We start from the raw sequence: 72,089 nt of genomic DNA on the forward strand, positions 1-72,089 counted from the left end.
CTTTCTTCAAACATATACCCTGAAGCTGAGTCTCTGGGTCATAAGGCAGTTCCATTTTTAATTTTTAATAAACCTCCAAACTGTTTTCCATAGTGGCCGCACCAATTTGCATTTCTACCAACAGTACATAGGGGTTTCCTTTTCTCCACAGTTCCGCCAATATTTACTTGTTAAACAGTAATTTGTACAACTATTGCTTAAGTACTTCCCACACTTATAATAAAAAGTATTCATTCTTTATTTGAAATTTAAATTTAACTGGGCAGCCTATTATTTTTCTTTGTAAATCTGGCCACCCTAGGAATAAGTGATGGTAATGTTTTATATCTTACAGGAGTTGGTGTTACACACCTATGCATATTTGTCAAAACTCATCCAATAGTACATTTAAAATGTCTGTATTTAATTGTGCATGTTATTTAAAAACAACATGGACAAATATTAAACTCTAGTAAACATTATGCATGCCAAAGTTCTAAGTGTATTGATGTCTGGCACTTATTTTAAATGCATAAAAATGAGATGAATTGATGGATAGAGGAATGGATAAAGGAATGGATATTTGATCAAGCAAATATCATAAAATGTTAGTTTGTGAAATCCAGATGATGGGTATACGGGTGCTCACTGTACAGTTTTTCTATGTTTGAAATTTTTCTTACTAAAACAGGAAAAGTTCAATCAGGCAGCTGAAAGTTGTCTAAGAGGTAACCTTTAAAACAGAAGGCACTGATTTGCAAGGAAAAGGCATGAACTTAAACTATTCCATTACTATAAGACTCCAAGAAAAGCCTGACCTTATTTTTATGGGGCTCAGGGAAGATTGCCCTGGAAGTAGACCCAACTGTTCAGTTATAATTCAATAGTTATCTCTATCACTGGAATCTGTAACTCATTTTAGTCCCAAATTTGGAACTTGGTAGTCCCAGCCAAAGAGAAATGGTAATTCTCATCTACTCGCTAGTGAGTATAAATACACTGCTCTGAAGATTTAGAAATAAGCATAGAGTTAAGAAAAAAAATACAGTGAATCCACTTTATACTAGGGTTAGAAACAAAATTTTAAATCATCATGGTAATTTGTATGTATTGCTTCTAAGGCATATGAAATATTTAGAAGAATGTTACATTAGAGAATCTGACATATTATACTTGTGATGTTAACTTGTGATGTTAACACAAGAAGATTTGATATTAGTTTTGTAATTTATTTGGAAATATGTAAAGAATTGAATGATAATAGATTTGGATAATTTGAAATGTGTCTAAAATCTGATTACTTTTGTAATCAGTGTTTAGATTTTTAAGATAATTTGATTTATAGAATCCTTTAAGTTTTAATTTAAAACTTAAAGTGTAGGAAAGAAATTTAAGTGCTTAGAATGATGTTGTTGGAAAGAAATGTAAGTCTGTTTTATTAGGAGCTTGAAGAGTTTGAGAAAGTAAGTACATTATTTTCATGGCCATAGTTTGAAATGCCAAGAAACCCAATTAACCAAACTTATTACCATATTTTTCTGAAACATTGATGTTAAATGCCTTTTAAAGAATTCTGTTGTTAGAAGCTAAGATAAAACTTTAAAATATATACCATTTTATAATCAAAGTGGTTTGGGGAGTGGGGAATGAGGGAAGGTCTTAATTGTTGAAATCTGAAAGGTTTTTTGTTTGTTTGTTTGTGGGTATTATTACTTTTATTTATTTTTTAATTCTTTATTGTTGAAAGTATTACATATGTCCTTTTTCACCTCTATTGTCCTCTCCCAGCCTGCCCCCGTCCCAAAGCCCCTGCCTTCACCAAACCCCCTCCCCGCATTGCATTGCCCGTGTCCATTGGTCATGCTTATATGCATACAAGCTCTTTGTTTGATCTCTTAACCCTAGCCCCTCTCACCCTCCCTCTGAAGTTTGATGGTCTGTTTGATGATTCTGTGTCTCTGGATCTATTTTTTTTAAAAATATCTTTTTAGCTTTTCCGTCTGGCCGTAGCCATCAGGTAAACCAAGATGGGCGCTTACAAGTACATCCAGGAACTATGGAGGAAGAAGCAGTCCAATGTAATGCGCTTCCTTCTTAGGGTGCGCTGCTGGCAGTACCGCCAGCTCTCTGCGCTCCACAGCACCCCCAGCCCCACCCGGCCTGACAAAGTGCGCAGGCTGGGCTACAAGGCCAAGCAAGGTTATGTCATATATCGAATTCGTGGTGGCTGCAAACGCCCTGTTCCTAAGGGTGCGACCTAAGGCAAGCCTGTCCATTACGGTGTTAACCAGCTAAAGTTTGCTCGAAGTCTTCAGTCTATGGCCGAAGAGCGAGCTGGACGCCACTGTGGGGCTCTGGGAGTCCTGAATTCTTACTGGGTTGGTGAAGATTCCACGTACAAATTCTTTGAGGTTATCCTCATTGATCCATTCCATAAAGCTATCAGAAGAAATCCTGACAACCAATGGATCACCAAACCAGTCCACAAGCATAGGGAGATGCGAGGGCTGACATCTGCGGGTGGGAAGAGCCACAAGTTCCACCACACTATTGGTGGTTCTTGCCCTACAGCTTGGAGAAGGTGCAATACTCTCCAGCTCCACCGTTACCGCTAATATAAGTAATGTTTGTAGAATTCTTACCTAATAAACAATGTAGGACAGTCAAAAAAAATATCTTTTTACTGATTTCAGAGAGGAAGGGAGAGGGAGAGAAAGACATAAACATCAATGATGAGAGAGAATCATTGATTGGCTTCTTCCTGCACACCTGCCACTGGGGATCAAGCCTGCAACCTGGCCATGGGCCTTTGAATGGAATTGAACCCGGGACCCTTCAGTCTGCAGGCCAATGCTCTATCCACTGAACCAAACCAGCTAGGACTGGATCTATTTTTGTTCATCAGTTTATGTTGTTCATTATATTCCACAAATGAGTGAGATCATGTGATACTTATCTTTCTCTGACTGGCTTATTTCACTTAGCATAATGCTCTCCAGGTCCATCGATGCTATTGCAAATGGAAAGAATTCTTTCTTTTTATAGCAGCACTAGAGGCCCGGTGCACAAAATTCGTACAGGGGGGTTGCGGGGGGAGTGTCCTTCAGCCCAGCCTGCACCCTCTCCAATCTGGGACCCCTCTAGGGGTCCAATTGCCTGTTTAGGCCCGATTTCAGCGGGCAGTCAGACTTCCCTTTCACAATCCAGGACTGCTGGCTCCCAACCACTCGCCTGCCTACCTGCCTGATTGCCCCTAACTGTTTCTGCCTGCCAGCCTGATCACCCCCTAACCACTCCCCTGCCATCCTTATCCACACCAAACTGCTCCCCAATAGGCCCGATTGCTCCTAACTGACCTCCCCTGAAGGCCTGGTCCCCCCTAACAGCCCTCCCCTGCAAGCCTGGTCCCCCCCAACTGCCCTCCCCTGCAGGCCTAGTCGCCCCCAACTGCCCTCCTCTGCCGGCCCAGTCACCCATAACTGCCCTCCCCTGTAGGCCTGATTGCCCACAACTGCCCTCCCTTGTAGACCTTGTCCCTCCCAACTGCCCTCCCCTGCAGGCCTGGTCCCCCAACTGCCCTCCCCTGCCAGCCTGATCCCCCCCAACTGCCCTCCCCTGCAGGCCTGGTTGCCCCCAACTGCCCTTCCCTGCAGGCCTGGTCCTCCCAACTGCCCTCCCCTCCAGGCCTGGGTCCCCCCCAACTTCCCTCCCCTGCAGGCCTGGTCCCCCCCTCTGCAACTGCCCTCCCCTGCAGGCCTGGTCACCCCCTATTGCCCTTCTCTGCAGGCCTGGTCCCCCTGCAACTGCCCTCCTTGCAGGCCTAGAGGCCCCCAACTGCCCTCCTCTGCCAGCCCAGTCGCCCATAACTGCCCTCCCCTGTAGGCCTGATTGCCCACAACTGCCCTCCCTTGCAGATCTTGTCCCTCCCAACTGCCCTCCCCTGCAGGCCTGGTCAACCCAATTGTCCTTCTCTGCAGGCCTGGTCCCCCCCCCCCCCAACTGCCCTCCCTTGCAGGCCTAGTTGCCCCCAACTGCCCTCCCTTTCAGGCCTCATCCCCCACAACTGCCCTCCCCTGAAGGCCTGGTCGCCCCCAACTGCCCATCTCTGCCATCCCGGTCACCCCTAACTGCCCTTCCCTGCAGGCCTGATCACCCTCAACTGCCCTCCTCTGCTGGCCTGATCACCCACAACACAACTGCCCTCTCCTGCTGGCCATCTTGTGGCAGCCATCTTGTATTCACATGGGGGCGGCCATCTTTGACCACATGGGGGCAGCCAGCTTGTGTGTTGGAGTGATGGTCAATTTGCATATTACCTCTTTATTATATAGGATAGCATTTCATTGTGTAGATGTACCATAGTTTTTTTTTCAAAATTTTTATTAAGATATTACATATGTGTCCACATCTCCCCATTGTCCCCCCACCCCACTCCCATACATGCCCTCACTCCCCTGCTGTCTCTGTCCATTGGTTATGCTTATATGCATGCATAAAAGTCTTTTGGTTGATCTCTGCCCATTACCCCCACCCTCCCCTACCTTCCCTCTGAGGTTTGAGCACTGATCGATGCTTCTCTGTCTCTAGATTTGTTTTTGTTCATCAGTTTATGTTGTTCATTATATTCCACAAATGAGTGAGATCATGTGATACTTATCTTTCTCTGACTGGCTTATTTCACTTAGCATAATGCTCTCCAGATCCATCGATGCTATTGCAAATGGTAAGAGTTCTTTCTTTTTAAAAACGGCTTACTATTCCATTGTGTAGATGTACCACAGTTTTTTAATCCACTCATCTACTGATGGGCACTTAAGCTGTTTCCAAATCTTAGCTATTGTAAATTGTGCAGCTATGAACAGAGATGCATATGTTCTTTTGGACTGGTGTTTCTGATTTTTTGGGGGATATATTCCTAGAAGTGGGATTACTGGATCAAATAGGAATTCCATTTTTCATTTTTTGAGGAAACTCCATAATGTTTTCCACAGTGGCTTCACCAGTCTCCATTCCCACCAGCAGTGTACCAGGGTTCCCTTTTCTCCACATCCTAACTAGCAGTTTTCATTTGTTGATTTGTTAATGATAGCCATTCTGACTGGTGTGAGCTAGTACATTGTTGTTTTGATTTGTATCTCTCCGATGATTAGTGATTTTGAGCATTTTTTCATATGCCTCTTGACCTTCTGTGTGTCTGTTTTCAAGAAATGTCTTTTTAGGTCCTTTGTCCATTTTTTGATTGAATATTTATCTTCCTTTTGTTAAGTTGTATGACTTCCCTATAAATTTTGGAGATTAAATCCTTATCAAATGTCATATTGGAAAATGTGTTCTCCCATGCAGTGGGCTCTCTTATTTTGTTGATGGTTTCTTTTGTGAGCAGAAGCTTTTTATTTTGATGTAGTCTCATTTGTTTATTTTCTCCTTAGTTTCCATTGTCCTAGAAGATATATCAGTAAACATATTGCTTCAGAGCTATATCTGATATGTTGCTGCCTCTGGATTCTTCTACAATTTTTATGGTTTTCCATTTTACATTTAAGTCTTTTATCCATTATGAGTTTATTTTTGTGTGTGGTGTAAGTTGGTAGTCAAGTTTCATTTTTTTGCATGTATCTGTCCAATTTTCCCAACACCATTTATTGAAGAGACCGTCTTGATTCCATTGTATGCTCTTGCCTCCTTTGTCAAATATTAATTGAGCATAATGGTTCGGGTTGATTTCTGGGTTTTCTGTTCTGTTCCATTGGTCTATATATCTGTTCTTGTGACAGTATCATGCTGTTTTGAGGACATGACTTTGTAATATAACTTGATGTCTGGTATTGTGATCCCTCCAACTATGTTCTTTTTGCTCAGGAGTGCTGCGGCTATATTTTATTCCATATGAATTTTTGGAGAGTTTGTTCTAGGTCTGTGAAATATGCTGTTGATATTTTAATGGAGATTGTATTGAATCTATAGATTGCTTTGGGTAGTATGGGCATTTTAATTACGTTAATTCTACCAATCCATGAACATGGTATATTCTTCAACTTGTTTATATCTTCCTCTATCTCTTTTTTCAACGTCCTGGAGTTTTCCGAGTGCTGGTATTTTACCTCCTTAGTTAAGTTTATTCCTAAGTATCTTAATTTTTTTGTTGTTGCAATGGTAAATGGGATTGGTTTTTATGTTTCTCTTTTTGTGAGATCATTATTGGTGTATAAAAAAGCCATCAATTTCTGGGTGTTAATTTTGTATCCTGCTATGTTGCTGAACTCCTTTACTAAATCAAGTAGTTTTTTGATGGAGTCTTTAGGGTTTTCTATGTACAATATTATGTCATCAGAGAACAATGAAAGTTTTACTTCTTTTTTTCCAATTTGGATGCCTTTTATTTCTTGTCCTTGTCTGATCACTATGGCTAACACTTCCAGGACTGTATTGACAAGGAATGATGAAAGTTGGCATCCCTGTCTTGGTCCTGTTCTTAGGGAAAATAGGTTTAGTATTTGCCCATTGAGTATGATGTTGGCTGTAGGTTTGTCATATAAAATTTTTATTATGTTGAGGTATGATCCCTCTATTTCCACTTTGCTGAGAGTTTTTATCAAAAAAGGGTGTTGGATTTTGTCAAGTGCTTTTTTTCTGCAATAATTGATATAATCTTGTGATTTTTGTCTCTCAATTTGTTTATGTTATGTATCACATTTATTGATTTGCAGATATTGTTCCAGCCTTGCATTCCTGAAATAAATCCCACTTGGTCATGGTGTATGATCTTTTTATTGTATTGTTGGATGTGATTTGATAATATTTTGTTGAGGATTCTTGCACCTATGTTCATCATGTAATTCTCTTTATTTGTAGTGTCTGTATTTGGTTTTGGGATTAGCATAATTCTGGCTTCATAGAAAGAGCTTGGAAGTGCTCCTTTCTCTTGAATTTTTTGGAATAATCTGAGGAGGGTAGGTTTCAGTTCTTTGAATGTTTGGTAAAGCTCCCCTGTGAAGCCATCCAGCCCAGGGCTTTTGTTTGCTGGATGTTTTTTGATGGCTGCTTCAATCCTAATGGTAGTTATTGGTCTATTCAGATTTTTTAATTCTTCTTAGCCTGTAGTGCTATGAACTTCCCTCTCAGAACTGCTTTCACCGTGTCCCATAGATTTTGGGTTGTTGTGTTTTCATTGTCATTTGTTTCCAGCATGTTTTTTATTTCTTCAGTGATCTCTTTGGTAACCCAATCATTGTTTAATAGCATGCTATTTAACCTCCAAGTATTTGATTTTTTAAAATTGTTTTTTATTGCAGTTGATTCCTGATTTTGTCATTGTGATCTGAGACAATGCTTGATATGATTTCTTTCTTCTTGAATGTGAAGACACTTTTCCTGTATCCTAATATGTAGTCTATCTTTGAAAATGTCCCAGGTGCACTTGATATGAATGTATATTCCATAGCTTTGGGGTGAAATATTCTGAAGATGTAAATTTTTTCCATCTGATCTAGTGAGTCATTTAGGGTTGCTGTTTCTTTGCTGATTTTTTTTGTCTAGAGGATTAATCCAGTGATGTCAATGGGGTATTAAGTCCCCTACTATGATTGTATTGCTGTCAATATCACCCTTGATATCTTCCAGAAGTTGTTTTTTTTTTATATACTTGAGTGCTCCTGTATTGGGTGCATATATGTTTACCAGAGTTATAGACTCTTGTTGTATTGATTCCTTTAGTGTTATGTGAACCGCATCCAGCACGGCCAGGGGTGAACCTGAGGAGGGGTGGTGAAGGATTAAAGAAGACAGACAAGAGAATACACTTGGGGCCAGGTAGATCACTGTGCCTCGATGAGGAAACAGTGACCCAGTTTGTAAGCCAAAGCTTTATTTTATAGTCAGATCACACAAAGCAAAGCAAGGGCAAGATGTTTACAATGTTCTTGTGAGTTTCAAATCTGCTTCTTTTCTGTTATTGCCATTCTCTGAAACCTATCAAGCTTTGTTTTGGCAGCACTTGCTGCACCTCCTGCAGCCCACATTCTTTAGCTACCTAGGACTGCAGGGTCGGGCTATAAGGTCAAGCTTACAACCATAACCTTTTGGCTATAATTGTGCTGAGAGGGCTTTGCCCTCCAAGCTGGGACTTGTATGTGACTTTGCCACAAGTCAGTCCAAGGCTTAATCCTGTCAGAATGCTGCTCTCCAAAATTATGAAGTGGCCTTCCTTATTTCTTGTTATGGCCTTTACTTTGAGGTCTATTTTGTCAACTATAAGTATTGCTACCCCAGCTCTTTTTTCATTTTCCTGAAATAAAAATTTTCTGCCCCTTCATTTCAGTCTGTGTGAGTCATTTGTTCTAAGATGGGTCTCATAAAGACAGCATATATATGGGTCATGTTTTCTTATCCATTCAGCCACCCTATGTCTTTTATTGGAGCATTTAATCCATTTACATTTAAGGTTATTATTGACTGGTGCCCTGGTGCATGGATTTGTGCACATGGAAAAGAAATTAATTAGAAGGTGGCTAGTGGGTGGGACTGAGTGAGACAGGCCAGACACACCCTGAAGCCAACCTCCTGTGGTCCCTCCATGGCTGGCTGCACCTTGAGTAAGCTGCGTCCCTCCAGCAGGTGGGGTCCCTCAGCCTGGCCTGTGGGGATCAGGCCAAAACCAGCTCTCCGACATCCCCCAAGAGGTCCCGGATTATGAGAGTGTGGTTCTCAGGTGACGCACCCCAGAATCGGGCTCCCTCCTCTCTGGTTCCAGGGTGCATCACCGGAGAACCACCACTGCCAAGTCACCACAGCTCAGCAGCTCCCGTGTTGAGCGTCTGCCCCCTGCTGGTCAGTGCATGCCATAGCTACTACTTATAGGTACTTGTTTGTTGCCATTTTTATTCTTTATGCCTGTGTTTCTTGTTCCCTTTCTATTTCTTCTTTTTACAACAGTCCCTTTAATATTTCTTGCATTGCTTGCAGCTCTGTCTTGTGACCTGCAATGGACCTCATGCAAGGTGGCTGCTCTACCCTGGGGCTGGGTGTAGGATACACTTGGCTTGCACTTACAGCAGGGGTACTGAAGCGCAACTGTGAGGTCTCTCTGGTGTGCACTTATGGCAGACGTCTGAAAGCTCACTGCCAGGGCACAATGGTGGTTCCATGCAGGTTATGGCTGGTAAATGGTTCCTTGCACAGATCCAGGGGTCATGTCCAAGGTCAGTCAGGGTATTGGTGTGGCTGTGCACCTTGCCTCCATTGCTCCCCTCTACAAGACAGTGTGGGCTCCAAAGCCATGCCGGCCTGGGAGTGCCTGCAATAGAGCAGGGGCTCCTGTCTAGGAGAGCCCAATCTGCCAGTCCCTGGGACTCCTGTGACATCTAACTGTCCCTCACTCACCCATTTACACACTACACATGTCCACACATGCCCCTCTCACTCCTTTACTCTCTCACACTCTTCCCCTCACTGCCATCCTATCGGCCACCATGTTCAGGAATTCCTGAAATGTTTTTTTTGATGAAATGGCTTTTGAGGAGGGCACTGAAAAATAAGAGGATGGACAGGAGAGAAGAAAATTTAGGGCAAAGAAAACATTGAAGGAAAAGGAACAAAGTTTTTCCAGTTATTGCAAGTAGTCCAATGTGACTGGGTCAGCCTGGCTGGTGTGGCTCTGTGGTTGAGCTTCCACCCAGGCATTAAGAGGTCACGGGCTGGATTTCTGGTCAGGGCACATGCCCAGGGTGCCGATTTGATCCCCAGCTGGGGTTGTGCAGGAGGCAGCCAATGAATGTTGTTTCTCTTTCATCAATGTTTCTCTTTCTCCCTCTCCCTTTCTCTCTTTCTCAAATCAATGAAAACATTTTTTTTTTTTTCTAAATGAGATAAAGAATTTTTTTGTTTTCTTACAAAAAGATGACTGGGTCATACAGGAGTTATAGTAGGAGAGTGAGGCTGGACTGTGAGAAGCCACTGAGGTGTGCTGAGTAGGGAGATGGTACTAGAATAACTCTGCCTCAACAGACTAGCCCAGTGGTGAGCTGGATTGGAGCAGTGGGGCCTAGATGCTAGCAGACCAGTTCAGTACTTCGTCCACTTTTCTGTTTATTCATCCAACCACCCATACAATTTTTCATTATGGCTCACTTGCACTGTGTCAGGCTCTGTGCTGTGGGGATACACAGATGATGGGATATGGTCCCTGCCCTCTCAAAGCTCACTGACATCTAGGAAAGACAGACAGTGAATAGACAATAAACAGTGTGGCATAGGCTGCTGTGGGCACTTAATATAGGCTTAGAAGACTCACTGTTTGGAGAGATGAGGCAAAGAGTCCTAGAGAAGTGTGGGTACCTGGTTATATCTCTCAGAGGGTAATGCACTGTTTAGGGTGGTGGCAGTGAACATGGAAAGGAAAAAATGAAGGGACTTATTCTTTTCATCTTCCTATTAAATATTCCAAACATGAAGAAAAGTTGAAAGGATACTACAACTAAACCCACATACCCACCACTTCAATTCAATAATTAACACTTGGTCATGTTTGCTTTACCTATGTGTGTGTGTGTGTCAGAAACATTTGAAAGTTGTAGACATCATGACATTGGACCCAAAAACATTTCCACAATGATCTCCTGAGAGTAAAGACAGCGTACTACATAACATAGTGCCTTTATTGCACCTAGAAAATGGACAATAGCCCCTCATATTCAGTTCATATCCAAATTTCCCAATTGTGCACCTAAATGTTTTTACAGTTGCTTTTCTTAAACCAAAGTTCATTCAAGTTTCACATATTGCATGGGATTGTTATGTCTCTAACTCTGGAATAATTCCCTTTCTTTTTTTAAATTACATTGAGTATTCCACTTTTTCTGTTTGTCTCACAGTTTTCTTTAAGTGTATCTTAGCATCATATATGTAATTTTAGAGGGAGGGAGAGGGGATGAGAGAAGCAACAATGATGAGAAAGAATCATTGATCAGTTGCCTCCTGCATGCCTCCTATTCAGGATTAAGCCCCAAACCAGGCATGTGCCCTGACTGGGAATGAAACCCTGACTTCTTGGTTCATGAGTTGATGTTCAAGCACTGAGTTTTTTCAATTCCCTGTACTTCCTGTAAACTGAAGAGAGGTTAAGAGGCTTGATTTGATTCAGGTTAAGCATTTTGGGCAGTAATACCTCCCAGGTGATGCTGTATATTTCACAAAATATCACATCAGAAGATCTATACAGTCAGGTTTTTCCTACTTTTATTATTTTACCAGAAGCCTGGTGCATGGATTCATGCACTAGTGGGGTCCCTCAGCCTGGCCTGTGGTGATCGGGCCAAAATCCACTCTCTGACATCCCCTGGGGGGGTCCCGGAGTGCAAAAGGGCACAGGCCAGGCTGAGGTACCCCACCGGTGCACGATCGGGGAGGGGAGGGACCATGGAAGGGCTCCATGCCATCTTGACTAGTCCCTATTGGCTGGACCCAGCAGCAAGCTAACCCATTGGTAGGAGCATCTGCCCCCTGGTGGTCAGTGTGCATCATAGCGACTGGTCGAACGGTCGAATGGTCAGAGGGACAATTAGCATGTTAGGCTTTTATATATAGATTTATTTTTTCACTTCTTTATTAAGATATAACTCACATGCTATACAATTTGCCCATTTAAAGAGTACAGTTCTGACAAACCCTCGACTTCAGATGGGCAGTGCAGTGCCTCTGGGTGCTTCCTCCCTGGCAGCTTCTTCAGCCTCATTGGTCTCCTTACCCTCAGCTGGTACCCATGATTTTGGTGTATGACCCAGCCCTGACCCCCCTTGAGATATGTCTACCCACCTCATGTGGGACTTCAGGAGGTTACAGGACGATCCTCCAACCCAAGTTAGTGGGGCTCTGTAGGAGAACAACATAATGGTTTGGAACACAGTCATTTTGGGGACTGAAGGGACCCCATTTGAGGGTGGAACATTTAAGCTTATAATATAATTCACTGAGGAATATCCAAATAAACCACCTATGGCTAGATTTGTCTCTAAGATGTTTCATCCAAATGTCTATGCAGATGGTAGTATATGACTGGACATACTTCAGAACTGCTGGAGTCCAACTTATGATGTGTCTTCCATTTTAACATCAATACAGTCTTTATTGGATGAACCCAATCTCAATAGTCCAGCAAACAGCCAGGCCACTCAGCTGTATTAGGAGAACAAGCAGGAATATGATAAACATGTTTCTTTGATAATAGAACAGAGCTGGTGTGATTGTTGACTCAGCTGCAGCAAATGAGGCTAGAACTACATATTGATGTGTTTGTCACCTTCTTATTTTTCGGTGTCATCATATTTACTTCATTAAAAGCAAAATAGCTATTCTGCTGTTTTCATCTTCCCTTGCCAAACTTTTTCTACCCCTTCTATCCTCTCCTTGAACATTAAAAACACCCTCTATGAGATCAAATGTACTGTACCTGGGTTGTGTGCAAAAATTACTAATGCTTAATACTTTTTCTGTTGTATCTCATCTCCAGCTGTGAGGCAGTATTTTGTTACCGTAGTTTACAGTAAGCTTTTTAAATGAATTGTTATACAAATGGTGCTTCTGCATAGCTTGATGACCAGGATGTTTTTGTAAGTTTTTTTTTATTGTTTAAATTATTACAAATAGTATTACATATGTCTACTTTTTCCCCCATTGACCTCCCTCTGGCCAACCCCCAACCCTTGCAGCACATGCCTTAACCTCCCTAGTGTCTGTGTCCATTGGTTATGCTTATATACATGCATACATGTCCTTTGGTTGATCTCTTACCCCCCACCCACACACACACACCCCTCCCCTGCCTTCCCACTGAAGTTTGACAATCTGTTCAACGCTTCTTTGTCTCTATATCTATTTTTGTTCATCATTTTATAATGTTCATTATATTCCACAAATCAGAACATGTAATATTCATCTTTCTCTGACTGGCTTATTTCGCTTAGCATAATGCTCTCCAGGTCCATCCATGCTGTTGCGAATAGTAACAGTTCTTTCTTTTTTTACAACAGCATAGAATTCCATTGTGTGGATGTACCACAGCTTTTTAATCCACTCATCTGCTGATGGGCACTTAGGTTGTTTCCAAATCTTGGCTATTGTAAATTGTGCTGCTATGAACATAGGGGTGCATATGTCCTTTCTGATTAGTGTTTCTGAATTTTGGGGATATATTCCTAGAGGTGGGGTTAGTGGGTCAAATGGAAGTTCCATTTTTAATTTTTTTGAGGAAACTCCATATTGTTTTTTTAAATATATTTTATTGATTTTTTACAGAGAGGAAGGAAGAGGGATAGAGAGTTAGAAACATCGATGAGAGAGAAACATTGATCAGCTGCCTCTTGCATACCTCCTACTGGGGATCTGCCCACAACCAAGTTACATGCCCTTGACCAGAATCGAACCTGGGACCTTTCAGTCCGCAGGCTGACGCTCTATCCACTGAGCCAAACCGGTTTTGGCTCCATATTGTTTTTACAGTGGCTGCACCAGTCAGCATTCCCACCAGCAGTGCATCTTTCCGATGATTAGTGACTTAGAACATGTTTTCATGTGTTTCTTGGCCTTCGGTATGTCAGTTTTGGAAAGATGTCTATTTAAGTCTTTTGCCCATTTTTTTTTATTGGATTGTTTATCTTCTTTTTGTTAAAATGTATAAGTTCCCTATAAATTTTGGAGATTAGGCCCTTATAGGATACTAGGGGCCCAGTGCACGAATTCATGCACCTTGAAAGGAACTGGGGGCCACAAGGTTATGGTGGGCACAGGGGCATGTCTCGGCCCATCCCCTGCACCCCCACCCTGCCCCTCTCATTGCAGACCCCAGTCCCCTGGTTGTCAGCATCTGCGCTCCTGCCGACATCGATGCTGCTCCCACGCGCTGAGGGCATGGCCCCTTTAGCCCCTCAGGAGTAGGGGGAGGTGGAGAAGCCCTCAGGGGTGATTGGGGCCGGCACCCACTAATGGCTACAAGTGATCGGGACTGATGATGGGCACTGGCAACGGATGCAAGCAGTGGCTCTAGTGCTGGCAGCAGGTGTGAGTGGGGCTGGCACTGGCAGCAGGTGCAAGCGCTGGGTGGGACTGGACTGCAGTGTGCAGAAGCAAAGAATTTTCAGTAACTACCAGAGGCTTGCCCCGATGAGAGTGACTGGTACTCTGTCTTGGTCTGGCAACTCTGCTCACTTGCTACACCATCCCACTGTGGCTGACACCCACCATGTTCCACTCTCTGCCACCTAATGCCAACGCCAGCCATGTTCTCCGTGCGCCCCCGGTGGTCAGCGCACATCATAGCGACCAGTTGTTCAGTTGTTCCGCCGTTCAGTCTATTTGCATATTAGCCTTTTCTTATATAGGATAATGTTGGCAAATATGTTCTTCCATGCAGTGGGCTTTCTTGTTGTTTTGTTGATGGTTTCTTTTGCTGTGCAGAAGATTTTTATATTGATGTAGTCCCATTTGTTTATTTTCTCCTTAGTGTCCATTGCCCTAGGAGCTGTATCAGTAAAGATATTGCTACGACGTATGTCTGATATTTTGCTGCCTATGGATTCTTCTAAGTTTTTTTTTTATTAAGATATTATGTATGTGTCCTTATCTCCCCATTGTCCCCTCCCCCACACCCGACTCATGCCCTCACCCCCCTAGTGTCTGTGTTCATTGGTTAGGCTTATATGCATGCATACAAATCCTTACTCCCACCCTCCCCTACCTTCCCTCTGAGGTTTGATGGACTGATAGATGCTTCTCTGTCTCTGGATCTGTTTTGTTCATTAGTTTATGTTTTCATTATATTCTATAAATGAGTAAGATCATGTGATATTTATCTTTCTCTGACTGGCTTATTTCACTTAGCATAATGCTCTCCAGTTCCATCCATTCTGTTGCAAATGGTAGGAATTCCTTCCTTTTTACTGCAGCATAGTATTCCATTGTGTACACGTACCACTGTTTTTTAATCCACTCATCTGCTGATGGGCACTTAGGTTGTTTCCAAATCTTAGCTATGGTAAATTGTGCTGCTATGAACATAGGGATGCATATATCCTTTCTGATTGGTGTTTCTAGTTTCTTAGGATATATTCCTAGAAGTGGAATCACTGGGTCAAATGGGAGTTCCATTTTTAGTTTTTTTGAGGAAACTCCATACTGTTCTCCACAGTGGCTGCACTAGTCTGCATTCCCACCAGCAGTGCACGAGGGTTCCTTTTTCTCTGCATCCTCACCAGCACTTGTCATTTGTTGATTTATTGATGATAGCCATTCTGACAGGTGTGAGATGGTACCACATTGTCATTTTGATTTGCATCTCTCAGATGATTGGTGACTTTGAGCATGTTTTCATATGTCTGTTGGCTTTCCTTATGTCCTCTTTCAAAAAGTATCTATTTAGGTCCTTTGCCCATTTTTTTTTATTGGGTTGTTTATCTTCCTTTGGTTAAGTTGTATGAGTTCCCTGTAAATGTTGGAGATTAAACCCTTATTGGTGATAACATTGGCAAATATGTTCTTTCATGCAGTGGGCTTTCTTGTTGTTTTGTTGATGGTTTATTTTACTGTACAGAAGCTTTTTATTTTGATGTAGTCCCATTTGTTTATTTTCTCTTTAGTTTTCATTGCCCTAGTTTTCATTGCCTGTATAGGTGAAGATATTGCTTTGTCATATGTCTGAGATTTTGCTGCCTGTGGATTCCTCTAATATATTTATGGTTTCCCATCTTACGTTTAAGTCCTTTATCCATTTTGAGTTTATTTTTGTGTATGATGTAAGTTGGTGGTCTAGTTTCGTTTTTTTTTGCATGCACCTAACCAGTTTTCCTAGCACCATTTATTAAAGAGACGGTCTTGATTTCATTGTATGCTCTTGACTCCTTTGTTAAATATTAATTGAGTATAATGGCTTGGGTCGATTTCTGGGTTCTCTGTTCTATTCCAAGGGTCTATATATCTGTTCTTGTGCCAGTACCAGGAAGTTTTGAGAACAGTGGCTGTGTAATAAAGCTTGACGTATGTATTGTGACCCCTCCAACTTTGTTCTTTTTCAATATTACTGTGGCTATTTTCGGGTCTTTTTTTTTTTTTTATTCCAGATGAATTTTTGGAGAGTTTGTTCTAGGTCTATGAAATATGCCATTGATATCTTATGGGGATTTCAATGAATCTATAGATTGCTTTGGGTAGTATGGACATTTTAATGATGTTGATTCTATCAATCCATAAACATGGTGTATTCTTCCATTTGTTTGTATCTTTCTCTATCTCTTTTTTTCAACGTCATGTAGTTTTCTGAGTACAGGTCTTTTACCGTCTTTAGTTAAGTTTATACATAGGTATCTTAATTTATTTGGTGCAATGGTAAATGGGATTGTTGTTGTTTTGTTTGTTTGCTTGTTTGTACCTCTTTCTGTGCATTCATTATTGGTATATAAAAAAAGGCATATATTTCTGGGTGTTAATTTTGTGTCCTGCTACATTGCTGAATTCATTTATTAAAACTAGTAGTTTTTTTTTTTTTTGATGGAGTCTTTAGGGTTTTCTACGTACAATATCATGTCATCAGCGAATAATTAGAGTTTTACTTCTTTTCTAATTTAGATGCCTTTTATTTCTTCTTCTTGACTGATTGCTATGGCTAGTATTTCTAGTACTATGTTGAATAGGAGTGGTGAGAGTGGGCATCCCTGTCTTTTTCCTGTTCTTAGGACAAATGGTTTTAGTTTTTGTCCATTTAGTATGATGTTGGCTGTAGGTTTGTTGTATAGGGCTTTTATTATGTTGAGGTATAGGGCTTCTATTCCCCCCTTGCTGAGATTTTTATCAAGAAAAGGTGTTGGATTTTGTCAAATGCTTTTTCTGCATCAATTGATATGATTATATGGTTTTTATCTTTCAATTTGTTTATGTGATGTATCAAATTTATTGATTTGCGGATATTATACCATCCTTGCAACCGCAGAATAAATCCAACTTGGTTATAGTGTGTATGATCTTTATAATGTGATGCTGGATCTGATTTGCTAGGATTTTATTCAGGATTTTAGTATCTGTGTTCATCAGAGATATTGACCTGTAATTCTCTTTCTTTGTAGTGCCTTTATCTGGTTTTGGGATTAGGGTAATGCTGGCTTCATAGAAAGAGCTTGGAAGTGCTCTTTCCTCTTGAATTTTTGGAATTGTCTGAGGAGGGTAGGTTTTAGTGTCTCTTTGAATGATTGATAAAAGTCCCCTGTGAAGCCAGGGCTTTTTGTTGTTGGAAGTTTTTTGATTACTGCTTCAATTTCCTCCTATTTTGGTTGGCCTATTTTGATTTTTTTATTCTTCCTGATTGAGTTTTGGAAGGTCGTATTTTCCTAGGAATATGTCCATTTCTTCAAGCTTGATCAGTTTGTTGGAATCAAGTTGTTCATAGTATTTTTTCACAATCATTTGTATTTTTGTGAGGTCTGTTATTATTTCATGTCTTTCATTTCTGATTTGTTTATTTGGATCCTCTCTCTTTGCTTCTTGGTGATCCTGGCTAGAGGTTCATCAATCTTGTTTATCCTTTCAAAGAACCAGCTCTTGGTTTCATTGATCTTTTGTATTTTTTTTTTGGTCTCTATGTCATTTATTTCCACTCTGATTATTATTATTTCCTTACTTCTGCTCACTCTGGCCTTTTCTTGTTGCTTTCTTTCTAATTCTTCAAGTTTCAGAGTTAGATAATTTATTACCACTTTTTCTTGTTCATTTGTTTTTGAGGTAGGCCTGTAATGCTATGAACTTCCTTCTCAGGACTGCTTTCACTGTGTTCCATAGAATTTGGATTCTTGTGTTTTCATTGCCATTTTTTTCCAGGATGTTTTTTATTTCTTCTTTGATCTCTTTGGTATCCAAATCATTGTTTAATAACATGCTATTTAGCCTCCAAGTGTTTGAGTATTTGTTGTTGTTTTTATTATAGTTTATTTCTAATATTCTGCCATTATGATCTGAGAATATGCTTGATATGATTTCAATCTTCTTGAATTTGGAGAGACTTTGCCTGTGTCGCAATATGTAGTCTATCTTTAAAAATGCCCAATGTGCACTTGAGAAAAATGTATATTCTTCAGCTTTGGGGTGGAATGTTGTGAAGTTGTTGATTAAGTCAATCTGATCTAGTGAGTCATTTGTGATTACTGTTTCTTTTCTGATATTTTGTCTAGAGGATTTATCCAGTGGTGTCAATGGGGTATTAAAGTTCCCTACTATGATTGTATTGCTGTCAATCTCTCCCCTGATATCTTCCAGAAGTCTTTTTTTTTAAATGTATTTGGGTGCTCCTGTATTGGATGCATATATGTTTACCAGAGTTATATCCTCTTGTTGTACTGATCCCCTTTGAATTATGAAGTGGCCTTCCTTGTATCTTGTTATGGCCTTCACTTTGAGGTCTATTGGTGGGTCTCTTATAGACAGCATATATATGGTTCATGTTTTCTTATCCATTTAGCTACTTGATGTCTTTTTGATTGGAGCATTTAGTCCATTTACATTTACTGTTGTTATTGATAATTACTTGTTTGAAGCCATTTTTTATTCTTTATGCCTGTGTTCCTTCTTCCCTTTCTATTTCTTCTTTTTACAACAGTCCCGTTAGCATTTCTTGCATTGCTGGCTTGGTAGTGATAAACTATCTTAGCATTTTTTTTTGTCTGTGAAGCTCCTTATTTCACCTGCAATTTTGATCATAGTTTTTCTGGATAGAGTATTCTTGGATTCAGTCCCTTGCTATGCATCACTTTTTATACTTCATTCCATTCCCCTCTGGCCTGATGTTTTTCTATTGAGAAATAATTTGATAATGTAATGGGAGATCCTTTGTAGGTAACTCTCTGTCTCTCCCTTGCAGCCTTTAAGATTCTTTCTTTGTTGTTAACATGTGCCATTGTAATTATGATATGTCTTGGGGTAGGTCTTTTGGGGTTCGTGTTGTTTGTGACTCTCTGTGATTGTGTGACTTTTCTTCTTCATATCAGGGAAGTTTTTTTTTTGTCATTATTTCTTCAAATAGGTTCTCTATTCCTTGCTACTCTTCTTGTCCTTCTGGTATCCCTATTATATGTATGTTACTTCATTTCATATTGTCCCAAAGCTCCCTTAGGCTCTACTCCTGCTTTCTAATATTTTTTCTCCAATTGCTATTTAGATTGGGCTTGTTTCTCTTCCTTATCTTCTCACTCACTAAGTCGATCCTCCACTTCTTCCAGTCCACTGTTAAAACCTTTCATCATGGTTTTTTAATTGTAGCTATATCACTTTTGATTTTTTTAATTCTTACATAGGTTGTTGTTTTTCTTTTTTTTTAATTGCCAAAATTTTTTTCTTAATTTCTTTATTTATTAAGGTATCACATATTTGTCCTCATTCCCCCATTCCCATCCCAAACCCATCCCCACTCATACCCCCACCCCCCTGTTGTCTGTGACCACTGGTTAGGCTTCTATGCATGCATACAAGTCCTTTGGTTGATTTCTCCCCCTAACCCCCACCCTCCCCTACCTTCCCTCTGAGGTTTGACAGTCTGGTTGATGCTTCCCTGTCTCCGGGTCTGTTTTTGTTCATCAGTTTATTTTGTTCATTATTTCCCCTAAATGAGTGAGATCATGTGATACTAGAAATACACTTATAAGAACCAAAAATGAGACAAGCAATAATGGTTATGCTGAGAGGCAAATGAGTCAGTCTGTAGTGAGTTTCTTTCTGGGCCAACAGTTCTTTTGAGTCCCAATTTCAATGTCAAACAGTTTCTTATGTGTACATGTCAGCAATAATATTTCAGTTCTGGATGGTGGACAAATGGTGGTAATGCAGGTCTGACCCTCTCTGGTTTGGTCCTGGGCAACCTGCAGTGATGCACAGCTGCTGACTGCTAGTATGGCAAGACGTCATCAGCGTCTTCCATCTCTGGACTGTTTCTCTTCTGTCTTTATGGCTGGAGCAGTCCTGTCAATTCCTCTCTGTTGCAGGAATCCACACGGTCTTGGAGTTGTTTTCTGAAAATATACAAACATATTCTAGACCAAAAGTTAAAAAAGGAGTCTTTTCTATAAAAATTTGACTTGGGATCCTTTTTCATTTTTTGCCCAAACGATTTTCCTTTGGCTTGTTTTGACACCATGTGTGTTTTTCATGGTTGTCTTGCTGTTAACATTACAAATGAAAGTTAATTTTCTAAAGTAAAAATTTTCTAGATGTAATTTACTTACAGGATATTTTTCCTTACATGATATTCTTCTACTGTCCCCCCTTTTTTGATTTAAATATTAGGAGGCTTTTGGAAATTTTATAATGTAGTCTTGATAGCTTTTAAATTTTAATTTTTGCACTAAAATACGACTGCTTTAGGTTCATTACATGTTATACAATTTTACCATGAGATGAACTACCAATAAAAATTTTAGTTAACACTTTAGAAACAGCTTTTTGTCCAGTACCATTAATTTTTCTAGAATTTTTGCTTATTTCACTTAGCCAATTTAAATTAGTCTGAGGACTTGACTACTATTTTATTGTCAAATTTAATACACTAACAACAATCTTATTTTATCCTGTAAATATTAGTGGAAAGGATTGTTTGCCTTCTTGAGTAGGCCCTGAGCATTCCTGGTGCTAGGCTGGATTTAGATATCAAAAACCCACTTCACCACACCATGGGTACAAGACAACTCAAACAAGTCTTGTTGCAGTGAGATGGCAGCTGCTGTCGGCCAAGTCTCTGTCTGTTACCTGCGTCCGGTTGTTGTTTTTCTTGTCCATCCAGTTTATGAATTGTATGACCATTACTATGAATTGTTTTTCTGACATATTACATTCCTCTGTTTCATTTAGTTCCTTTTTGTGTGTGGGGGGGTGTTTCCTCCTTTTCTTTCCTTGGCATTGTTTCATTGTCTCCCAATTTTGCTATCACTGAAGGGACCAAGCACTAATTTGTGGGTGCCTGAGCTGTGCTGGTGGGCTTGGTGGGGGTGTTGCACACCCAGAGAATCATGGGAGAGCTCAGGCCCTGAGACACCTTGTCATGGTGGGTCGGCAGGAACCCCACGTGTGCCTGAGAGGCAGACTCATGGGTGCTCAGGGCCATGTGGCGAGGCCACCTCATGTTGACAGCAGCCCCATGCACCCATGCCTAGAGGCAAAGTCATGGGTGTGCTTGGGGATGGGCAGTGCTGCCACAGGTAGTTGATAGCATGCCAAGAGGCAGAGTCATGGATGCTTGGGGACCCCAGTAACAGCCCCATGCATGTGCGCACAGAGTCAGAGTCTAGGGTGCTTGGGGACAGGTCACGTGGCTCGCATTGGCAGCAGCCCTGTGCACGTACACCCAGAGGCAGAGTCACGGGTGTGCTTGGTGGTGGATGTCATGGCCACTGTGCTTCGGCAGCAGCCCCATGCAAAGATGCCAGGTCACATGTGCTCAGGGGCAGGTGGTGCAAGTGGTGTTGGTTGGCAGCAGCAGCCCCAAGAGGCAGATTCATGGGTGCACTTGAGGGTGGGTTAGCTGTAGCCCCATGTATTTGTGTCAAGAATCAGAGTCAAGGGCACTTGGGGCCCAGGTGGCATTGGCAGCACAGCTGCTGTGTGTTGGCAGGATGCCAACTCATGTGCCATGGGATGCACAGGATCTAATCCACTGTGATGGGTCGGCGGGAGAGGAATGCATTTCGGGACTCACTGGAGCCTGTGGTCAGGATGGATGGTGCCTCAGTGTCTGAGGGTCTGCAGCTGTGGTAGCAGGCCTTTGTCCAGAGATTCTGTAGGGTACTGGCCTGAGGTCAATCTGGCTGGTGGTGAGGCTGGGCTCCCAGTCACAGCAGCTCTGCACTTCAAGATGGCATGTTTTTTGTGCCAGTGCCTGGGGAGTGCCTGCAGCAGCAGCAGGGTCTCGCCATCCAAGACAGCCCAGTCCTCCAGCCCCCAAAAGTCCTGCAGGATCTATTTGTCACACACACACACAAACACACACACACACACACACACACACACACACACACACACACACAACATGTCCACACATTACCCTTTTATTCCTTCACTGTCTCACACTCTTTTCCTCACTACCATCCTGCCGGTTGCCATCTTTTTTCCCCTCGGGATGTTATTTTTAACAAAATGATTGAAGTGTTTCATCCTACCTGAGACACTTGTGTTGGACTTAGAAGTGAACATTTGGAATATGGCTTATAGAAAACAGGGAAATAAATCCATATAAACATCTACTTTGAAAGAGATGAAAGTTAAAAATGCTATGTTTCTAAGATCTAACAATGTGCATTACAAGGTGTGTTTTATTTTTCAGTAAAAAGGAGAATGTTAAAGGATTCAGCCAAAGGAGTACAATCATTGTAGTAACTGACACATCCTCTCCTTGCAAGATATTCAACCATGCTAAGTTTCAGACTATAGTCAGCCTTCTATATCCACAGGTACCATATCCATGGAATCAACCAACACCAGATTGAAAATATTCAGTGCGGGGGGAGGTTTTGTTGTTGCTGAGGTGTACTACCGTGTTTCCCCGAAAATAAAACATCCTCCGAAAATAAGACCTACTTACAGGTTTCCTTCTGAGTGAAATATAAGTCATCCCTCGAAAATAAGGCCCACAGGCTCTGTCTCAGAATGAAAATTAATTTACCGTAAACTGGTCACTAGGGCCGCCCAGACTGGCGTCTAGCAACCAGTGACGTTATGCGGAGTCCTGACGTCACTGCAGTGTGGAGGTGGAGCGGAGGTCGGAGTGAGCGGTGAGCACGGGGCGGGAGAGAGGAGGAGACTTTCACAGATGCGTGTAGAAGAACAGGAGGATTAGAGTGGACGGGACACAGCGAAGGTGGTGAGTGCTGGTCTGTCTCTGGTGACACTACCTGATGCTTGCAGCCACCTTCACGATGACTGAAGGTTCTCTGTCAGTGGCAGACCCTGCTCCAGCCCAGATCCAGGCCCCAACAAGCCCAGTGACAGTCCTCAGGCAGGCCCCAGGGGGTAAATGTCTGACAAAGGGGTAGGGGGGATGTCTGGTGAAGGTGTTCAGTGGCACAGGGGTGGGGGGAGGGAGATCATTTAAAATGACACAGGAGGATCAGAGGGGGCAAGCAAAATGACACAGGAGGATCAAAAGGGGTTACTAAAATGGTAATCCTCCCTCTGATTCTCCTGTGGCATTTTGATTCCCCCCTCCTGATCCTCCCTGTGTCATTTTGAGTGATCCCCGTGCCCCCACCTTGATACCCCAATTCTTTTTTTTTACCCCTAGAAATGAGTGCCAAAAGAAAAAGCTACTCCGTGGAGTACAAGAAAGGAATCGTGGAAGACTCTTGGGGCCAAAATCTTACTGCTTTCTGCAAAGAGAAGATGTTGAGTATACAATTGGTCCAAAAGTGGCGAGCAGAGTATGGTAACCTCATTGAACAAGTGGACAAGGGAAATGCTAAAAAGCACAAGTGTGGATCAGGTCGGCAACCATTATTTTCCGAGCTGGAAGACCTGATCTGTGAATGGGTTGTTGACAGGAGAGCAAAGGTTTTGGTTGTGAATAGGGCTCAGCTTCAAGAATTTGCCCTTGCAATGGCACCACAGTTTGACATAGCCCCCGAAGACTTCAAAGCATCACAACACTGGCTGGATAATTTCCTTCAGCGAAGTGAACTGTCTTTAAGAAGATCTACAACATTGTTTAGGTTGGAAGATACTCAAGTTATTAAGCGAGCACTTGCATTCAAGTCCTTTATTGATGATGCTGACTTCTCTAAATACAGTCTTTCCAACATGATTGCTATGGATGAAACTGAAGTGTTTATGGGCCAATCATCTCAAACAACAATTGAACAGCGGGGTGCCTCCTTAGTGTACATTCCCTCCACTGCTTACGAAAGTGCACGTGTTTCCTGTATTTTGGCAATTCGTCTGGATGGCACTAAAATCCCACCTTTAATCATTTCTAAGGGCAAGAAGGAAAAGATTGAACGTGTTTTGGGCGTTTTTATTCCTGAAACTGAAAAAGCCTGGGCCACACAAGCAGTTATAAGGAAGTGGGTTGATTTAATGCTGCCGCTTATTATGTGAGGGAGCCAAAGAGGTCTGCTAGTCTGGGATACAACCAGCACTCACCACGCTAAAGACATGAAGACATTTCTTCACAAAAGAAAAATAGATCAGATAGTGATTCCCGCAGGAATGACGGCCTATCTCCAGACTCTTGATATTGCAATAAACAAGCCACTCAAAGACAATTTGCACATGGAAATTAATGACTACATTGAAAATAGAATGGAGAGAAATCAGCGTGGAAACTTTGTGAAACCTACACTGCAAGAAGTTGTGACTTGGGTGAAGAATTCATGGGAGAAAATCACTGACAGTTGCATTGCAAATGCACTGCGAGCAGGCTACCTTGACAAGAAGTACTCATTTAAAGACAGTGCTATTGCTAAACATGAGAGATTTGTTCCACTGATTCTGAAAGAAATAGAGTCACAAGAAATTCACCAGGAAATTCAGGAATTGGATTGTTATGATGATGTTCCAGAAGATGATGACATGATTGTCATTGAATAAATGAGTAAATTCTTGGTACTGTAGGATTCACAGTTTGTCTGGTTTGTGTTGACAACTACTGTACTACCGTACCGTATACAGGTAATAAATTTCCTTTATTTTCATTTAACAATAAATGTGTACCGTATTTTTCATGGAAAAATAAGACATCCCCTGAAAATAAGACCTAGGGTGTCTTTGGGGGCAAAAATTAATATAAGACACTGTCTTATTTTCGGGGAAACACGGTATGAACATTTTAATATGTTGATTCTACCAATCCAAGAACATGGTATATTCTTCCACTTGTTTATGTCTTCCTTATCTCTTTTTTCAATGTCCTATAGTTTTCTGAGTACAGGTCTTTTACCTCCTTGGTTAAGTTTATTCCTAATTATGTTAATTTTTTGTTAAAAATATTTTGGTAAATGGGATTGTTTTCTTGCTTTCTCTTCCTGAGAGTTCATTGTTGGTGTATAAAAATGCCATTGCTTTCTGGGTGTTAATTTTGTATCCTGCTACATTTCTGAATTTATGTATTGAATCTAGTCATATTTTGATGGAGTCTTTAGGGTTTTCTATGTACAATATCATGTCATCTGTGAATAATGACAGTTTATTTTGTCCTTTCCAATTTAGATGCCTTTTATTTCTTCTTCTTGTCTAATCGCTATGGCTAGGGCTTCTAATACTATGAGTGGTGAAAGAGGGCATCTATGTCTTGTTTCTGTTCTTAGGGAAAATGGTTTTAGTTTTTGTTCATTGAGTATGATGTAGGTTTTTCATATATTGCTTTTATTATGTTGAGATATGATCCCTCTAGTCTCACTTTGCCAAGAGTTTTTATCAAGAAAGGTGTTGGATTTTGTCGAATGCTTTGTCTGCATCAATTGATATGATCATGTGATTTTTGTATTGCAATCTGTGTTTGTGATGCATCATGTTTATTGATTTGTGAATATTGTACCACCTTGCATACCTAAGTGGAAAAATCCCATTTGGTCATGGTGTATGATCTTTGTTATGTATTGCTGGATCCAATTTGCTAATATTTTGTTGAGGATTTTAGCATCTATGTTCATCAGGGATATTGGTCTGTAGTTCTCTTTCTCTGTAGTGTCTTTATGTGGTTTTGGAATTAGGGTAATGCTGGTCTCAGAGAAAGAGCTTGGAAGTGTTCCTTCTTCTTGAATTTTTTGGAATAGTTTGAGGAGTATAGGTGTTAATTCTTCTTTGAATGTTTGGTAAAACTCCCCTGTGAAGCCATCTGGGCCAGGGCTTCTGTTTTCTGGAAGTTTTTTTATTAGCATTATTACTGCTTCAATTTCATCAGTCATTATTGGCCTATCAGAATTTTCTGATTCTTCCTGATTGAGTTTTGGAAGATTGGAATTTTTCTAGGAATATGTCCATTTTGTCCAGGTTGTCCATTTTTTTTGGAATAAAGTCATTCATAGTATTTTTTATGATTCTTTGTATTTATGTGGGGTTAGTGGTTAATTCAACTCTTTCATTTCTGATTTTATTTATTTGGGCTCTCTCTCTTTGTTTCTTGATGATTCTGGCTAAAGGTTCATCAATCTTGTTTATCCTTTCAAAGAACCAGCTTGGTTTTATTGATCTTTTGTTTGTTTGTTTTGTTTTGTTTTAGTCTCTATGTCATTTATTTCTACTCTGATCTTTAGTATTTCCTTCCTTCTACTTACTCTGCTCTTCTCTTGTTGTTCTCTTTCTAATTCTTTAAGTTTTAGGGTTAGATATCTGATTACATATTTTTCTTTCTTCTTTCTATTTTTTTTTTTCCTGAGGTTGGCCTGTAGTGCTATGAACTTCCCTCTCAAGGCTGTTTTTGCTGTGTCCCATAGATTTGGGTTTGTTGTGTTTTCACTTTCATTTGTTTCCAGTATGTTTTTTATTTCTTCTTTGATCTCTTTGGTAGCCCATTTATTGTTTAATAGCATGCTATTTAGTCTACATGTGTTTGATTGTTTTTGAGTGTTTTTATTGTAGCTGATTTTTAATTTCATGCCATTGTGGTCTGAGAAGATGCTTGATATGATTTCAATATTCTTGAATTTGTAGAGACTTAGCTTGTGTCCTAACATGTGGCCTATCTTTGAAAATGTCCCATGTGCACTTGAGAAGAATGTATATTCTTTAGCTTTAGAATGAAATGTCCTGAAAATGTCAATTAATTCCATCTGATCTAGTGTGTCATTTAAGGTCGCTATTTCCTTATTGATTTCTTTGTCTAGAATATCTATCCTGTGATGTCAGAGGGGTGTGAAAGTCCCCTACTATGATTGTATTACTGTTGATCTCATCCAGGAGATTTTTTATGTATTTGGGTGCTCCTGTATTGGGTGCATTTATGTTTACCAGAGTTATATTTTCTTGTTATATCAATCCCTTTAGTATTATGAAGGGGCCTTCATTATCTCTTATTATGGCCTTCACTTTGAAGTCTATTTTGTCACAGATGAGTATTGCTACCCCAGCTTTCTTTTCATTTCTATTTTCCTGGAATTTTTTTCCCCATCTCTTCACTTTCAGTTTGTGTGAGTCCTTTTTTCTAAGGTGGGTCTCTTGTAGACAGCATATATAAAGGTCATGTTTTTGTATTCATTTAGCTACCCTGTGTCTTTTGATTGGAGCATTTAATCTATTTACATTTAAGGTACTTGATAAGTACTTGTTTGTTGCCATTTTCATTATTTATGCCTGTGTTCCTCCCTCTCTTTCTATTTATTCTTTTTACAACAGCCCCTTTAGCATTTCTTGGGTCAAAACAACATTCATAAGGGCTTGATTTTTTGGCATAAACATTTGTTTAGGGAAGATAAAATATGATTATTACAAGTAAAGATGCTAGTATTGATAAATAAAGTAAGTACAAGGTTAATTATTCTTTTTTGGATTTTACCAAAACTAACTAATTGGAAGTCAGTTGTACTAATTAATACTAAAAGAATAGGATCCTCATTGATAAATAGGGATATATAAGAATAGTCATGTGACATCTACAAAGTGTCAATATCAGGGCCTAAACAGGCAGTCTGACATCTCTTGAGGGGTCCCAGATTGGAGACGGTGCAGGCTGGGCTGAGGGACAACGCCCCTGTGTAGAAATTTTGTGCACCAGGCCTGTAATCCTAATACAGTGGATTACTCATTAGACAACAGAGCCAAATATCAACAATACAACAATTGAAATTTCTTTTGAGAGTCAAATTTTTTAAACTTAAACTTCTTCTAATGCCACTTCTTCAAAATAGACTCACCCAGGCTATTTTGTGGAAGAGCCACACTCAAGGGGCCAAAGAGCCACATGTGGCTCATGAGCCGCAGTTTGCTGACCACAGTCCTAATATATAAAAACCCTGGGTCCGTCACATCCACAACAACTGGGAGGCTTGACCAGGCTGCACTCGCAGGTGAACGGGCTGAACTGCCTACTTCTCAAAGAGAGAGAGAGAGACAGGCCTGATCAGCAGTGGCAGTGGCTGCTGGCAAGGCCCAGATAGAGAAGCAGGGTGATCAGACCCTGCTTCTCTCTCCCTCGTCAGCAGTTCAGCTGCTCCCCCACAGCCTGGGGTGGCTGCTAATCAGCCCTGCCTCTATGATCAGGCCCAGAGATAGGCTCAGAGATGCTGACTGGCATAGAAACTGACCAATCAGAACCAAATCTGGGTGAATTGCGAGAAGCCAATGGCTGCCTAGGAGGTGGAGCTTTTGACACTGACTGGCATAGAAACTGACCAATCAGAAACAAATTGGCCGGCAGAGGAGGGTAGTTGGGGGTGAGATCAGGCTGGAAGGGGAGGGCAGTTGGGTGCAATCAGGCCAGCAGGGGAGGGCAGTGGTGGGGACCAGGCCTGCAGGGGAGGGCAGTTGGGGCCAATTGGACCAGCAGGGGAGCAGTTAGGTGTTAATCAGGCCAGCAGGGGAGTGGTTAGCAGTTGATCAGGCTGGCAGGCAGAAGCAGTTAGGGGCAATCAGGCAGGCAGACAGAAGCAATTAGGGGCAATCAGGCAGGCAGGCAGGCAGGCGAGCAGTGAAGAGCCAGTAGTCCCAGATTTTTAGAGGGATGTCCAACTGTTGGTTTAGGCCCAGGGGATTGGTCCTAAACCGGCAGTCAGACATCCCCCAAGGGGTCCCAGATTGGAGAGGGTGCAGGCTGGGCTGAGGGACACTCCCCTCAGTGCACAAATTTCATGCACTGGGTCTTTAGTTATAAATAATCTAAGAATTATTGATAAAATTGTGATAAATAAGTTGATGTATCTAATTGAGGCATATCATTAAGAGGTTAAAAATAAAAAGGGACATATGTAATATTTTCCACAATAAAGATTTAAAAAAGAGAGAGACAAGGTTTAAACTTCCAATCTACAACTTAAAAAGTTAATGCTAAAGCTTCTTAATGAAATTATAGTAAGGAGGATGATCATTATCAAAATATTTTAGTGGGATTATTTGAAGAATGATTGGCATAAAACTATGATAGATCCACAGATTTCAGAGCACTCTGCATAATATAAGTCGCATTTGGTGGAGATGAGTGTTCTTTGATTTAGGCAGGGCCAAGAATAGCATCTGTTTTTAATCCTAGTGGAAGGATAGCTCATGAATGTAGTACATCTTTGGATGAGATTAATATTCGAATTGTAATCTCTATAGGCACTACTACTTGGTTATCAATCTCTAGAAGGCCGAGCACTCTGGATTTAGGTCAGATGTGGGGATTATGTTTGAGTCAAAATTAAGGTCTTCATAATCTGTATATTCATTGCTTCAGTACCATCAGGGGCCTATTGTTTTAATAGTTATAAAAGGGTTATTAATATTGTCTATTATATAAAGAACTAGAGGCCCATTGCATGAATAGATTTGTGTAATAGGCTTTCCTTCCCTTGGCTTCCAGCACTGGTTTTCCTCGAGCACCCAGGACCCAGGCCTTCGCTCCGGCTGGAGTCTGCCTTCTTCGTTTTCACTGCTTCGCTGCAGACTCCAGCTAGAGTCAGCTGTCTTGGTCTTCGCTGCAGCCAGAGTGCCGCTCCTGTAGATCCCTTCACCCCCAGCCATCCCTCTCATAGCAGGCATCTTGCCCCACCCAGCCACTCCATGCCTGGAGCAGCTGGGCAGCCACTATCTTCGTCCTTCTAATTTGCATATTCCCTCCTGATTGGCTGGTGGGTGTAGCAGAGAGATGGTCAATTTGCATGTTTCTCTTTTATTAGTGTAGCTTCATAGTTAGGGCAATTGTAATTAGAATAGTAGCTGGTAGAATTGTTCCAATAGTTTCTACTTCTTGTGCATCTACAGTACTTGTATGAGTCAGGCTGGCAATATAAGTGAAATAATGTATAGTACAAGAGAGCTAATTAGGAAAACAATTATTAAGGTCTGATCCTGGAAGTGTGATAATTCTTCCATAATTGATGATGCTGTGTCTTGAAAGCCTAGTTGAAATGGACATGTCATAGAGATATATAGGGGTTCCACTTATAATTTGGTTTTGACAAAGTTATATAAATTTTACTAATATCTCAATTATAGAGAAAGACAGTATGGCTATGACATTGGCTTGAAATCAATTTAAGAGGGCTTGATTCCTTCCTTTCTTACTTGGGATTTATGTCTGTAGGCTCTTCAAATGTGTGCTAAGGTGGAGGACATCTGTGTAGCCATGCAAGATTACTTGTTGGCAATTTTACTATTAAGACTTCTGGTTTAGACGCAAATGATTCTCATGTCATGCAGACTGTAAGTATAACAGTAATTAGTGAAATGAATGAACCTATAGATGATACAGTATTTCAAGTTGTGTAAGTGTCTGAGTAATCAGAGTAGCATCATGGTATTTTTGATAACCCTAAGAAATGTTGAGGAAAAGAGGTTATATTAAGGACTACAAATGTAATCAAGAAATGGATCTTTGCTCTCAAGTTGTGTTTAATGTATAAGCTGAAGATGAGGGAAATCAGTGCATGAATCCACCTTTAATAGCAAGTACAGCTTCCATAGGAAAGCCATAGTGCAAATGTGCTACTACATGAAGTAAGTGTATGGTGCAGAGCGGGCCACAGTCCAGGCATCCAGGGCTGCTGTGGACAGAGGGTGCACAGAAACACAGAACGGATTTGTTGTAATGGTTGAAGCCAAGCTAAGCTTTGAACAAAGATGTATTCTCTGGACTTTCTTATGGGGACACATACATAGCTTCCCTCAATTCCTCAACTGTTGTGCGTTGTGTACCCTAAACTTTAACTTTTATGTATCCCCATAAAAAGCCTCGTGGATAAATTTTCTTCATTCAAAGCTTAGTCTGTCTTCACCCTTTTCTTCAAATCAGTTAAACCTGAAAAAGAGTGAAAATTAAGTGACTTATCAGCTGTTAAAGTGTGTACCTGTTTTGGGGGACACCCTATATTTACATCAATTGGCAATCTTATTCTTGGGGAATCTCACTTGCTGTGTGCATGTGGCTGGGTTCCTGACACATTTTGTTTCCTGTTGTTTACTAAGGGGCTCTTTTTGGGATGTACTAAACCTGGTGATTTGGGTTTTATAAATGTTTTCCTTTTTTAAAAAAATAAATCTTTATTGTTCAGATTATTACAGGTGTTCCTGTTCCCCCCCCCCCCCAGAGCTCCCCTCCACCTGATTCCCCACCCCACCCCATGCCCTTACCCCCCACCACTGTCTTGATCCACAGGTGTAAGATTTTTGTCCAATCTCTTCCCGCACCCCTCACCCCTGCTTCCCTCTGAGAATTGTCAGTCCACTCCCTTTCTATGTCCCTGATTCTATTATATTCACCAGTCCATTCTGTTCTTCAGATATTTTATTCACCTGATTTTTAGATTCACTTGTTGGTAGCTATGTATTTGATGTCATTTTGTTGTTCGTAATTTTTATCTTTACCTTTTTCTTCTTCTTCCTCTTCTTAAAGAATATAAGTATGTTTTCCTTTTGAGTTAATGTACTGAGAAAGAATAGGGTATGCTAACATGGTCTGTTTTCCAAATACTTTCAGGTATGTATTAAATAGCCATTAATTCTGGAACACAAGGATGGGTTTGTATTAAAATGAGATGGAGTAGGAGTCCTAGTTTTCCTCATCGCTTGTCACTGGCAGCGTTGTCAGGCTCTGGACTCCCCGCGTCAGCCCCCCAGGCTCCTGGGCCCCTGGAATCCTGACCTTCCTTGGCCACGAGGTCAGAGAATGGGGAAGCAAGGTTTCCTGTTTACCAGGCAGTAGCTTTTTCAGACTTGTGTATATTTTAAATTCCTGTAACTTGAATCCCATTTTGATATGAGATTTATATCACAGCAGGAGCTCAGCTTAAAATGATCCTTTGGATTTTCCAAGTCTATTCAACTAGGAAGAACCAGATGAGGGAGGAGGATGGCATGTGAAGATCCCCACCTGACTTAATCTCCTGGTGTCCTGTCCAGCTGCCACCTGCATGTCCCTTCCTTCCTCATCAAACCTCTTCTGTAAGGTTCCTCCTCTGGCCTCCTTTCCCATTCTTTCCCTAGGTCCTGCATCTGTGGGAGTCGCCCACTCAGTGAGCTACCCTCCCCAATGCTTGGAGCCAAACTGAGCAGCAGCCCCTGCAGGCCTCCTCCCCTGCGCCTTTGGTTTGGAGGGTCTGATACTGGCCAGTCACCCCTTGGAGCTCTCAACCTCTGTCCCATGATTCTCTCCCCTCTGGGATGGCTCTTCATGGCTCACACTTGCCAGTCCCTTAGTCACTCCCTCATTCCTTCCACAAACACTCATTGAATTCTTCCTGTCACTCCTGGGTTCCACCATGGAGGCAGCTCCCTCCCTGTCCCCTCTGCAGGCCTGACCCACCTGCTCCCCTAGCACTGACACTCTTGAGCTTCAGGCCTGAGGTCGGCTGCCTAAGGCCCACCGCCTGGGCTGCAGGCTTCCTCCACTCTCCCTGGCTCCTCTGGGCTCCCTACTTATTCAAGGACACCAGCTGTCAATCACAGAAGCCAAAAGTGTGTGGTGCAGGCTTGATCCCTCCTCTCTCCACTTCACACATTTGTTAGGTCCCTTGAACCTGAGAATGGGTCTGGAATCTGCCTGCCCCAACTTAGCTGACTGTTCTCATGCAAAGTCCTCACACATCCCTGTCCCTGGGTCTTCACAGGGGCTTGTCAACTGATCTGCCTGCCTCTCAGCCCTAGGGCACCTCTGGGCATCCATCCCAGTGACCTTCCTTTTTGAACCTCTACTCCCTAGGCCTCCACACTAGCTACACTCATCCCTTTGTGGCCTAGCTTCTCCATGTGGCTCAACTTGTAGAGCCTTTGTAATGACCCATGCTGCCGATATAAATGCAGATTCTTTCTTGTGGACCTGAATGAATAGGTTCCCTCTCATCCAAATTAGTGTTTCTTTCAACATGTCCTCAAACCATTATTTCCACACATATTGCATATTTTCCTTCCTGGGTAAGTTACAGTACTCACATAGTTCTTCCACAGAGTAGCACACTACTTCAGAGGTCATGCTTTCCCCTCACCTTTAGTTTCCTGTGGGGATTTAGTCTAGTCCAGGTGGCAGCTGCCGCAGGAGAGGTCACTGCCTTTATTACCCTTATGTGTTCCCTCTTGCATATTTCTCCAGTCTGAAAAATCCTGAATTATTCCAGTTTCATCCCATATTGGTTACAACACTCCTATGATCCATAGCATTTTTTCTCACATCTGGATTGAAGCCATTGTGAAAATAGATCTATTCATGTCCTGAATCTCTTCAAGCTGAATGAGGTGTGCTGGCTATAAACCAGGGAAACCATCCCTGTCTGCTGTTGCGGATTACTCAGGAATTTTCAGAATGTCTATGTCATCACCACAGATATGGAAACAACCACCAAAAAAACCCATTGGGTTCTCACTGCGGCCCTCACTCCTCCATCTAGTGCTGCTGTAGCCCAGTATTTAGACATTGTCTTGAGTGGACTCTGGAATTAGACTTATTTAACACTAAATGATTGATTTTCTTTTTATGTTATAAACTCTATTCCTCATTAAAATTTGTTTCTATGAACATTGCCCTCCACCATTAATTAATTCCACACTTATTTCATATTTGTCTGCTTTTGTGTATTAGAGAACTCACATAGTTCTTCCAAAGAGCGGCACACTTTTCCAAGGGTGACACTTTGTCTCTCACCTTGAGTGTCCTGCTCTGATGGGCATCTAGTCAAGCTGGCAGTTGGCACAGGAGAGGTTACCACGGTTATTCCCCTTGTGTGTCTACCAGGAAACTTTCCAATGTTTTTCCACAGCTGGCTGGAAGCATAGAAATAAGCTATTCATGCCCTGAAGCTCCTCAAGCAGCATCTGGAGCCCTGGACATGAGTTCAGCAAGCGATCTCAAGTGATGAGAAGGAGTGTGTCCATATGTGCTGAGGCGACCACTCAGAACTATTTCAGATTGCATGTCATCACCAGAGACATAGGAACTGGCTGTAGGAAACCTGCTGTGTTCCCGCAGCAATCCTCATGTCTCCATCTAGTGATGCTGTAACCCCGTGTCTAGAAATTGCCTTGCTTGGCATGAGCCTGGAATCTAAACTGGGTTTTGCAACAATTAATCATGATTTCTTTCCTTTTCAAACACACAGTTCCTCACTAATTCTCTGAAGGTTAATGCTCTCCAGCACAATTGCTACTGCCCAGCTTCAACAGCTTATTCACCTGAATTTTATTGCATGAATGATAGGTAAATAAAAATATGTTTATAGTTTTCAAACACAGAAAAATGTCTCTTCATTTTTTAAGCAAGCATGGGACTAACAAAGTTTATTTTAAAAATTATTTCATTATTATATTTTTGGGGTAACCAGGTTAATCACATTATAAAACTTCACTTGTACAACTTTATAATGCAACAGAGCACATTCAGCTATGTGTTCACCACCCAATGTCTGTTTCCTCTGTCCCCAGGCAATTGACCCCTTTTATTCACCTGGTCCTCCCTCATGTTTTCCTTTTTTTAACCACCATGATTCCATTTGTATGTAGGAGACTTTGTTTCTTTTGTTTGTGTTTCTACATTCCACTGATGAGGGAAAATATGGAATCTGCCACTTTATACTATAATGAAATCTTCCACTTGGAGGTTTCACTCTGATGAGCATTATATGAGACACAAATATCTTTGAATATTTTTGACCACTGAGTGAGAACATCCAATAAACTTTTGCTCAGAAAGTTTGTGAAGGATCTTCTAATTATGCTCTTTTCAATGTCTCTGCCTTATGTTGCAAAATACTAAACAAAGCCATGAATCATTATCTCCTTCCATAGCTGGACTGCCCCAACCTCTGCCCATTGTGCAGGTTTTGTCCTTCACAGATGTCCAGAGATGGTCTGTCGTGCTGCAGCTGTCCACTTTCTGCTTGGCCATCATTACTGTGCCTAATCATTAGTAATCCAGGCCACAACTTTACTTCCTCTGTATTGAGGTCATAGGACACTTTCCAGGAATCCATAGGTCTAGGCTGAAAGATAGATTCATTGTATAGAAGTTAGTACTGAAGTAAATTGGGTCATAGGTTGTATTACTGCTTTGGTCCTCCCAGGTTTGATCATGCTTGACACCACACCCAGGTCATAACGGACAACTCAGGTAGCATGGAAACTTGAGTACCCATCTTTAAACACTCCTTCTTTCAAACAAAGGAAACACTTTGGGACAAATCTCAGTCCATATTCAGTGTGATAACAGCTCGTTGCCCTGAATATTTGCCCCTCCTGGCTAAGACTACTTTGGGCCAAAGAAAAGATAGAAGCCATCAGTGATGCCCAGGTGGACATCAGTCTGAGACTGGAATCATTTTTGCCATACAGGTCTGGGAGCCAGGACACCTATGCAGCTTGGCCTCTAAGGTTTCTTATAGTCCAGCTCTCTCCAACCTAGGGAATCATGAGATCAGTTGCCAGCTTTCTACCATGAATCTTTCCAATTTTCTATCACATCTGTTTTGGAACCATTTAGACAAGTATCTGCTCATGTCCCGAAGATCTTCAAGCTGAACCTGGGACCTTGGATGTAAAGCAAATAAGCAATCCATGTCTGCTGTTGCAGACCACTCAGAAAATTTTCAGAATGTCGATGTCATCACCACAAACATGGAAACTAGAAACGAAGAAGCACATTGGATTGCTACAGTGGTCTTCACTCCTCCATCTAATGATGCTATGACCACATATTAGAAATTGTCTTGTTTGGCTTGACTCTAGAATCTGAACTTGGTATTAACTCATAATGAAGGATTTTCTTAGACAATTTTCTTCTTTAAATATCTGATGGTTAGCACTCTACAGTACACCTGCTGCTGCCCAGTTGTAGCAGAGACTTCACCTGATCCTTTGTTCCCAAAAGGGAAGTAAACAAAAATATGCTCATATTATTCCAAAACTAAAAAGTCTCTTCTTTCCTTAAACAAGAGGGGGAGTGACAAAATTTCTTTGTGGAATTATTTCATTATTTATTATTGAAGGATAGCCTTGTTAATAACATTATATAAATGTCACCTGTACTATATAACAGTACAACCTCATATACTCTTTATGTGCTCACAGCCCAAAGTCCAGTCTCTTTGTATTTGAGCCTCTTTGCCCCCTTATCATCACTCATGATTTCCCTCTCTGGAAACCAGCATGATTGCTTTTACATGTCACTGATTTTATTTGTAGCATTGTTTTGCTTCTGGCTTTTACATTCCATAGATGAGGGAAAATACAGAATGTGCCAACATACCCCCTGGATTAATTAAGTCCTCCACTCTAAGGATATTTTGTGATAAGCATCATAGGAGGCATAAATAGCTTTTTATATTTTTGCCCATTGAGTGAAAGCTGTCCTCACACCTCTGTCCCTCGCTGTTGATGGGAAATAGTGGCAGAGCCATGACTCAGCATATGCTGTCATGCCAGATCATTTGACCTTCAAGCACAGTGAGTGAGGAGGTGACCTGCAGGAAGCTGCCCACTGTGATAGTTTCCTCACCCCTGTTGTTCAAGGACATTTACAGGGGCTCTGTAATGCTGCAGCTATGCACTCTGCAGTTGTTCACAAAAATCTCTTATATCGTACTAATTGAGTAAAAACTGTCTTTTCTGCCCATCTCTATAGTAGACATTTTGGCCAGAGCCATGAATCAGCATGTACTTGCATCTCAGATCATTTGTTGTTCAAGCAGAGTGAGTAATAGTGACCCGCTGGGAACTCTGGCCCCTGGGATGGGTTACCTGGCCCTGCCCTTCAGGAATGTCTGCAAGGGCTCTGTCGGGCTGCAGCTGCTCGCTCTCTGCTTGGTCATCAAGATGACGCTAGCTTATTGCTAAGCCAGACCATATCGTTTCTCCCCTCGTCAACAGGTCAGCAGGAGTTTCTCATGAGTCCAAAGCCAGGCTGCAAGTGGGATCGAGGACAATTGGGCCAGCACTTACATGACTTCCTTGAGCTTCCTGAGTCCTCTCAGGTCAGATCACGTATGAACCTCTTTAGATGGATGTTGTAGTCATTCTGTGTGTCACCAAACTTATGGCTCCATGGGTTCCATCACAACTAGGTCATAATGGACAGCTGGGTTGCCTGGTCACTTGGAGGCCCATGATTAGGCTTTTCCTCTTTGAAACCAAAGAAACCCTTCAAGACAAACCTCAGTGCATTTTGAGGGGCTACAGGCCCTTCCCCTGCCTGTTTGCCCCTTATAGCATTGTGACTTCAGACTGAAGGGCGTTTGGAAATCATCGTGTGGTGCTCATGGAACTGAGAAAGGGAATCTTTCCCTTGACACTTAGAGGCCCCTGAAGAACCTTGGTGCCTGGGGTTACTTCTCTCAAGCACTGCGCAGCACAATGCAACATGAGGCTCCGGTTTGCCAGCTTCTGACTCAGTTCCTGCTGTATCTCTGTGGCTCAGGAGGTGGGAACATCGTGGAGGGATTCTGCTGCCCTGTGTTTTCCTTTAAGCAGACTTACCTGGAAACCCCTCAGGGCTTTTGACTGACACCCCCATAAACACTCCAAGTTATCCAACTCAGCTTTCCCCCACAGCTCCCCGTTCTTGCCACCAGGGTCCTAGCATTCAGGAGAGCCGAGTTAGACCTGTCTTCTTTAGTTTTCTCATTCTGGACACTAAAATGACAAAAGGGGGAACTCTTAAATGCTGGGCCCCCTGGCTGACCTGGTGCTCAGCTCCCTTCACCCTCCACCCTGCCCCACCTCCTGCCAGCCCTCTAGCAGGGACTGGATCTCTCCCTGCTGAGCCATCAGCTGCCTCTAGCCCACCTTCTGAGCTTCCAGGAGATGCAAGATGCGGGAGGGCAGCTCGCAGTGGGGGTGCAATGCCCTGGGTAGCGCCGAAGGGGGCGCCCTTCCCAATTGGGCTCCCTTAGGGATTCCACTTCACATCTCCATGGCAGCCTTTTGTTGTGGAGAATCCAATTGTTAAACACTTAGTTGTGACCAAAAAATGTGCATGTGCGAAGGCAGGGTCCAGGGTGAGTGGAGGTGGAGGCCGCCCACCAAGTAGGCCCACAGCAAGCCCAAGGTCTGATGCTATGTGTCCTGGGAGACCATAAAAGGTGATATGACACGGGTGGTCACACGTTCCTTTCCTTCATTTCACCCTCTTATGGGTGAAGACCTATAAAAGTGGCCCAGAGTGGTGTAACTCTACCCAGATCACGGTGCTGAAACCCAGGCCTGTTCGAAGTGGCCATTCAGGCCACATCCAACGCCATCTTATAATTTGGCCATCTCTGAGTTTTTGCATCTGGCACACATCACACTGCCCACAGGTGTGGCAGGTTTTATGTCATATACACCTGCCCAGGTCTCCAGAAAATTGTTTCTTGCATCATCCCTTGTGTGTTGGTAGGGTCCCTGGGAAGGCCCAGGAGGACACAATGGCTTTGCCAGGACACTAAACCAATCAGGCAGACACAGATCTAACTCGGTTCTCCTGAATGCTAGGACCCTGGTGGCAAGAACGGGGAGCTGTGGGGGAAAGCTGAGTTGGATAACTTGGAGTGTTTATGGGGGTGTCAGTCAAAAGCCCTGAGGGGTTTCCAGGTAAGTCTGCTTAAAGGAAAACATACAGGTAATGGAACCTTGCAAACTTTATGTCACTTCCTCAGTGACAGGACAATATAGAAGCTAGAACTCTGGTCACCAGGCACCCACATTCCTGAGACAGGCCCCTATCACCTCACTTGACTGGAGACCTTGGAGAGAGCGGGATGTTCTCCACTGGTCTCCAGATGGTTTTAGGGCGTGTCTTTGGAAAAGCTTATAACAAAAGCTGTTTCACTCACCACAGACAGTGGCTCTAGTCTCCCTTCTGACGTCTGCTGTCATTCAGCAGAGTGTAGCCTAAGGTAACTTATGACAGCCTAGCGCTGGCCAATCCCAGAGAGGCCACAACTGGGAGCACTTGAGGGCATCATATCAATAAGCCTCAGGGCCTTGCTTCCTACATGCCCTGTACTGGGGATGGATCCCCCAACCTGGGCATGTGCCCTGACCAGGCATTGAACCATGACCTCCTGGTTCATAGGTTGACGCTCAACCACTGAGCCACGCCAACCAGGCAGAAGGATTAATTTTATGATACCTTTTAACTTTTAAAAAGTACAATAGGTCTAATGCTAGCAATTCTTTTATTTTCTTTAATTTTACTAGTATAGTCAGTTTAAAAGCTTCAATACTAGCATGATGCACTGAGAGGAGTAGAATGTCACTCCTGGGCACAACAGCCAGAAATGTGTGACCTGAATCTAACCACAGGGAACGTCAGAGAAACCAAATTCAGGAATGTCTCATAGAGTATCTTCCTGTACTCTTCAAAAAACGTCCAGGCAATGAAGGACAAAGCAAGATCAAATTTCAGATAAAGGGAGATTAAAGAAACATGATAACCAAGTGCAACATATAATTCTATATTGACTTTGGACCAGATTTTTATTTTTAATGGAATAATTGGACAAACATGAATTAGGTCAAAAATTACATAACAGTATGTTGTTTCATGCATCTGATAATTGCACTGTAATTGTATAAGTGAATGTATTATTTTTATTATTATTATTTTTATATGTTTTTGTTGACTAGAGAGTGAGAGGTCGCCTCCTGCACTTCCCTCACTGGGGATCAAGCTTGTAACACAGGCATGTGCCCTGACCAGGAATAGAACCAGTGACCTCTTGACTCATGCGTCAGCACTCAAACACTGAGCCACGCCACCCAGGCTGAATGTCTTATTTTTTAAAAAATTCACACTAAAATGTTTAGCGGTAGTCAAGCATCATGACTGCAATTACCTTAAAATATTATGCAAAACAATAATTTATTTATTTAGAAAGAGACAGCTGATGTGACAAGATGTTAGTATGTGGGGACTGTGCATGAAGAAACTACGAGCACTCTCTGTGCCACCTACTATTATTTTTGTAACTTCTCTGTAAGTCTGCACCTTATTTTAAAAAGACTTCTAGCCCTGGCCCAGTAGCTCAGTTGGTCAGAGTGCCATCCTGATGCGCCAAAGTTGTGGATTTCATTCCCGGTCAGGGCATGAACAAGAATCAGCTAATGAGTGTATGAATAAGGGGAACGACTCTTCTCTCTCTCTCTCTCTCTCAAATCAATAAAAAAAGATTTTAAAAAACTTAAGTAAATAATCTTGGGAGAAATATATAAAAGTTAGCAATAATGTTTCTATTAAACATTATATAGAAAATCTGAATATTTAAAATTCACAAACATCCAGAATGTATTACTATACTACCTAAAATGTCAAGATAACCAGAATATGAAGAAAACCTTAATTTTTGTACCTCCAAATTTTACCTTTAAGCAAATGTGTGCTTGGAAAATGACAAGATTTGTTTTTATATTTCATTCCCACCTCACGTCTAGACCACAGTTCCTCTCTGTAAAACAAGGCTCACATTGAAGGAGAAGGTGTGAAGCGTGGCCTCAGCACCAGCCCAGGCCACTGCCATCTGCTGTGCAGTGCGAAGGGGAAGCAACGTCGTCCTTAGGCATGAGTTCTCCTTCTTACTTGGCAAAGTGAACCCGTAAGAGACTGTGCTGGGCACTCTACCCCCTGGAACCCCCACAGCAACTCTAAGGCAGAGAGAACTGTTCTACCACTTTGCACAAGAGAACAAGTACAGGAGTCCCCAGGGCACGCAGCTGCTAAGTGGCAGGTCCAGGCCTCACGTCCGTGAGCCAGCCTCGGCCTCAGCCTCCTCACCTACCATGGCCAGCGAGCCCCCTCTTCTTGGTGCTTCTCCAGTTTTCCATTCACTTGTCCTAGACATCGCTTCTTCTTTCACCTTAAATGTCGTGTTCTCTAAAGCTTGCTAAAATGTATCCGTATTTACACACACACACACACACACACACACACACACACTCCTACTTCCCTTTCCAATCCTATCTGCTGAAATAAAAAGGGCTTGTGTCAGCCTTGTTCTACATTTTTGTTGTTGTTGTGAGGGTTGTTTTTTCATCTCCACAGGAATATCAGGTTCCTCTCAGAGATGGCTGACCCGAGGAGAATGAGCCGTTCTGTTCAGTCCACACCAGGAGGATCCTTGTATGCTCAAGAGGAATGGACAGCTGAGAGAAGAAAGCAAGGATGAAGAGATGCGCCATCTCTGTGTCCAGCCTGCACCTATGCTTAAATCACACTGTTAAAGTACTTCCTTGAGGGAGAAGATGTCAGGTAACAATTGATGCTTTTACTGGTGGAAACTCCACTTACTGTAGCCTCATTGCAGACCGTGCACTTCACCACGTGCAAGTGGAGCTTGCCGTCCAGGCTGATCAGCGACTGGCACACGCGACAGTTTATCACTGTGATGCCCCTGGCTTTGGGGCTGGCGATGGCGGTGTATGGAGGGGGCAGCTCCACTAAAAAGATATCACTGAGTCAGTCACACATGTTTGGTTTGAGCATAGGAAACTGTCAAAAAGGGTCCCCTTTTCTTTTAGTAACATGCATAAAACTAGTCAATCTACAGTATCATCGTTTCAGAGCAGAAACACATGGGACTGATAAAATCCAACTCATCTTGCCAGCTCTACCCCAATGACTCAGTTCCTGTTTACAAAACTATACCCCAAATATCAACTGCCTTCCTATGTGCAAACCCATAGGGCTTGTCTTAGAAAGTGATGATTTATGCCCAAAGTAAAAACCTTACATTAATGATCTGACTAACAAGGAATAGAGTCAATGAAAGCAAAGTTTTTACATAGCTTATAAACACGCATCTACGTAGCTGTTATTCTGAGTTTATACTAGAACCAGTATAATAACTGCTGCTATGATAAACAAATAGAGTTTTGGTGTCAATCAAAGAAAGACAAAAATAAACTTATCAACACGGAACAAAGCTAATTAAGATGTTAATTTCAGACACAAAACAAAAATAAAAAATTTTATTTAACATTAAAAATCTAAGGATTTCACTGAAGTATGGTAAAAAGTATGGCTGGGATCTAGTTTAAATACTCCAAGAAAAAAAAAAATTAGATGAAACAAGAGTAGCAAAATTTAAATATTGATAAATAAAGTGAGATAGAAGTTCATTTTGTTTTTACTGTTTTTGTGTGTGTTTCGAAATTCTCAGAATACAGATATCCACACACTGTTTTTAATAGTCCTAAGGCTGACTGAGTGGGCATAGGACAGAGGCCCAGTTTCAGGACCATGTTTATCTACCAGAAGTGCATACTTGTCTAAATGTCTGACAAGCGCGATCTGGGCCTGCTCCTCTGCCACGACCCCGCCCTTCCCCGCCCACCCACCCCCCCCCCCCCACGCCCCCGCAGGCTTCTCAACTGCAAGCAGAGGAGAACCTCCCACTGTGTAGCATTGTCTTAGGGCCCAGAAAGGCCTTCACATGATTGAAGTCCTACAAAAAAGAACTGATGTTTGCAAGGGCTCCAAAATATGATCACAATAGCTAACCGTGAAAAGAGCTACTTCTGAAATAGAGATTTTCTATTCATTGGATTGGATTCTGAGCTCTGTGATATTTTAAAATGAGTTAGAGCAGAGTACATTATGGTATGTTTAAAATTCACATATTACCACCTGGCATCATTGCAGTTTATCATGTACATTTTTTCAGTCTTGCAAAGGATTAGCAACAAGTGTTATTCATTCAAATGACCCATTAGAAGCTGAACATCTGTGGCAGCCATGGCTCTGAACTGGCCACCATGGAGTGACAATGCCCAGCACAACCTGAAAGAAGCTACAGATGTCTTAAATTTTACAAATAGCTTTACATCCTGGGAAGAATTTGAGGGTGATGCAGAGTGACCTGCATTGTATTAAACCAAGACACCAGCAGGTTAAAGGAACAGAGTCACACAGAGTTAGCCTTGCAAGTGGCAGAGAAGTTGATCAGGTCTCAATAAAGTTGTTGTCCTGGCAAAAGGACACACACCTCAGGGGACAATCGCACAGCCTGGTGAGTGACAATAAATGTTGTCATCAGTAATTATGAGCGATAGCATTACCAGTGAACGCGAGCTTCCTCTCTTGCCTTTCCTTTATGACACAGGCCTATAATGCAGGCCTCGATCTTACATAGTATGATAGAAAATAAATGTAAAGACAGGACAATATCACAAAGAAAACAAGTGCAGTGGAGTCAAGGGAAGGAGGCCATAATCACAATCACACAAAAGGACACAGAACTCAGGCAAGATCTGGGCTCAAATAGAAAGTCTCAGGGTGACCTTATGAAATATTTGCACCAGAGCCAGTGAAATCCTGTGAATTTTTCCTCTAAAACTTGCACTACATAATTTCTCTTTTTATTTTTATTTAATTTTTCATAATGTCTAATCTTTTTTTTAAAAAAGCCTTCAATGACAAAAATATGCCCAAATCTACTACTTTGGAAACTTGGGAAGCAGAGAGAGAGAGAACAATACCCAGTGAAGATTATAAATCTAAAATGGAGAGATTATAAGTTCCATGAGGCTTGCTTGGACTGATTTACAAGCCCTGCCATGGAGTCTGGTCTCTGAGAGACGCTGACCAAGTATCTGTTGTCTGGAAGGAGGAATGAAAGAGTAAATGAGTGAGTCACTGATGTTTATGAGACACGTGCATTTCTCCTGGGAAAGCACACTCAGCCTATGGCTCCTCACAGAAGAGCGGGTCCTGCAGGGGAGTCAGCTTGACTGGAAGGGCTCTTTCCCACCTGGAAGGGCGCCTCCCCACCAGCACGAGGGAGGTGGTCTCTGGGCCCTGGAATGGAATCCAGTCAGGAGAGCAATAGAGTGACAGAAGTTGCTGCCTGATTGCACCAATAAACACTGTTCTCCACCCAATCACTTCAATGTTCTGTCCATTATTTCAGCCCTAAGCTGATGTGGACATATTTCATGCACTTTTATCCAAGGAAACCTTCACTATCTATATACACTGAGTGGCCATATTATTATGATCTCTGAATGCATTATAATAATCTGGCCACTCAGTGTTTGTGTGTGTATATATATATTAGAGGCCCGGTGCATGAATTCGTTCATGGGTGGGGTCCAGCCAGCCTGGCCAGGGGGAGGGGACATGGGTCGTTGGCCGGCCTGCCTGCTGGTTGAACTCCTGGTCGAGGGGATGATTTGCCATGTTAGCTTTTATTATATAGGATATACACTGAATGGCCAGATTATTATGCATTCATAGACCATAATAATCTGGCCACTCAGTGTATATAAAAGCCTAAGCAACTGTTACAACTGGACGACCAGCCGGTAGCTATGATATGCACTGACCACCAGGAAGCAGATGCTCAATGCAGGAGCAGAAACCACAGGCATGGAAACATGGAACAGACTGATGAATCTCAGAGAGAAGGGGGGAGGGGACAGGGTGAGAAGAGATTTACCACAGATCTTATATGCATACTAGAGGCCCAGTGACCATGCACCAGTGGGTCTCTCGGCCTGGCCTGCTGGGATTGGGCTGAAAACCAGCTCTCCAACATCCCCTGAGGGGGCCTGGATTGCAAGAGAGCACAGGCCAGGCTGATGGACCCCACCATTGTATGAATTTATGCATCGGGCCTCTAGTAACTCTCTATATATAAGAAGCCAGCTACCGTAACAGCCATAACAACCTAATGACTGGTTGCTATGACGCCCACTGTGGCCAGCGAACCGGTCTGATCAGGGGGTGGGGCCGGCCAGCCAACCACTCATGGCCCCTCCCCCAGGCTGCTGGCCCATGATCGGCACCCCCCCCCCCACCCCATTCGGGGGCAGGGCCAGCTGGCCCACTGCCCACAGCCCCTCTCCATTGGCCTCCCAAATCCCAATCGGGGGTGGGGCCTGCCGGCCAATTGCCCATGGCCCCTACCCCAGCTGGCCGAGCCAACCTCCTGCCATCTCCTCCTCCCGACAGGTCCAGCCCAGGGCTGCCCTGATTGGGCCAGGCCAGCCGGCCGGACCCCACCCATGCATGAATTCATGCACTGGGCCTCTAGTTCTCTTATAAAGGCCCTGTAATTCCAGAAGTGTATTCCACAGGTAGTAAACCTACAATAATTAGCAACTCAGATTGTTCATTTGATCTCCTTTCACATTCAAATGGTCAGCAGATCACCATCATACCTAATTTAAATCTTTGCCCTGTATAAAAAGTGTACTGTATTTTTAGAACCAGGGGTAAGTAGGTATTAAGAGTCACAAAAATCATGCATTTTGCAAGCCTTGTTACTTAAACAATAGTCATTTTCTCTATGGGTCTTGCCTTTCTGAAGAACATTTTTCCTACATGTGAGCAGTTCTCCATTCTGAAGAACTCTCTCAAGTTTTTAGAATTGTATAATGTTAGAAATTCAAGCATCTTAGGAATTATACAGTCTAATTTCTTTATATTAGGGAAAAGTGAGGCCCAGAGGTTTTGACTTTTGAATAGTGTTATAAGCACTTCATCAAAGCCAAGAGCTGACTGCTCTCCCAGAGGCATCTCCACAATCACAGCTTCCTCTCTTCATGAATAATTATTTACTAAGGAAAGAGACATCAGGAGTAGTGAGGGTTCTGTTAGAACACTTAGATAAGAATCAGATTTGAGTTCAAGGGGATTAGGAGAAGGAAAAGAGAAGCAGGGAAAATAAAAACTAGAAGAGCGTATGAAAATACAATCTGTTCATAATAATAAAAATCTTTATAGAAAATCTGAGACTTGTGAGAAAGGCAGGATGGAAGAATATGGATCACAAGGTATATGTAATGTTCATTCAAAACACTCCAAGGACCATTATAATTCTGTAAACCCACAAGTGGTCAAGTTACATTTTCCCATTGCAAAAACTAAACTCATTTATCTATTTGATGGCAAACAGGCCCTTTGTCCTACAGATCCATCCTGGTGTGTTGATCCACACTTCACACTGTCCGGGCTGTGTCCCCAGCATTGGAAAGGCTTACGTTGTCTGTTGGATACTCTGAATGGTATCATCTCAGTCATCCCTTTATAAGTGTCTTCAGTAGAAATGTTCTCCAGTTAATTCACTTATTCACTATTACACGCTTTTTAAAAAAATGGTATTGAATTTATTGGGTTTCATATGTACATCATCTGTGCATGTATCCAAAGTCAAGTCTCTTTCCCTCCCCCACCCCTTTCCCTCCGTACTGTTTTCTGTGTTGATGCATTTTTTTCTTTTTGGTGAATCCTTTCACCTTTTTCATCCAGCCCCATACAACACCCCTCCCGCCTGACAGCTGTCAGTCTGTTTCGTACCTATGAGTCTGTTTATATTTTGTTCATTAGATTATACATGTAAGTGAAATCATATGGCATTTGTCTTTCCCTGATTGGCTTATTTCACTTAGCATAATACTCTCCAAGTCCACCCATCCATGCTGACTCAAAAGGTAAGATTTCCTCCTTTTTTTATGGCCAAGAAGTATTCCACTGTATAAAGACTCTATATAGCTAGCCTGTGTTAAAACTGAAAAATGACATGAGATAAAATGAGAGGAGTTTGGGGCTGCGATGGTTATAGGACGGTCAAGGGGAGGATCAGGAACAGCCTGTGGGGAAAGCCCTGCTCTTTCTCCTCCTGCGCTGTTTGTGGAGAGGGTGGCTGGGAGAGTGACAGAGAAAGGGAAGCCCACCTTTTCTTCTCTCCTCCCTGAATCCAAAGAAACAAAACTATTCCAGGAGACCCTTGGGTTCCTCCAGAGCCAAGACACCCTCCGAAGGACCGTCTGGCTGAAGCCAGCTTCGAGGGAAATGTGGTGGTGATGAGGTAGGTGACGCTCAGGTCTAAGCCCTGCTCTTCTGCTCCGTCCTGCTGTGGCTGGAGCTCTGCCAACCCCACGTGGCTCTGCCAACTGGCTGCACTGCCCGTCTGATCCCAGGAGGGTAAAGGGAACCATGGGGGGTGGCTGGCGTGTATCAGAGCTCCTGCTTCAACGCTGCATGGCCCTCCTCTAAATGACACTTATTAATTCCAGCCCTGCCCTGTTCTGTCCATCCTCAGGGGCAGCTGGTTCTTGCTTTTGAACCCATCTCAGGGCACACAGAAAACTAATTATTAAAATCCTATAGCACACCAAATTTTTTTTTTTTGCCAATCTGACCAGAAAACAGGTATATATATATTTTTTTCATTCTCACAAGATGGCTAGTGTGTTGGTTGTTGTCATTTATTTGGCCATCTGAGGAGAAAAATATACTGACCTGTTTTAAGATCTTTTGATTTTCCTTGTCAGTCCTTTTCATGGACTCTTTAGAGCAGTGGTTCTCAACCTTTCTAATGCCGCGACCCTTTAATACAGTTCCTCATGTTGTGGTGACCCCCAACCATAAAATTATTTTCGTTGCTACTTCATAACTGTAATTTTGCTACTGTTAGGAATCGTAATGTAAATATCTGTGTTTTCTGATGGTCTTAGGCTCTACAGCAGTGGTTCTCAACCTGTGGGTTGACCCACAGGTTGAGAACCTCTAGCAGGGTCGCCTAAGACCATCGGAAAACACAGATATTTACATTACAATTCATAACAGTAGCAAAATTACAGTTATGAAGTAGCAACGAAAATAATTTTATGGTTGGGGGTCACCACAACATAAGGAACTGTATTAAAGGGTCGCGGCATTAGAAAGTTTGAGAACCACTGCTTTAGAGTAATATAACTGTCTTCAAATGGCAAGAAGAAATTCAAAATGTGTCTATATTCAAGTAGACAATTACAGCTGTCCTTGTAGTAAGGTTCCCCCTACTTGACTTGTAGTCTCACGTGTCACAGGACCTCATGGGGTCTATAATTCCTGTAACAGAGAGCTGGTGCTCACCACTTCCCTCTGTTCCACACAGGCCTTCTGCAGTTTCCTAAAGTTGAGGTTTGTGCAACCCCTGACATGGGCATGGTCACACAGGCCTGCAAGGCAGTACACAGGCTGCCAACTGTCTTTTAATACAGACCAAAATCAGATGGGTATTTTCCTTGCTCATTTGGGCACCTGTCCTTTTGGCAACTGCATTCAAATCTGTAAGGTTCATGCAATATTATTAACACAATGAAGTACAATATTGGCACTGTGGCCACCTTAGGTAGCCAAATCTTTTGCTACCATATATGACACATGGTAGGGCTATACAAATATCTTAGGGAGGTGACTAAAGTCTATTCTTGACCTTCCTACACAAAGAAAAATTGTCCTTCTCTCTCTGGATCCATGTCCATGAAGACGCAGGCATCCTCTAAGTCTATTATACAGGTTTCTGCAGGTCACTGTCAGGGCTGTGCGTGGCGGCCAGTTCTTCTTTCTAGCCACAAACACAGTCTGTCCAATTTCCCTAAAATGTATTCTGGCACCCTTTCAGTACATTTGCAAACAGGGAGCTTTCACTAGCTCTATCTACTGCTTTTACAGATCCCGGGCCTGCTGCTCTATTCCTGGGGCTGCAGGAAGGCCAGTAGCAGTCACTGGCTTCTGGTTTAACTGCTGTAGCCAGCAAGCCAAAGGCCTGAGTTTTATATTGCTTGTTGTAAAACGCTCATTACTCACTGGGCAGCAGCGGGGCAGCTCTAGTGTCAGGTAAATGTCTGCTAACCCCCCCTCTCCCCGCCGCTTGTCACTGTTGGGCTCTGGGTGTCTGACCTTCCCTTCCGCTCACTCTTCTTACCCCCCTTACCTGCCCGCTCTCATTCTAGGCAAGATTTTCTGCTGCGGTTGAGGGATCTCTGGATTGCCTGGCTGCAGCTTAGATATTTGACCCCTCTACCTTCTTTTGCCTGCTCTCGGGGGCTGAGTCTGCCTAGCAACCAGTTTTAAATCACCAGGGTGGCTGAGGACTTCAGCTCCATTTCTACTCTGCTTGGCTCCTGGGAGTTTAGTTTTTTTAATGTATTAGAATTCTTTATTCTTAGAAACCTCAATCCTTTAATGATTATCAAAAGTGAACAGTCAGCATTTTTAGATTAATATTTATGAATTTCAAGTATATTGTATTGGTCTAATTTAATTTTGGAAGGGTTAAAAAGAATAAACCAGGGCAGAGAAAGATTAATTGTGCTTGCAGAAAACTTGCAACCTTTAATCTAGTGTAGTTCTGATAAGACACCTGGAACAGATCCCTACGCCAGCAGAGCAGTTTGCAGCCAGTAAAAATCAATAAAAACTATCTCTCCCTGCTTCATAATTAACTGCTGACATCCCCCTGTCCTCCAGCCTGGGGCCCATTGCTTGTCTCCCTTTCCTATTGTGAGTCAGAGGAAGATAATTCCTACAAAGGGGAGAAATAGAAACAGTGGGAGTTTCGGACTGTAGTAGTCCTCCCTGCCGGAGGCTGGGGTCTGACCTGTGAAGAAAAATGACTCTTAGTTGGCCTGAAAAGATAGTGGATGAGGATAAGGGTGTGTAGGGAGGTTTCTTGCAGACTGAAAGCCTGGAGGGCCTCCTGAAAGAAAAGATCTTTATAAGTACCACACGCTAACCGATTGCGCCACTGGAGCTCCAAGAAAAGGTCTTTAATCCAGTTACAGATGCTGTCAGAATCAGAATGATGGAGGAAGGGAAAGACCAGGTTATGTCCTCTATGAGGATCCTAATAAATAACTGAAATGGCAAGTCAAACAAAACACACAATCATGAAGACAACAGACCGCACAAGACATACAACCAGGGTTAACGGGGTCTATAGATAGTTAATAACTTCAGCTTTAGTTCCGCCTCAGGTGGCTTACATTGGACTATGATGTCACAGGCATGGACAGGGCCTGTAAATCTCTCCATCCTGCAGAGCTGTAAGCCCTGTCCCTGGAAATCTCTGTCCACCAAAAGAGATAAGAAAAGCCATAAATAATAAGTTCTTTGTTCTTTGAAATTTACTACTTTGTTGCAAATAGTTCATTTGAAAAGACTTCTCTCTTGCTTTTCTTACAAGCATTCTCAGAACCAAGCAATCTTGGAACCTAGCCGGCCTTTGTTTTAGCCTTTAAATCTGCTGCAGAATTTCAAAATTTCAATTTAATACAGCAAATTCACAACTCAGGGAAGAGCAACTGATAGACAGAAAATTTTATTAGCTAAGTGGGTTGATTTCCTCTCTGACGGAGAGCAAAAGACTCTGAGAAAAATAAATCTCTCAGCTGCTGGAGACTTTTGCATTTCGTCCCAGTGGGTCTGCCCTATCTTTAAACAAATTAAACAATATAAAGAGATAACAAATACTCTCCTGTGTACAGCCAGAAGGCACAAAGTGGCTTTTGCTTCACACAGACCAGTTAATGAGCAGATAATTATGCCAAGACAGACAAACATCTGTACTCACACTCTCTCAGTAGACTAGCCCAGACTGGAGCTGAGCAGATAAATGAAACAATGCCCAACTCCCCAGATGGGTGTGGGGGCACTCCTGGCACCCATGCCCCAGAACAGAATTCTCAACCAACGTTTGGTGAGAACCTACCAGAGGAGTTAAGACTGCATCCAGTCCCCCTTCTCGGTAGTAAATTGGCTAGTCCCACACAAACAAACAGCAGAGTGAACTCATAATTCCTTAATCGAATCTGAATTCACTCACCTCCGGAGTCCCACATTTATATACCAGATAGTCCGAGTTCTTGACTTCTACAAGATATTTACCCAGAGTTTAAACAGTCCACCTGATTCCTGATTAATTTGCCTGAGGAAGTCCTTGACTTCCAGGGAGGTGATCAAGCTCCCCCTTCCACTCACTCAGAGTGGGCCTAACTGACTGGGGCCCCTACCTTACTGATTCTGTTGACAGGTCCAGAAGTGTCCATCCACTCTTTCCAGATGCCGGCCAGGTCCTGGGCTGAGGTCAGGGAGCACCTGGAGTCCCCCGGTTCAATTCTGCTAAATCAGCAGAGTGGCGCCTCCCAGAGGCCTAACTGGCTCCCCCGGGCCCCAAACCTGGCCCATTCACTGTAGGCCAAAAGGCCAAGCTCAGTTATTTCTTGGTCAGGGAACCATTAATGTTACAGAAAACCGGAGAAGAACCAAGCAACGCTTAGAGAAATGGAGTTACATTTATTACACGCGGGCCCAGAGGAAAATATCTCTTAAATTCTGGGCCCCAACATGGAGGAACTTTCCCTATTTATATGTTTTTACCTTCTTTGTCTCCCAAATATGGGTTTCTGTTCTGGTCCCCTTTGCAAGTTCTTAAAGAGCCCCTATGTGCTGGGGCTTTGAGACCTCAACCAAAGGCTTGGCCTGGTGCCAGCACTGATAACTTCATCTGGGGAATGTTTAATGGCCTCTCTGAAATGGGAGTAGTCTTATTTTCCTTATTATTTAAGCAAGCAAGCATTTACAGAAGCCAAAATAGCAGGGTTAAAATTTTAAACAGCAGTTTTTATATAAGATGGATGCTTTAATATTTTTACCTTTTAGTTACCTAAGTAATAACTTTCTACCTAATTAACAATTATTCCTATTATATTTTACTGTGTGGTTTCTACCTTCATGTCTTCACTTATGTACACTCACACCCAGGAAGTGACCCTGGGCAGGGCTAGAGGGCTCGGTGTGGTGACGATGGCACAAGTTAAGCTTCCTCCGAGTCGAATGGGCTGCTGACCCCACAGCAGGGACAGCCCTCCATGGACTGTGGCCTGGGTGGGCTCTCACATCCACTGGAGCCTTGACAGAAAGAAAATGAGAAGCTTTCTACTCAAGTCCTAGTCAGACAACCAGAGAACTTCTACATAGCCTAAAACCACCACTTATTTCTAACCCTCACAGGACTTAAATTGCTGGAAACGAGACACAAATCTCATTGTGTAGATTGCAAAATTATAGAGTCCCAACCAGAGCAGAGAGCGCTAACCCTCGTCATGCTGAGCCTCACTTCTGAGGAGAGAGCAGTTCGTCCTCTTGTGTCTGAGGAGATACCTTCCCTCCAGGGACTATTCCTGGCCTCCCCCAGCCGCTGTCTTGCCCAGGGCAGCCTTCTCACTGAGACCCTTCCTTCAACCCCCTGTCCCCTCCACACCCATAGCTAGGATCTGATTTCAAATTGCCCGGCAGGTCAAGTACAGGTGTGACTCGCGATGAACAAAGCTTTGGTAAAATACGCGGCCAGATCCCTGCAGCCTGGGAGAGGCGTGGAGGGGAGGACCTCATGTGGCAGCTGGCAGCCAGGGCGCCCTATGTGCCGCAAGCTCAGCCAGGTTCAGTGAGCCTGAAAGGGGGGCAGTGAAGGATTAGAAAAGACAGACAAGAGAAGAAAACTGGGTCTCGGTGGGACGCTGCCCTCTCTCGTGGAGAGACAGTGCCACCAACTACAAGCCGTGTCTTTCTTTTAATAGCAGATACCACGAGGCAAAGTAAGAGCGTGGTCAAGATGTTCACAACATTCTCCTGCATTTTGATCCTACTCAATTACATGCACTTGAACTCTACCAAGCCCACATCACTCAGGCACATGGGGCCATGTGGTCGGACCATAGGTTCAAGCTTACATCTCCAGCTGCTGGCTATAATTGTGCTGGGAGGCTCTGCCCTCCAAGCTGGGACTTGCACGTGGCCATGAGAGGACTGTGCCCTCTCATTAGTCCGAGGCTTGAACCTGTCCAAACACTGTGGCCGCTCTCCACAACCTCACACTGGGCTGGGCCAAACGCAACAGCTGGGCGAGGCCAGACATGCTGCACTCGGTGTGGTCCTGAAGCTGCCCGTGGCTGATCAGTGTCCGTGGAGGTGACCGGCTTGGCCTCACGTTGATAGCGCTGAAATGCCCGAGCGCCCAGAGCAGGAGGCAGAAGCAGCAGCCAAAGGCTCAGAGGTGGCACCGCTGCGTGAAGGCACCGGGTGAGCTCAGCGCCCATGCTCCTGGCTGCCTCTGCCTCCATCTCTACCCCTGCCTCCCCTACCCCTGCCTCCCTGCCTCCTCCGCCTCTGAGATTGGGCCCCAGCGACAGAGGCTTCCAGCAGCGCAGAGATCAGAGACGCGGGGTGGGGGTGGATTGTGGGAAACGGTCGACAGGAGAACACTCTGACGCACAAAGACAGGGGGCAGCAGCTAACTGAAGTAAGTCTAGGCTTGAAACGGGTGTCACTTGTTAGATGCAATTTTAAAAACCCAGGTCTTGTAACCAGCAAACTGACGTTAGTAGCCAAACAGTTTCTAACAGACGCAACTCGCAGCCCGGGTGGTTCCTGCATGTGGCTGTGTCCTGGGAGCGGAGCCAGCATCACAGCCCTCTAACCTGTGGTCCCTCCCCGCGCCTCCCCCAAAGCTGGAGTCCAAGGTAGAGGGACTGGCCACGCGGTGCCCCCACCTCGCAGGGTTCACAGACACCGACTCTTATCTGTGCTGATTCCCACTCAAACTTCCACCCTGGTCCAGAGGTCCGTGGTTCAGAGGCCTGTGGTCCAGGTGACAGGAAATGGCTGGCCCAGCACCCACTCCCGTGGCCCAGGCATCCCGAGGACCCACTCTGCAGTTACTTCCCTGAGGCCTAAATATATATGATGGGGACAGACATTCTTGGCAACTGGGACCATGCCCGCATGGGTTTTGACCCACAGAGCGAGGTGGGTAGGTTTCCGTAGAGGCCCCTGGAAACGACCAGCAGCAATGCCACTCCGGGGAGGACTGCAGGGCCAGTGCCCCCACCGCCACTGCCGAGGTCTGACAGACGCAGGAGGGGGAGACCTGTCCCATCTGTCCTCTCGCCTATGTTTTGAGTGTGACGGCTGCCCCGGGCAACCCCAGCTTTCTAATGACGGGAGTGGATGTGAGTCCTCGTGAGCTGTGAGGCCAGGGAGAGTCCAGACAGCCCAGAGCTCTTCAGCTCCGGTCAGGTGACACACAGCGGCCGGCAGGCACCTGCAGGCACCCCAGGAGCAGGTGGCACACAGACGTCCCAGCATCTGTTCTGCACCAGCCGCTGTGTAGGAAACATGTCAGGGCTCCAGGAAGCATGAGGCCTGGAGGGGCTCGAAGAGCTCCCGTTCTTAGCACAAGGCACAGCTCCAGGTGGCAGGTGCCCTCGCGCGAGCGTGCCAGGGAGCTTCCTGAGGGCAGATCGCACGCCCCCTCATCCACACCCTCGGCGGACGCTCAACTCATACTGAGCAGCCCGGTGCAGGCCCTCAGAGGGAGCCGGCAGGCAGACTGCTAGGCCAGTAGTCAGCAAACTCAATAGTCAACAGAGCCAAATAACAGTACAACGATTGAAATTTCTTTTGAGAGCCAAATTTTTTACACTTAAACTATATACCGTGTTTCTCCGAAAATAAGACAGTGTCTTATATTAATTTTTGCCCCCAAAGACACCCTAGGTCTTATTTTCAGGGGATGTCCTATTTTTCCATGAAGAAGAATATGGTACACATTTATTGTTAAATGAAAATAAAGGAAATTTATTACCTGTATACGGTACGGTAGTACGGTAGTTGTCAACACAAACCAGACAAACTGTGAATCCTACAGTATCAAGAATTTACTCATTTATTCAATGACAATCATGTCATCATCTTCTGGAACATCATCATAACAATCCAATACCTGAATTTCCTGGTGAATTTCTTGTGACTCCATTTCTTTCAGAATCAGTGGAACAAATCTCTCATGTTTAGCAATAGCACTGTCTTTAAATGAGTACTTCTTGTCAAGATAGCCTGCTCGCAGTGCATTTGCAATGCAACTGTCAGTGATTTTCTCCCATGAATTCTTCACCCAAGTCACAACTTCTTGCAGTGTAGGTTTCACAAAGTTTCCACGCTGATTTCTCTCCATTCTATTTTCAATGTAGTCATTAATTTCCATGTGCAAATTGTCTTTGAATGGCTTGTTTATTGCAATATCAAGAGTCTGGAGATAGGCCGTCATTCCTGCAGGAATCATTATCTGATCTATTTTTCTTTCGTGAAGAAATGTCTTCATGTATTTAACGTGGTGAGTGCTGGCTGTATCCCAGACTAGCAGACCTCTTTGGCTCTCTCACATAACAAGCGGCAGCATTAAATCGACCCACTTCCTTATAACTGCTTGTGTGGCCCAGGCTTTTTCAGTTTCAGGAATAAAAACGCCCAAAACACGTTCAATCTTTTCCTTCTTGCCCTTAGAAATGATTAAAGGTGGGATTTTAGTGCCATCCAGACGAATTGCCAAAATACAGGAAACACGTGCACTTTCGTAAGCAGTGGAGGGAATGTACGCCAAGAAGGCACCCCGCTGTTCAATTGTTGTTTGAGATGATTGGCCCATAAACACTGCAGTTTCATCCATAGCAATCATGTTGGAAAGACTGTATTTAGAGAAGTCAGCATCATCAATAAAGGACTTGAATGCAAGTGCTCGCTTAATAACTTGAGTATCTTCCAACCTAAACAATGTTGTAGATCTTCTTAAAGACAGTTCACTTCGCTGAAGGAAATTATCCAGCCAGTGTTGTGATGCTTTGAAGTCTTCGGGGGCTGTGTCAAACTGTGGTGCCATTGCAAGGGCAAATTCTTGAAGCTGAGCCCTATTCACAACCAAAGCCTTTGCTCTCCTGTCAACAACCCATTCACAGATCAGGTCTTCCAGCTCGGAAAATAATGGTTGCCGACCTGATCCACACTTGCGCTTTTTAGCATTTCCCTTGTCCACTTGTTCAATGAGGTTACCATACTCTGCTCGCCACTTTTGGACCAATTGTATACTCAACATCTTCTCTTTGCAGAAAGCAGTAAGATTTTGGCCCCAAGAGTCTTCCACGATTCCTTTCTTGTACTCCACGGAGTAGCTTTTTCTTTTTGCGCTCATTTCTAGGGGTAAAAAAAAAGGAATTGGGGTATCAAGGTGGGGGGAAGGGGATCACTCAAAATGACACAGGGAGGATCAGAGGGGGGAATCAAAATGGCACAGGAGAATCAGAGGGAGGATTACCATTTTAGTAACCCCTTGACCCTCCTGTGTCATTTTGATTGCCCCCTCTGATCCTCCTGTGTCATTTTAAGTGATCCCCCTCCCCCCACCCCTGTGCCACTGAACATCTTCACCAGACATCCCCCCTACCCCTTTATCAGACATTTACCCCCTGGGGCCTGCCTGAGGACTGTCACTGGGCTTGCTGGGGCCTGGATCTGGGCTGGAGCAGGGTCTGCCACTGACTGAGACCTTCAGTCATCATGAAGGCGGCTGTGAGCATCAGGTAGTGTCACCAGAGACAGACCAGCACTCACCACCTTCGCCGCATCCCGTCTGCTCTAATCCTCCTGTTCTTCTACACGCATCTGCGAAAGTCTCCTCCTCTCTCCCGCCCCGTGCTCACCGCTCACTCCGACCTCCGCTCCGCCTCCATACAGCAGTGACGTCAGGACTCCGCGTAACGTCACTGGTTGCTAGACGCCAGTCGGGGCGGCCCTAGTGACCAGTTTACGGTAAATTAATTTTCATTCTGAGACAGAGCCTGGGGGCCTTATTTTCGGGGGGATGCCTTATATTTCACTCAGAAGGAAACCTGTGAGTAGGTCTTATTTTCAGAGGATGTCTTATTTTCAGGGAAACACGGTAGGTAGGTACATTGTTATTAACTTAATTAGGATACTCCTAAGCTGGCCTTTGCTAAAAACACAAGGGGCCAAAGAGTCGCATGTGGCTCGCGAGCCGCAGTTTGCCGACCACTGTCCTAAGCTAAGGGTGGAGGCTCGCGGACGCTGGTTGGGGCAGAACTCAGACAGTTGAGAGCTGGGCGGAATATCTTGACTGAGAAGTTCCCTCTTTGGAGAGAGGTGACCTCTGGCACACTGGGCTCCCCAGCCTGGAGCACCAGTGTGGGGAAGGGGGTTCCCACAACATCTGCTTGTTCAATTGAGCCAAGGGTTCCATCAGGGTGCCATGGAGGGCTGCGTCTACATCTCTAAGTGGTAGACATATCTCCTAGAGTATCCAGGTTCCATACCAAGAACATGGTGTCACAGGCTGGGAGAGCAAAAGGGAACACGACACACCATGCCCGGTCAGGTGGCAAGCCAATCCCAAGGATGTGAAGTTACAATCCCAAGGTCACCATCTGGGCACTGGCAGAAGGTGAATCCCGCCAGGCCAAACCACGCCTGAGGCAGGTTGTCCCTGAGACCATAATAAAGGGTGCGGTCATACAAAGCTCAACAAACTCACCCAAAAGCCAGAGAAAGGAGCTATGCTTTACATTTATTTTTCACATGTATATTTTTTATTCTTACAAAGAAAAAGAGATTAACTTTACAACAGCAGCCAGGGAAAGGGAAAAAAAAATCTAGAAAAGTGCCAAAGCAACACGAACTTTGAAGCACCCTTACACCCCCTCCCCTTAGAAAGTAGTTTCTAATTATTTAACCTGTCTCCTTTTCCAGTTAGGAAGAAAAGTTATTCGGCTACAAGGCAGAAAGAACTTTTTGCTAAAGCAGTTGTTAAAAACAAGACAACAGGTCACACGTGGAGCAACTTATGTTCAGCCCCATGTCACCAAAAGGAGACAATCACACGTGCAGCCTCTCCCGGAAATGGCAGGGTAAATTAGTCCGTGCGGAGCTGCCGGCCAGCACTGTGAGGTCATCTGTCATCCAGAGGAAAGTGTCCTGGTCACAGCCAGTCCATGCTTTGCTATATGACTTCCTTGTTCCCGCCTCCTTCTACCTAGAACAGTCTCTCATTGGCACAGCTCCTCGGAGCTCCCTTCTCTTGGCTGAATGGGATGCTGCCAGAGCCATGAATCATTGAATAAAGCTAATATTTTTAAAATGTACTCACTCCAATTCTGTTTAACACCTGAATTTCTTTGGTTCTTAAAAGTTTTCTGGAATGAAACTTCTTTTTCTCAGTGGCTGAACTGAAACTTGTACCTTATTTTGCAGTTTGAGGAGCCTTATCACATTAAACAAATATATGACAAATGATGAAGTCTACAGGCAGATCTATGAGTATGACCATTTGGTGGAATAATCTAGCCAGTATTTGATCAAAAATATAGATGCGACATAGAGGACATGAAATCTATTATAGGAAGTTAGTTAAACCCAAACTCCTCCTCTTAACAAACTGTCAAATATTTTGTGTTAAAAGGGTGGCTTGATAAAGTTGAAACATTAATTGATACGTAGTTAAACATATTCTAGACCATAATATTTAGATAACAGTGAGATATTAATATCAAATGTACCCTTTGAAGGAAGTTCTCCACTTGGCATCCTCTGGCAGAGTTTAATGCTGACCCAGAGCAGGACGGTGTGCTTTCTTGGGTGAGTTTCTGTTCGATTTTGTACCTTATTTCTCACTCATTGATCACATTGAAATATTCACAGCTAAACTTCTTTTCACTTTCCTGCCTCTTGCTAAGTATGGATTAAGATCTCAGTAGTTGCTTTTCAAGCTATCACGTGTTAAGTAAAAATGTTTAAATACTACACAAGTTTAACCTGCTCCACAGCTGCTCCAATTCCAGCTGGGACTTGGAAAAAGTGTGTACAAGAAACACGATCTGCCCAGATTGTCAAAAACATTGACATGTACCTCCTAGGGTTTTTAAACCTCTCACATTCATCTGGAAAAGACAGATGCACTTAAGCTACATTTGCAAGAGCCATTTTTAACCAATCTCACTACTCTTAAGTGTCTTTTTAAGTATTGCCTTCCATTTTCTATATTCCTGACCCCACCTTATTTTACCCACACAAGTGAACTAAAAGGCTTACAACGAAGATCTTTGAATAAATTTAATAATTTGGTAAATAGATCCTTCTTTCTCCAGTTCCCAAAAAGCTATCAATTCTTTTTGGATTCTGTCTAGAGAAGAAAAATGGATAGACATATACACAGTATTGGGTTACTTATTAAAGTTAATTTCAATCTCACCTAGATATACATCAAAAACACCCCATCTTCAGTCTCTCCCTCCTCATTCCCAAGCAGCAGTAACAAGGAGAGGCAGGAATCCCGGGCCTAACAGGAAAATTGATTAACTCTGTCCCATTGTTAAGGCAATTCCCCGGACTGACCCCAGTATTGGCGGGTGAACCTAGCAGACGCACATTTTTCAAATTAAGCTTTTCAAGGACAAAAGCCAAGGTGAGCAGCGCGCCCAGGCTCCTCCGCAGCTGAAAGGGTTTGTGCCTGACCGGAGCGGCCCCGCCTCCCCACTGACCGAGTCCTCTCTGAATCCGCGAGGCCGGCTCCCTGATGCTGGAGGCCCTTGGCGCCCCGCACGGAGTTCAGAGGGGTGGCATGCGCACACTCTCTCTCACACACACACACACACACACACACACACACACACACACACACACACACACCAGATGCTGGAGGCCCTTGGCGCCCCGCACGGAGTTCAGAGGGGTGGCATGCGCACACTCTCACACACACACACACACACTCACTCACACACACACACACACACACACACCAGAAAGCCTGCAGCGGCAGGCAGTCGGCGCCTCCTCCCCTCTCCCCACTTCCCCTTTCCCCCCCCCTCCAACGCTCCTCTCCCCCTGGGGACAGCGCCCTGGGACAGCGCGCCTCCCCGCTTCCCATTTTAGAATAAAATCAATAAAAATATATTTTAAAAAAAGAATGGTCTTCATGTTGCTCTCTGAAGATACTCTTTCTTTCAAAAAGTGCACTTAGGCATCAGCTTGAAGCCTTAAAGGAAAGGCAACGCATGGTGTTTCTCATGTGTTCTCTTTTGTGGGTCAGCGGCGTCAGGACACAGTATAACAAAAGGGTCCTCCTCTGATATGGTGCAAGGCTAATGGCACAGGGAGTGAGGGGTTAAGGCCGAGCAGGCCCAGCAAAAGCAAACTATTTAGAACAAGCCATGTCACACTCAAAGGCTAACAGGGGCCAAATAAACAAGGTGTAAGTTTATGTGGGCCACAAACAAAAGCTTCACTTTCCATAGAAACAAGTTTATTCCAATAGAGACATGCTGAATACAAAGGGCTGAAATAAATGAGTCATCATTAACATAAAACAATAGAACATTTTCATAAAAATTAATATTTTTCTTGAACATTAACTTACCAGACACTGAATAACTGCACAAATTAATAAGCGTAACACAAATAAACCTATTTTATTTTTCTTGTTCTCCGAAAACAAAATATTTCCTGTTGCGCACACCAAACAAGTCAATCCAAGACTAATGACATGGCCATCGGCTGCTAAAATATTCACTGCTAGTATTAGTGGAAAGAAATGGTGTGCCTGTGTGTAAGCACATAAGGGAAATAAATGCAACATGATTATAGTAATCAGTCATTAGCAAACATTGTAGTTTGTTATTAATTATGTATAATAGGATATTGTAAAAATTAAATTACAAAATTTTTATTGAAACACTAGAGGCCTGGTGCACGAAATTTGTGCACGGGGGCAGGAGTGTCCCTCAGCCCAGCCTGCATCCTCTCCAATCTGGGACCCCTTGAGGGATGTCCGACTGCCCGTTTAGGCTCGGGCCTAAACGGGCAGTCGGACATCCCTCTTACAATCCAGGACTGCTGGCTCCCAACTGCTCGCCTGCCTGCCAGCCTGATCACCCCTAACCACTCCCCTGCCAACCTGATTGATGTCTAACTGCTCCCCTGCAGTCCTGGTCACCCCCAACTGCCCCCCCCTGCTGGCCTGATCACCCACAACTGCCCTCCCTTGCAGGCCTGGTCCCTTCCAACTGCCCTCCCCTGCTGGCCATCTTGTGGTGGCCATCTTGTGACCACATGGGGGCAGCCATCTTTGACCACATGGGGGCAGCCACCTTGTGTGTTGGAGTGATGGTCAATCTGCATATTACTCTCTTATTAGATGGGATAGAGGCCTGGTGCATGGGTGGGGGCCAGCTGGTTTGCCCTGAAGGGTGTCCTGGATCAGGGTGGGGGTTCCCTTGGGGCATGGAGTGGCCTGGGCAAGGGGCCTGTGGTGGTTTGCAGGCCAGCCACGCTCCTTGGTGACCCAAGTGGAGGCCCTGGTATCTGGGGTTTATTTATCTTCTACAATTGAAACTTTGTAGCCTGGAGTGGAGCCAAGCCTTCTGCTCGCTCCCTGGTGGCAGCCATTTCTGTTGGAATTTATTTATCTTCTATAATTGAAACTTTGTAGCCCTAAGTGGAGGCCTGGGCTGGCCACGGTGTGTAGAAAGCTTGGCTTCCTCCATCGCTGGGGAAACCCAAGCCTTCCTCCTGCTCTCCCTGTGGCTGCAGCCATCTTGGTTGGGCTAATTTGCATACTCACTCCTGATTGGCTGGTGGGCGTGGCTTGTTGGTGTAGCAGGGTGATGGTTAATTTGCATATTGCTCTATTATTAGAAAGGATTTCTTACATACTGTTATATTGACTGGGCCGCAAAAATATTCATTGTGGGCCGCAAGTTTGACATGCTTGATTTAGAAAATAAACAGCAATGCCTGGAATCTATTGATCTAAAGAAACTTTTAAGAAGAATCAACAAAATCATATTACTATAGTGTCCTGTCCTGTCACCAGTCACACTCTTTGGTAATAGTGTGTCCACATTTCAATTACTGACCAAACTTGACTGCGGACAGAAACCACGCCTAATTCACCAGGACATCTCCAGCACCTAACCCAATGTCTGGCACAGTAATAAGTGATTAATAACTATTTGCCAAATCAATAAGCAAAGGAGTATATGAACAAATCCCACACAGACGTAGAATATCACTAAAAGAATTGTCTAAGTTAAGAGAAAGAAAAAGAAAGAAAAGTTAAGAGCATTTCTTGATTTTTGGATGAAGATGATAGTTTTGACATGTGACTGACCAATGGTTTTATTATTTCACTAGAGGCCTGGTGCACTAAATTTGTGCATGGGAGGGGGGGTCCCCTCAGCCCAACCCGCACCCTCTCCAATCCAGGAGCCATCAGGGGATGTCCTACTGACAGCTTATGCCCACTCCCCATGGTTCTCTGCTCTCTGCAGGGCCTGGCTGCTTCACCGCTGCCGCTGCAATGAAACCGCCACGCCCTGCTGTCCTCTCTCTGTCTGCAGGGCCTGGGGGCTTCACCACCACCATGGGAATGAAGCCGCCATGTCCTGCTGTCTGTTCTCTGTCCAGAGGTGGATGAGCAGTGTGGCTGGATCCACCTAGGGGCAGATCCAGCTGTGCCACTCACCTGCCACGCTCCCCAACCCACACCCACCCCCGGTGTGTCTGACAGGACTGGGGACTCCAGAAATGGGACTGACAGGACCGGGGATTCTGGCAGGGCTGAGGGCACCGCCATCTTGTGGCTATGTGAGCCACCATCTTTGTGACAGAGTGATGGTTAATTTGCATATCACCCTTTTATTAGATAGGAATATATTTTTACAACTAAGGTTTCTTTATTGTCTATGTAAAATTATTAGTATACATTTTTTTTCTTGCTTTACTTCTTTTTATGGCTTCTCTATCTGTTTTAGACCTCATTTGAGGGTATTACAGCTGATCACAATTACTCGTCTTATACTATAAAAGGTAGTGTGTCTACTGAGATTATATTTGTAGCAATGTTGAGTTTTACAAAAATTTCAAAAGGTTTATTAGATCAGTATCACTTTGTTCTAGTTTAAAGATAATATCATAGTTTATGGTTACTCAACATATGGTAAATAATACTCATCAGTCCAAGGCATTCATGATTATGATATTTTGCCATCTCTCTTCAGATGAGCTAATATGCCTTTTAGAATAAAAGCACAACATAAGCAGGTAATGTGTCAGCCAGTAAAATATTTCTTCTTGCTTCTTTACCTACTGAAGCTACAGTTCCAGTTACCTGCTACTGAGTAACAAACCGCACCAAAGCCGTGATTAAAGCAGCAGGACTGGGGGACAGGCTGCGGTGGTGCTGGTTCTTGCAGGTGGAGAAGGTGGGCTGCCCAGACGCAGCCGTGCACCTGCTCCTGGTGAGCTGCTAGACTCCCTCTGGTTGCCCATGTCCCTGCCCTTTAGCTCCTATAAGAACGTGGTTTTGCAGATTCCTGCAGTCATTGTGAGTGTGAAATTCGTGTTGCCTTTGTTTCCTGCCCCTGAATCTGGAGTAAAAGGTGCGAAAACTCCAGGAACTGTGGCAGTAGCACTAAAACAGGCTTGCTCTGCCCTCTGTGCCTCTGACTTCACAGAAATGGCTAACCACACATTGCATTCACACACAGCCCTCTTTAAGGACACACCATGTACACAAAGTAAACTTGGAGAAATCTCACTACTGACCTTCTGTGTTGCAGAAGACACTGGTATAAAAATCTCTAAGAAAATATGTTTCTAAAGGAATAGAAATGGAGTGAGAGTGTAATTGCAGTATGTTTGTGGTTAGAACCTGTTTTCTCTCTTCCTCAAGGGCAGGTGAGCAGGCTGTACTGCCCGATTGCAGCCTCACCCCCATCACAGCCACAGGCATGTGTCAGGCGAACCCCAGAAGCTGGTCAGCTTATACCCTCCCCCTCTATCCACTCCCTAGGAGGACAGAGTGCTCCCTGGTGCTCTGTGTCCTGTAGGCCTGAGCGGGTGAGAGCAGAGGAAGGGGGAGAGGACACAGCTTTGTCCAGGTAGCTAATTGGTCTGTTTGTAGTGTCTTCATTTTACGTTCTGTGTTATTAATGTGTATTTTTACTAGGAAATCACCCAAGTCCTCCAGGTTTCCAGGTTGATGCAACAGGTTTCTCTTATTTTACTTTTAATTTCTCCTCTTTCTAGTTTTCTACAGAATTGTTACAGTTAATGAACAAATATGGATACATTATTGTCAACTTAAGTCTACATTTCATTTAGGCTCCCATAGTCAAGGCTCAGTCTCAGTCCTGACACCTCTTTTAATTACTCTCCAGTCTTCCAACTGGTTGGGGTGTTATGCTAGGACACGGGAGCAGGGGAGAAATGCGCTGCCAGGGTCCGTGCTGTGCAGCCCACGGGGACTGCATGGGGGAGGCATGTGGGCAGCTCTTACACATGCAAAGTGACAGGAGTCGGTCCTAACTTAGAGAGGTTGGCTGGTCACAGTGTGGAGGTGGAACTGGACAGAGGGGTCAGGAAGCCTGGCAGTGGGATGGCTGGTGAGCGTGGTGCTGGCCGAGCTGAGGCAGGATGGGGTGGGCAGAGGAGCAGGGTGTGAGGACCAGAGAGGCATGGTCAGCACTGTCCTGAGGATGGAGCCAGCACGGGTGTGGGAGCTGGTGCTTAGGGGGACTGGTCATTCGGACCCCAATAGGAGAGCTCACTCTGCTGAAAGGAGACTATTTGCTAACCTCTGGGTTTAAGGAAGGAAGGACTAAGAAGGGAGAGGGGAGAGTGCTGGTTGCACGCCGGACAGCAGCCAAAGGCACCACCTCGCTGCATCCTCCCAGCCACCCAGAAGGAGCATCGTCCCCCTCTGACAGGGGAGACCGAGGCTCCATTTCTCTGCCTGAAGCCGCACAACCATGAGGTGGTGGGGCCAGAAGCGGGCTCTGCGCTGTTGGGCTCAGGCCCTGCCCCGTAAGGGCCTGGGCTCTACTCGGAGCCACCAGGAAGCTCTGGGCAGGTGAGACCTTGGGAAGGGGCTGGGCGGAAGCAGACTCGCGCTGTGGCCAGGAGCACAGATTCCAAACCCCGGAGGAGCCTGGCCCATGGCTCAGGGGCTGCATCGTCCTGTCATCAGGAGGCCCCAGTCCCCTTCCTGGTCAGGGCACGACTGGGTTCAGGCTTGGTCCCTGGTATGGGCGTGCAGGAGGCAGCGCATTGGTGTTTCTCTCTATTGATGTTCCTCTCTCCCTTCTTCTCTCTCTAAAATTAGTTAAAACATAACAAAACAAAACACACTGGAGGCAGGGAGGAGGAGTGGTAATGGTGAGATGGTTGGAGTTTGCGGGGTGAGTACCAGAGAGGAGGGTTTTAAGCAGAAAAAGAGTCTCCGAAATGTCATGAAGATTCTTTGGTTGAGCACCAAGCTACACATACATGGATGAAATCCCAAGAGGCCTAGAAGGACACCACTGAAAACCAAGCCTCTCCCTGGAGCCGGGAGCTCTCAGTCTCAGGAATCCCTCCTCCCCCGCCCGGGCGCAGAGACTCCCTGAAGACGAGTCCCTCAGGAGAGAGCTGGGACCAGTCATGGCTGCTCAAGAGGCACCTGGGCTTATTTTAAAAGCAAGCCTCAGACGGACCACGTCTGTCTGAAATTTAACAAGTTGTTGCCAAACGAAGCACAAGATCTACGGAAACCTGTCCGGATATGGCTGCCTCAGGATGAACAGCATGGTGTAAATGAAAGAAAGGAAGAATGTATGTGTAAAAAATCTAAAATCCAAAACCTTATGCCTGTTGATGGGCTCAACAGTAAGTTGCGTGTTGTGGAAACAAGAGATTTGTGAACTGGGAGACATGGAAATAGCAACTGTCTAAACTACAGTACAGATGAAAACGCAAAAAGGCTATCTCCTCTGCCTCCCAACAGCAATATTTATGGTCTCTCCAAAGGCCTAAAGCTTTATCACCCAAGGCCCAGGAGGAGAGGAGAGGTGGGAAATGTCAGAAAGGAGACCATGTTCACAGGGGCTGCCCTGCTTGATGTTTCATTCAGGCTTATTGGGACAGGCAGCCAGGACTGCAAGGGGCAGGCATAACAAGGGGCCTCCCTGCATCCGGAGGCGTTGGAAGCAGAGGCAGAGCCTCTACCAGCCAGTGGAGCTGAGGAGCCCCCGCACGGTGCCCCTGGCAGGCGGGCACCAGTGGGCACCAGCCTGTCTGGGGGCTGCTGCAAGGGTGGGAACCCCCTTCCTCTCCCATTGCTCCCACCACGCACCCAATCCACTCGGCATAGACAGCCCTGTTATTAGAAGGGTTTTTATTTTATTGAGACCAAAGCATCGTTCCTTATAATTATGGCCTTTGGTTCATGATTTGCCTTAATACACACACACACACACACACACACACACACACACACACACACACACACGGTGAATGGGACACGTCCCGCCTCAGATGGGCAGCCGGGCGCCCCTCAGCCAGGAAATGGCTGGCTGCCACTCGCAGCTCCCAACCCCTCTGCTGCAAGCCTGGTTTCCCTGTTTCCTATGACACCAGCACCCAGAAAGCCTGGGGAGCGGCCCCTCCCCCCACCCGCCCCCTGAGGCGGGGAGGCTGGCGGGACTGGCAGCAGGTGCCTCAGGAACATCACAGGGCGCCACCCAGGCGCGCGGGGGCCCTGCTGCCCCTCTCACTGCCAGTCTCCCAGTTACTTCTCTGTCTGGACCCAAGAACAAGCCCCGAGGTTCTGGCCTGGGCACTTGGGTAACAATACAAAATCCCAGCGCCCCACTCCGCGGGGCCCACAGGCCAAGCGTTAGCCCCTAGGGACCTGACAGCCGGCTGCGCTTCTGCCCTGACAAAGGCTCAGCGGGACCGGTGGGGTAAGGGCGGAGGGGAGGGTGGCCTCGGTGCTGGCAGGGGCGCTGGAAGCCCCAACAGCACAGGGGTTGGACCTCAGGTCAGAACAGAGTTCATGAGCCACCCCTGCTTCTAGGTTCGCCCTGCTGAAGTTCAGGCATCGGAAACCCAGCTGCGGGTGGAAGGGGTGGAAGGTGGGACATTTGCTAGTAGATCTGCCGCCTCTTTACTTGGGAAGATCTTGAAGCTCCTGTGAGGTTTCTCGCCTGTAACACTGGGTTAAGGAGCCCGGCCTCCCTGTTCCCAACAGTTTCTAGCCAGCTGGGATGAGGCACTTCACCTGCAGTGGGATGAAGGGCTCTGGGCATGAACATCAGGAAACAACCTGTCTCGGCTTCTATTTCACTCTTTGGCCTGTAGTGCTCTTTGCATTGTGTAAAAACGTTTTTACAATCTCTTGTACATTTTAAGGCAACTCAATGCTTTTTGAAATAGGATGGGTGTGGAGTAAATATAAACATAAACATTTTTTGTTGTTAATCCTCACTAGAGGATATATTTTTTTTTCCCATTGCTTTTCAGGGAGTGGAAGGGAGAGGAGAGAGAGAGAGAGAGATTGATGTATGGAGGAAAGGGGACACATGCTGACCTGACAAGCTCAGGGGAGGCCTGCCTGACAGTCTTGCAAACTCAGAGACCTAAAGTAACCACAAAGGATGGTCTGAAATTAAACTTTAAATGCAGTTATGGTGGGCAGTTACATCCTAGGCCGGTATCTTCACTGACAAGGTCAACCTTTACCTTAACTGAGCCTAACTGTCTTTTTGCATCTATGATAACATACCCTTGAAATGTCTGGGTAACTTGTAACTTCCCTTTTTCTGGAGCCCCTGGGGCACACCAAATGTGGTGGGCGCCAGGACAGATACCACAAATTCCTTCATTATCATGTTAATTGTTCCTGCACCCACCTAAGTATGTGTCCATCATTTTACTTTTTATCCAATCCCAGGGGTTTCCCATCACTTTGCTTTATCCCACCTCCTTAATCTATCACCAATGAATTTCATGTAACCCACCTTTGTCCCTCCTTTGATTGCAATGTATAAATACAAATGTAACCCGCCATTCTCCAGAGCATTATCTCAATTCGTTGAGGTTCTGCTTCCCAGCATATGTCTACAGTTTGGCTCAAATAAACTCACAAAAATTCTTTACAGATTTCAATGTTTTTTTTAAGTTAACAGATGTGAGACAGAAATATGGACTGGTTGCCTCCCCCACTCACCCCTTCACCCCTTCTGGGGTCAGGGAGTGAACCCGCAACCCAGGTACATGCCCTTGACTGGGAATTGAACCTGTGACTCTTTGGTGCTCAGGCCGACACTCTAACCACCTAACCACACCAGCCAGGGCAAAAGATAGACAAACATTTTTTAAAAGCTATAACTTGCTCCCAAACCCTCTCTCACAATATTCTTGAGCTAATGACCTACCCAAATAGTATAACAGCCTCATTACAAACACGATTTTCAGAAAGGCCAACTTGTGGCCTTTTCTTAGATACCACAAAACATCAGAAAAGGAGGATGGCAATATACAGATTGAGAATACACGGAAGAAGAGCAGTTTCTCTAGTATGCTAGAGAATTAGATAATTCTCTGTTCCTAATTCATTTCCCAGTAAAAGGAACTGGCCTCTTTGGAGAAAGAACTGATAAAGCTTTGGGTACTATGGATTTTAGCACATTGAACAACAAAAAGTGTACCAATCCACACAAAAAATGAGAGAAGAGAGGGAAAAGTAAAAGCTTCTTTTTCAGAAGACTGTTGGGTGAAAAAATGTGTAATTAATGATAATATTATAAAATCACTTTTTTCAATCACTAATATCATAATTTATTCAGGCAAGAATTATTATTGGGTCTATAGCATTGAGTGCAAGTTAATTGGGGAACAGACTATTAACAAATTCAAAGTATTTTTTAATAATGTATAAATATAGTGGGAGCCACCTTATCAAGTTATCAAACTCTGCATCCCACTTTAAAAAAAAATCTTTATTGTTGAAAGTATTACATAGGTCCTCCTTTCCCCCCATTAACCTCTTCCAGCCACTCCCCTCCCCACCCCAGGCCCTCACCAACTCATTGTCTGTGTCCAAGGGTGATGCATATATGCATACAAGTTCATTGGTAGATCTCGTCCCACCCTGCCTTCCCTCTGAGGTTCAACAGTCTATTCATGCTTCTGTGTCTCTGGGTCTATTTTTGTTCATCAGTTTATTTAGTTTGTTAGATTCCACATATGAGTGAGGTCATGTAATACTTATCTTTCTCTGACTGGCTAGTTTCTCTCAGCATTATACTCTCCAGGTCCCTCCATGCTGTTGCAAATGGTACTTACCAAAGTGGGTTGTTTTTTTTTTTTAATCCATTAATCTGCTAATGGGCACTTGGGCTGTTTCCAGAATTTATCTATTGTAAATGACGCTGCTATGAATGTAGGGGTGCATATATTTTTTCTGATGAGTGTTTCAGGTTTCTTAGATATATTCCTAGAAGTGGGATCACTGGGTCAAATGGGAGTGCCTTTATTTATTTATTTATTTATTTATTTATTTAATTTTTTTTTTTTTTTTTTTAGGAAACTCCATACTGTTTTCTATAGTGACTGTGCCAGTCTGCATTCCCACTAGCAGTGTACTAGGATGGATTCTCTTTTCTCCACATCCTCACCAACACTTGTCATTTGTTGATTTGTTGATGGTAGCCATTCTGACAGGTGTGAGGTGAAATCTCATTGTCGTTTTGATCTGCATCTCTCAGATGATTAGTGACTTTGAGCATGTTTTCATATGTCCCTTGGCCATCTCTATGTCCCCTTTGGACCAGTGTCTATTTAGGTCCTTTGCCCATTTTTAAATTGGATTGTGTGAAAGCTGTGATAGCCACATCCTGCGTGGCTTGGGTTTGGGACCTGGAGAAGGGCTGCACACAGATTAAGAGACTAGACAAGAAATATGAATTTGGAAATCACAGGGGGCCAGGCAGAGACCCAGCTTAAGTGGAAGGGCTTCACTGGTGCCCAGGCCCTGCCAGCTTTATATTCAATTTTGGATACACATATTACCCTTATTCAGGCAGGCAATTCCAGTGGCAGACAAACTATCTTAAAGGTCAGTAAATATTAATAAATATTTACTTTGAGACTATTAAGTCAGGAAATTGCTTGAGTCACCATTGTCTCAACTAAACAATCAGTGCATAGCTTTTAGCCCTTGCCAAAGCTCAAGATCCATCAGCCTTCTGGGTTCCTTGTTTACACTTTCCTGATAGTGTAGACAATGGGTGGCTTCCAGCAGAATTGTTTGTCTTCCTTTTGTTAAGTTGTATGAGTTCCCTATAAGTTTGGAGATTAACCCCTTATAGGATGTATCATTAGCAAATACTGGTATGTTCTTCCATATAGTGGGCTCTCTTGTTATTTTGGTGATGGTTTCTTTTGCTGTGCAGAAGTTTTTTTGTTTGTTAGTTTGTTTGTTTTTTCAATCTTTAATTTCTTTATTGATTAAGGTATTACATGTGTCCTCATCCCCCATTAACCCCCAAACCCCCCTCCCCACTCATGCCCTCACCCCCCTGTTGTCTGTGTCCATTAGTTGAGCTTATATGCATGCATACAAGTCCTTTGGTTGATCTCTCCCCCATATCTCCATCCTCCCCTACCTTCCCTCTGAGATTTGATAGTCTGATCGTTGCTTCACTGTCTCTGGATCTGTTTTTGTTCATCAGTTTATGTTGTTCATTATATTCCATAAATGAGTGAGATTATGTGGTATTTATCTTTCTCTGACTAGCTTATTTCACTTAGCATAATGCTCTCCAGTTCCATTTATGCTGTTGCAAATGGTAAGAACTCCTTTTTTACTGCAGCATATTATTCCATTGTGTACATGTACCACTGTTTTTTAATCCACTCAACTGCTGATGAGCACTTAGGCTGTTTCCAAATCTTAGCTATGGTGAATTGTGCTGCTATGAGCATAGGGGTGCATATATCCTTTCTGATTCGTGTTTCTAGTTTCTTGGGATATATTCCTAGAAGTGGTATCTCAGGGTCAAATGGGAGATCCATTTTTAGTTTTTTGAGGAAATTCCATACTGTTCTCCACAGTGGCTGCACCAGTCTGCATTCCCACCAGCAGAGCACGAGGGTTCCTTTTTCTCCGCATCCTCAGCACCACTTGTTGTTTCTTGATTTGTTGATGATTGCCCTTCTGACAGGTGTGAGATGATACCACATTGTCGTTTTGATTTGCATCTCTCATATAATTAGTGACTTTGAGCATGTTTTCATATGTCTCTTGGCCTTCCTTCTGTCTTCTTTCAAAAAGTATCTATTTGGGTACGTTGCCTATTTTTTGATTGGATTGTTTATCTTCCTTTTGTTAAGTTGTATGAGTTCCCTGTAAATGTTGGAGATTAAACCCTTATCAGAGATAACATTGGTAAATATGTTCTCCCATGCAGTGGGCTTTCTTGTTGTTTTGTTGATGGTTTCCTTTGCTGTTCAAAAGCTTTTTATTTTATTTTTTTAAATAAATATTTATTGTTAAGTTTATTACAGTTGTTCCTCTTCCCCCCCCCCCATAGCTCCCCTCTACCTGGTTCCCACCCCACCCTCTGCCCTTACCCACCCCCCCCACTGTCCTCATCCTTAGGTGTACGATTTTTGTCCGTCTCTTCCCCCACCCCTTCACCCCTTCCCTCCCCAGGATTGTCAGTCCACTCCCTTTCTATGCCCCTGATTCTATTATATTCACAAGTTTATTCTGTTCACCAGATTTTTTATTCACTTGATTTTTAGATTCACTTGTTGATAGATATGTATTTATTGTTCATAATTTTTATCTTTACCTTTTTCTTCTTCTTCCTCTTCTTAAAGAATACCTTACAGCATTTCATATAGTACTGATTTGGCGGTGATGAACTCCTTTAGGTTTTTCTTGTCTGTGAAGCTCTTTATCTGACCTTCAATTCTGAATGATAGCTTTGCTGGGTAGAGTAATCTTGGTTGTAGGTTCTTGCTATTCATCACTTTGAATATTTCTTGCCACTCCCGTCTGGCCTGCATAGTTTCTGTTGAGAAATAAGCTGACAATCGTATGGGTACTCCCTTGTAGGTAACTAACTGTTTTTCTCTTGCTGCTTTTAAGATTCTCTCTTTGTCTTTTGCTCTTGGCATTTTAATTATGATGTGTCTTGGTGTGGTCCTCTTTGGATTCCTTTTGTTTGGGGTTCTGTGCGCTTCCTGGACTTGTAAGTCTATTTCTTTCACCAGGTGGGGGAAGTTTTCTGTCATTATTTCTTCAAATAGGTTTCCAATATCTTGCTTTCTCTCTTCTTCTGGCACCCCCATAATTCTGATGTTGGTATGCTTGAAGTTGTCCCAGAGGCTCCTTACATTATCTTCATATTTTTGGATTCTTTTTTCTTTTTCCTTTTCTGGTTGGGTGTTTTTTGCTTCTTTGTATTTCAAATCTTTGACTTGATTCTTGGGATCCTCTAGTCTGCTGTTGGATCCCTGTATATTATTCTTTATTTCAGTCAGTGTATGCTTAATTTCTAGTTGGTCCTTTTTCATATCCTCGAGG

At 43.7% G+C, this 72,089-nt stretch overlaps 2 pseudogenes across 2 annotated transcripts; both read left to right on the forward strand.

The window, feature by feature from the left end:
* Positions 1–2,006: 2,006 nt before the first annotated feature.
* On the forward strand, positions 2,007–2,594 carry LOC308243864 (large ribosomal subunit protein eL15-like; annotated as a pseudogene). The gene has a single exon. The product of its transcript is annotated as a large ribosomal subunit protein eL15-like (transcript).
* Positions 2,595–11,790: 9,196 nt separating this feature from the next.
* Positions 11,791–12,222, forward strand: LOC308245130 (ubiquitin-conjugating enzyme E2 A-like; annotated as a pseudogene). Its single transcript has one exon. The product of its transcript is annotated as a ubiquitin-conjugating enzyme E2 A-like (transcript).
* The last annotated feature ends 59,867 nt before the right edge of the window (positions 12,223–72,089 follow it).

This window comes from Plecotus auritus, assembly GCF_963455305.1.
Source record: "Plecotus auritus genome assembly, chromosome: 3".
In the NCBI taxonomy this organism is placed as follows: Eukaryota; Metazoa; Chordata; class Mammalia; order Chiroptera; family Vespertilionidae; genus Plecotus; species Plecotus auritus.